Source organism: Ixodes scapularis, unplaced genomic scaffold (genome assembly GCF_016920785.2).
Source record: "Ixodes scapularis isolate PalLabHiFi unplaced genomic scaffold, ASM1692078v2 PGA_scaffold12__126_contigs__length_90152505, whole genome shotgun sequence".
Lineage (NCBI taxonomy): Eukaryota > Metazoa > Arthropoda > Arachnida > Ixodida > Ixodidae > Ixodes > Ixodes scapularis.
In genome coordinates, this window is record NW_024609838.1 from 34,102,061 (window position 1) to 34,174,149 (window position 72,089).

The following is a 72,089-nucleotide window of genomic DNA, read 5'->3' on the forward strand; positions in this document are numbered from 1 at the left end:
TTTTTCTTGCATTTATTGTGGGTTTTTTTTTTTCTGTTTTGTTTTGTCGTTGCTCGCTGAGGAGTCTAAAAACAAACAAATATAGCGTCGTCGCCATTGCGCATGCGCCGAGCCCGAACCGCGTTTTGGATTGGCGCATGGCGACGGCGGTATTTGTTTGTGTACGCAAAACATTTTGCGTACGCTATCCTAAAACTCAGGACGCAACCGTCGCCCCTCGGCGAAACGTCACCATCTAGGGAATCCAGGAAATCCCCAGATGGGGATCGACGCACCTCTGCCACGTCACGTCGTCGGGCACGTGCCGTCATGTCAATGCGCACAGGCAGTGTCAAGCCTGACGGGTGCCAACAGCTGTCGACACCGCCGTCGGTTCTCCACCAAAAGGGGACGAAAAATAATATTAATAAAATAAATACCGACCAGTCAAACAAATTTGACGCAATTCTTTTTTTTTTAAATTTTACTTTTAGTTCTTGAAAGAAAAACTGGCAGCTTGAGCGCATCGCGCTCGCCCTATTGGTCGTAATTTTCAATGCAGCCCAGCTTTTAAATTTATGTTTTTTTTTGTTTTTTTTTTTTTTTTTTTTTACTTTGAAACAAATTTTATATTTCCACCGGCTGTCGACGGCGCTATTTAAGGGGGAGCTTTAAAGCTCGGCCCGTGCCTGAGCAGGAAAGTACGCCTTGCTGTTTTTGAATGAACGAGAAAAAAAAATAATCCCGCACTTTTCCCGTTTAATTGTAGATCTTTTTTCTTTTTTCTACTTGATTTTAGATATAAAGAAATATAGGGGGCTTATTATATATCGCGGCCGTCACAAGTGCGGTTCGTTTGAAAGAATGTCGTTAGGCCTAGCGTAAGTTCAGCCTTTACGTAAAACGTTCGCTCGGTTTCTGCCCCCCCCCCCCCCCCCCCCTCCCCTGCCTGCTCGATGAGCCTAACCCACCTCGCACGTGACAGACGGCATCAAAAGGGGCCGTTTATTTCGTAAGGCACGACTTTTTTTTATCGAAATGTTTTTTTTAAATATTTGTTTGTTTCTGTGCGAGCACGTGCACGTGCGTGTGTGAAGTGGTTTGTATCTCAACAGCGTATGTGCGAACGTCAATGGCCGTATAATATGTCACGCCTTTTTTTTAAATATTTTTTTCCTTTTATTTGTTTACTTCTGAGTGAGCACGCTCGCGTGTGTGTGTGCAGAACGACTTCTGGGACTTTTTGAATATGGCATGTGCGGACGCAAGTGACTGTATGACGTCATGCTGACGTCATTTTGAGAAGTATCGGCGATGGTGAGTTAAGCTGTACGTTCACTCGTAGTTTTTATTTTTTTTTAATATAGTTTCAGCGGTTTTTTTTTTTCGGTATTTATAATTTTTTTAAACTTTTGCTTTCATCACATTTTCTCGCGCGTCATCTCGCTCGTTGAAACAGGAGTTCCTTTTGTGTGAGCCTTCATTTCGACGAACAATAGAAGTTTAGGAACGCAATTTTTTTTATTCAGATAGTTTTTAATATCCCATTCACGGATGAAAGATGAATTAAACTTTTCTGCTCTGCACCGCGGATCTCATTCAGTCGCCTTTGACCGTACCGTCAATCCCGACTTTTGAAAACTTTTTTGTTGTTCTTCGACGCCTCTTCTCGCGGCACCGTCGCTTGGACGAAAGCCAAGTTTATTAATAAATTTCCCCAACACCTACAGCGAAACAATACAAAAACAAAACAAAAGTCGAATGACAGCTGAGCCGTCGGCGAGGACTTCTGAAGTTCCGATGAGTGCTCTGACTGTTTTTCTACTTTTCTTTTTTCTTCTTCTTTCCATCGTTTGCTCTTTAACCGTTTGAAATACGTTGAACAGAATGTACTGGGAGCTCAAGAAAAAACAGAACCGTGTTTTTCGGGCCGGGTAAATAATCTGTGCATCCTATAAATCTCAGACTCCCTGAGGACCATGTGGTACGAGAGATTGGGATAGAACGCGAAAGTTTGAGAGACTGACGTTACCTCGATCAAAAGATAATGGGGAAAAGAAAATTTCTCTACGAGCCGACGTCCACCTGAGCCTTATAATGTAAAAGCAAGAAATGTCATTCTGGGCGCCCATAACATCTGTTTCAATGAGGAAAGAAAAAAAAACTTGTCAGTAAGAAAGAAAACAATATTATATTTCTTCAGCAAGGTGTAAAGTTGGGTGAGTTGCTTGATGGTCATATTGAATGGGTTAAAACAGCGCAAAAAGACGAAGGACCAGTAAAAGGAAACACACACACAGACACAGCGCTGACTTACAACTGAATTTTTACTTTCTGCGCCATTCCGCAAGTAAACTTAAAACGATATAGACATACAAACAAACATACATTTCTTTCCTGACAGGTGTTATTTTTTCACTAAAACAGATCCCTCAAGCGTCTAAAGCGAGTCAGCTCTTTTTTTGACGATACTGTCCTTACGTAGACGTCTGCTCACAAAGAAATTTCATATCTCTCAATTATCCTTTGATCCAGATAGCGTCAATGTTCTCAAACCTCCGCGTTCTAGCTATCCCAACCGTTAGCGTCACATTCTCACGAAGGTAGAGCTTGCTGACACGCATAGATTATTTATCCAGGCCGCAAAAACACTGTTCTCATTTTCTCGGGAACTCCCTGTATATTCCTGCCTGTGCGGAGCACAATTTCGTCTGCTCTTCGTGCAGGGGTTGCAGTGACGTCAGAACGCCGTGCTCTGATTGGTTCAGATCGGAAGGATGACGTCAGAACGCCGAGCCAATCAGAGCTCGGCGTTCTGACGTCACCGCAACCCCTGCGCGAAAAGCAGACGAAACCTGCGCTCCGCATATACGGAAAGAAACTGAGGGAAAGGGGGAGAACTTTTTTTGTCTCTTATACTCACTGCTGAAACGGGTTCGAACGCGAACGCCGGCGTTCGAAAGCGTTCGAAGAGTGAGTATAGAGACAAAGGCAGCTGGCTCTGCGTCTATATACCCACCGATCATTCCAACCGGAGCTCAGCGCCCTCGCCTCCTCCTCTCCTTGCAGTTTCTATACCCGTAGGTGGGGCGGCTCCACCGGAAACGCTTTTATACACTTCCGGTAAGCCGCGTTAAGCCTCGCTTGATGAACTACGTCCTGCCCTTTTTTTCCAGTGGTTTGCACGCAGACGCTTAATTATCGGCGTCGTTTTTTTGTTTTTGTTTTTGTGTGTGAGTAAAACGCACAAGCATAGTGAAAACTTCCGTTGACGACAGAACGCAGTAACTATATACTACTGGGGCCGTATTTAGGCTGTCTTACCCGATGCCTACTCTGCTGTTTTATTGTGTTTTGTTTTCGCTTTTGAGTCGTTTCGACGGCATCTAGAGCCGCAGGCACTCTGCTCGTACATTAGTTTTTAAAAAAAAAGTAAAACTAAAGGACAGGGTGTTCGCAACAGACATGATGAAATATAAAGTTATCTGCGGCTACACGCCTCAAGGAAGCTCGAAGCAGGTTTACTTGGTATGCGTATGTATGCTTCCAAGATGTTTGCAGACGCGTTTTGTGTTGCCAACGTGACAGGGGCGCCATACGAGGAGGGAACATCACGCCTCAGACAATAGGGAGTTTTAGGGAACCGAGAAACAAACACGCCTCCGACAATATTGAGTTTTAGGAAACCGTTTTTGCACGTCCCATATGATACGATGGACCCTCCGGTACGAACTGCGCATGCGCTAACATAGAAGACTCGCATTGGCGCAGTTCGTACAGGAAGGGCCCATTGTGCCGTATAGGACGTGCAAAAACGGTTCCCTAACACTCCCTATATTGTCTGCTGTCTTTTTGTGCAATGTGGTCGCAGGGAGACCACGGCTAAACGGGGAGCGTTTCTGGCACTGAAGAAACACCGGTGTAAAAGCGCACAGGTGGTGGAGCTCCTCTTCGCCTACCCCTCTGGTAACATGACCTCTTCGTTAACCAATCAGCACCGAGCACACCTCAGCGAAAGAAAGACTATATTTCAAACATATTTAATTGCATTAAATACGCATGATGGAGAAAACAGATCAGAAAACGCGGACGACGAAGAAGGACAAACATGACAGGACAATGCTGTATCGCAACTGAAAAATGTTAATGAAGCAAAAAAGACAGAAAAATACATACAGAGTATCTTAAATGATTGCACACAAACAAATAGCCACACCCGCGAACCGTGAAGCGTGTCAGGAATCTACATTTCTACATTTGGCTCGAACTTGACTCGGAGCCGAGCACTGACGCAGCACTCGTTTCTCATTTCCAACCTGTGTCCAGCGTTGGCCTTCTCTGATTATGCCATCTTATTCAGCACTACGGCTTCTTTTATCTAGGAGGTGTTGCGGGGTGCCTCCTCCACTCTGGGTCCGCGCTGGCTGTGTGCGTGACTTTGCCGAAAACGAAAGGGCTCGTTTTCACGAAAACCTGGCGGTGTCTGTCAGTTTGTCAGAGTTGGAGAGAGAGGGAGAGGGTGACTCATGCTCACGTCAGCGCTTCGGACCAATGAGAGCGTCGCACGCGACAACCTATAAACGAAAGACACCGCCGGATTTTCGTCAAAACAAGCGTTCGAACGCTAACGCATTAAAAAAATATATATATACTCAGGAGCCGACACACATGCAAGATACAAGACGCTATATAGCAACCCTGCAAGCATCGAACGGCTGCCTATCGGTCGGCAAACATACGCCCAGAAATAGAAACCACGAAAAGCCTGACCGAACTGGAGCGTCAAATCAAAGAACGCAGTTTATGCGTGAGTGTAAAATCCTCCTCTTCACGGAATTGATGAATCGAGCGAAGCCTTTGCATCTTTAATGAGAAAGGAGACTCGAGCAAAACGCGATCGAAAAGGTACACCTTTTGGAATAGAAAAAAATATATATCAGACAAGGACACATATATGAGTACGAATTCCTCCGTAATATTCAGACCGGAAATGTAGTTTACACCGGTGTTGATCGACCGAAGGAGGGGAAAAGGGGGGGTTTCAAAACGTCTACGATACAAATAGAGTTTGTGTACATTCAAAAAATGAGATTATTCGTCTGGCTTTCTTTTCTCGTTTTATTTTTTTTTTTTTTCATTGCGCGTTAAAACATTTTGTAAAATACCCTGCAACTGACAGGCAGGCCGGTGTGTGCATAAACATCCGCATCCTTTTTTTTTTTCCCCTTTCATTCTCGTTTTTTGTTTATCTCTGGTTTTCCTTTCTTCACTTCCGGTTTGAGGATGAAAGGCAAGAAGACTAAGAAAGAAAGAAAATGAATATTATTCAGGCCGAGCGAGCTGAAAGCGTTGCACAACTGTCGTGTAAGCTATATTTACGAAACCGAAAAATAAAATGTTCACTAAAAACTTTACACTTTCATCTCGCACTTTCCTTTCTTTTTCTTTCTTTTCATTCTCATATCTCATGTCTCGTTTTTGTTTTTTCCCGCCTTTTTTCCCCACTATTTTTGCGGGATTTGGCGCGTGGCCCGCAGCCGAGATGGCTAGGTGTTATCCAGGTGGAAGAGGTTTATTTACATCCTATTTATTTTCCTTCCTTTTTTTTTGGGGGGGGGGGGGGGGGGGGGGGTAGGCGGGTGGTTGCTGGGCGTGATTGTGTAGGCGTAAAATCAAGGCGAACTTGTACCTGGATGAGAGAAAGAATGGAGTACGCATTTGCATAGAGTGCGTAGCGCACCGCTTCAATTTTTCTGCGCGTTGAATCGTAGAAGGAGTTTGTCTTCGTCGCTCTTGTTTCTTTATTGTTCTAGAGTGAGGTGTGTTCTTTTGTTGTTTTTTTAAAGAAGAGGGGGGGGGGGGAGAAAAAGAGGGGAAGAGAGAGAGTGAAAGGTATTTTGTTTTTGGTTTCAACGTTTTATTATTATTATTATTGTTTTCTTGTCCAAACTGCGTCATGAACAGGTTTCGCGATAAACATAGTAAAATGTCGCGTTTTTGGAAGATTATCAAATTATGTCATCTAGCCTTTGAAATTGCCGCGAAATACACGTTTCGGGCTGGGATAAATGAGTTCGTTTTCCTTGTATATCGTTCAGTGGGCCAAAGAAAAGAGGGATGGAAAGTCAAAAGCCTGTTTTTTTTTTTAATGCAAAAATTAAACGAGCAAACAAAAAAAAAATATAGCGGACTATTTCGTACCTCCTTTCCTTCGAAAGCTCTCCCTCCGCCGCTTTACTGGTATACACTCACGGTACCCAAAAGCACGTCGGCCGACCCCAGCGCACGCATTGGACGCGAGCACTGGATCACTCGGACGTGTGCGCGCTCTGATCAATGATCAATTCGTCGACGAAGATTTTGAATGCGCGTTCGTGGCCAAAGAGTGCCGAGGCGGCACTCGTTCCGAATGACAAGTTTCGTGGCTCGCTCAAAGAGACATGGTAGAAGCTTGTAGTCATCTAATTTGGTGAAACACTACGTAAGAAACACGTGATTTCTCATTTGTCTTTTGAGTTGAGTAGAAAAGCCAAGGATGGAGTATTCGGGAAAATCATTTTATGGTCCCTTTAAATGTTTCCCCCGCTTAATCAGGCGAGGGCGCCAGAGATTGGGATATAGGAACAAATACATGTTCGCTGCTAGTATTGTGGGACGCTGTATTTCCATATAAAGCAACACTCTTAATACTGAAACGAATACTTCGAGTTATGATGTCTGTATTGCGCGCATGCTCAGAAAACCATGCTTGTAGTCTTCTCAACTTTTTTTAGAGGAGTATCTTTTTCTTTTATTTAAAAAGGATGACATTCAAAAGATTTAAAACGGTTCCTTCGAACACTAGTCTACGAGCAATACTACATGTATAGCTTATTAAAACTCGAGACCTTTTTGGGAGAATCTCTGCCCACAAAACGTAACGCTCCGTCCAGCGTGCACTGCGCATGCTCATCCCCTTTCAATGACGTCTGAAAAACGGTGCGTTCGTACTGAGGGGCGTAGTGACGTCACTCGTTTCCGAGAAGTTTGGGGGAAGAGAGGCGGGGGTAGAGATTCTCCCCATTTGTTTATGATACTACATTTCTTCGCGATCCCATTAAACAAAAAAAAAATGATGTTGTGGCTGACTGCGGCATTTATTTCAGAAAAAACAACTTGTCAGTGAGAAAGACGATCTTGTTTTTCTTTCTTGCTGATATGTTGTGCCCACTGAAAGAAATGCCAAAGACGCACAGAACGTAATTTCTAAGCTCGACGAATATTTATAGGCCTAAGTGGACGTTGGGATATAGTCTTATAGGGCTCCGTGTTTTCGGATAAATCCGAAAAAATTCGACAAACACTCGCCGGTAAAATTTTTGACAATTCGGATTTATCCGATAAGCTCTGATTTTAAAGGTCACGGTGGCAAAAAGTGATGGTCGAAGTCCGGGCTATAAAATGTCCGATAGATAGGTGCGAACGGCCAGCGGCCCCGAGGAGGGGCTATTTCGCCCTCTTTCAAGACGAACACAGCTGACAAAAAAAAGAATTATCTCTTCTGTTTTTGCTGAGGACAAAAGGCCAATGTAGTTTCTGGTTAAAGCTAGTCATTGTTACGGTTTCTGTTTTAGACTAGAGCCACTAAATTAGCTAGGCGTAGAGTATCGGCACTCTGATCCCGACACTGTGGTGGGCGCCGCCATTCTGGTTCGTATGCATAGCAGACGCAACTGCCGATCGTCATGATTCAAAAGTGCGACTTGCTCAGCTTTAGATTCAGTGTTACGAAGCTCTTGTAATATTGATTATCTCAGTAGCGAACTGTTTAATCGTTTGTTGAGGGCGGAAAAACGTTCCCTGTAATTTCAAATAAAGCTTCAGATAACTGGCATTCCTGATTTCAAGACTCAATATGGCCAAGTGTCGTTACTGTGAAGCGTAGCTTGTTTAGTGGCACTAGTTTAGACCGTGCCGTTTTTCTTTTTTGAAGGGAGAAGGAATGGTGTAGTAAGAGTGTATGCTATGACTGCCTAGATTTAACGGTGGGTGAGGGGGTGTGAGGCTGAAGCTACTATATTACCTACATCAACTTGCGCGGTTGCCCTATATTTCTGTAGCGCGTGGAGCAGAAATTTTAAGCAAGAAAAATGGGAAGGAAACGCAAGCTTTCCAGAGACTATGTAAAGGAGTTTAGTGATTTCGAACCATCAGCGTCAACTGAATCAGCCGTTGTTTACAAGTATTGTCGTGGGACAGCGTTAACAACGGCAAGGGCACTTTGAGAATCGCGGAGCATCTGCAATCATAACGCCACGTCCAGCTGAAGAAGCCCCGTCTAGACACAGGTGAGTCCTTTCTTAACTGTGGGTGCTCTGAATTTACGGCTTTGTGAAACTGAAAAAGTCTTCTAAGGCACTCTGGTACCTTAGAAGGAACATAGCTAGCGCCACACCAGAAATAAAAAATATATTGTATAAAACATTGGTGAGACCAGTTCTTGAATATGCGAAACGTTTTGGGAGCCATATACAAAAACCAATACTACTACACTCGAAAGGCTTCAGCGGCTTGCAGCTAGATTCATCTTTAGTAAATATAATCGCACAGATTCTCCCACTGATCTATGCTGTTGTGCCGAGCTCCCAGCTCTAGAATTAAGAATAAAGTGTAAATGTATAAAGTTTTTGTTCTTAATTTTTCATGATTTAATTTGCATAAAAAAATCTAATTACATGTACATACGCATTGGTGAATCCACAAGGCACCGTCATTCTATGTACATGGAGAGCCGTCTGTTAGAAACTATTCCTTGAAGTGTAGTTTCTTTCCTGGAGTGATTACGGAGTGGAATTCTCTGCCAAGTGTCACTGTCACCCTAACCTCAGTTAATGAGTTTGTTAAAAACGTCAAGAACTTAGTACTTTCTTACATGTCGTAAGTGTTGATTAATCACGATGCTTATCTAGTGTGCTACTCTCACCCTCCTAGTCCATACACATCATTTTTTTACTTGTTGTTTTGGTGTTAATCTGTGTAAGTACTTGAGCACTTCAAATGCTGTGTCATTGCCTGTCGAGTCAGCGAGTCATATAATAGCAGCATCTTTTTTTCCTCGTGCTTTTTGTCGCAGCATGTATCAGTATTCTCTGCCACCGTTCTTATTTTTCTTTTCTTTTTCTTCATTGTGTATTGTTTTGTACATGTATGTGATTTACTGCATTGTATTACCCACTCCTGTAAAAGCCCTGTCTAGGGCTGACAGTATCAATAAATAGAAAAAAGTGCTTCGTACAGTCTGACACGGTTTCTCCGTTTATTGTGTATGCTTCCTTCTGTGCCAAGTGTCTTAACAGACTTTACACGGTCGGAATCACACATATCGAGGATCTTTGTTCACTTCGGCATGTTATTCCTATTCCTTAGGCAACTCGTCACAGCAAAGCTCGCTGGAAGAATGCATCACTCGAGCCCGATCCTGCAGACAAGAGGCTGATGACATCCCGCACCAGTTTTGCCGTGCACTCTGTCCTTCTGGGATTCCACTGCACCAGGCTGACAGACCTCTTGGAAGCCTCTTTAGAAGCAAGTGTACGGCGGCGCGCACAATGCCGGGTAGTGACCAACTATATCGGAAATACCTGCATGAGGTCAGTGAGAAAGGCATTGCGACGATAAGCTCTTCGATGAAAGACCACTCCATCTCCATCCCCGTCGACGAGTCGCCGGAACTCCGCGGTCGTCCGGCAGTGGCGGTACTTGCAACCTTCAACGACGACGACCTTCCTGGACTTAGGACCCTCATGATAGGCTTGCAAGTACTTCAGCAGCGCAACGCAGTATTGATTGGCATGTTGATACAAACCGCTCTTCAGAAGGTTGGAAAGGCCTTAGCCGGCGTAGCTGTGTTGTGCTCCGATCCAGCCTCCTACATGCAGAAGCTTCACAAGGACTTGCAACTCTCCAGCCCCGAATTCAAGGTCCTTCATTTTAAGGATCCGTGCCACCTCCTTAACAACGCTCTAGAGGATGGAATTAAGACGAGCTCATTTAAGGTAGTCCAAGATTTTGTTATGCACTTTCCTGCCCTGTTGAAGTCGTCGTGGCAGCTGCGCCGTAAGTTTGGTCTCCTGTGCGTGGTCATGGGCATCAAATCGCTGAAGACTGTATGTCCTTCTAGCTGGCTCTCTTTTTATGAAGCCATATAAAACGTTCTGGACTATTGGCGTGCCATTTTTTCTTTCTTGAGAAGCGACGATGCCAAGGGAAAGAAGTGCGAAAAGCTCAAAACTCTTGTTTCATCGCGTAAAGGTGTGCACGACTTGCTGATTAAGCTGAGGTTTCTTAAGTCGAATTCGTGTGCTGTGCTCTCAATCATGAAGGAACTTAAGGCAGAGAGTACCCTGGTACCCCGGGTTTAGCCCATATTAAGGTTCGTTTGCGCGCGCTTCTCAGTCAATGGCGTAACCCATCTGAAATGTTGACATCGGATGTCGAAACTTTGTTAGATTCACTTGACGGGAATGACCGCTCAACAGCTATTGCAGACCTTCATGGATACTACGCTGCTGTCACTGAAAAGCGGAGTCAGGCAGTTGAGAGGAACCTTTGTGATGCACTCCAGTACACGAGCGAATCGTTCTGGTACAGTGTTCAAATTGTGAGTCCAAATGTGAAGCTTGAGCTGCCCCGCGCGTTCGAAACCTATGCGCCCATTTTTAAAGGGTAACTGCAAAGAATAAAAAGTTTTTTTTTTTAAATAGCCTAATTGGGACAAGCATGTCAAAAAACAATTTTTCCGCGAGAAAAAACATTTTTTACAGCAATATTTATTGCGTGAGACTCATTTTAGTTTGCGGCTATTTCGTCCGTTTTAAATCGCGCGCCACGAAGTTGTGATTATGTGACGTCAATCCCAAAAGGTTCTCATTGGCTAAGAGTTTGATTGACAGCTTAGATCTTGGTTGTTAAACCTTTGTTATATGTTGCAATTTCCTTTGAGCGGCATATTTTTACGTTTAAAGAATAACCCATGTGATGAGAGTGATTATTCTTTACAAAAGGTTTACAAGACGGGCACTTCCGTTTGGATTCGTACAAACAAAAGCTTCGCCATTCTTTCATGGCCGCTGAAGTCTCTGCTCCCGCCTGTCTCGCCTACCTCAACTAATCGTTTCGCCGAAGTGATCAGTGTTTCGTCGTTTCGTGCTGACCCAGGTGCTTGAGTGAGACTTCTTGAAGTGAAGTAGTGTGTGTTTAGCAGCTGTCGCAGGTGTTAGTGATAGGAAGCGACGCGGGGTTTTGGCTTTCATAGCGCGGTTCTTTCGTTTTCCTCTTTGCTTGCTTAGCGTGCTTTTTTTTTTTTCTTTTTTTTTTTGCTTGTTTGCGCGTGCAAATGCTGACTTTTCGGAGATGTCAGATGTGTGATCCCGACAGTGAGCCTTCCAGCAGCCATGTCGCCCCGTAAGGTATGCTATTTGGCTGGAGGCAATCGGGCGTTCGCCTAGCGACCAACGTCTCTAGTTACGTTCTCGTCATATCGCTCTGGAGGCCGTCGAGATTCGCCCCGTGTGCACCTAACGTCCGCGACTAGACACAAAATAAAAAAGCACTATGTCCACTACGTAAAAATGGTCTCAGTTCATGCATCTGTAGGCAGGTACGAAATCGCCCAAATTTATTCACACCGCACGATGCAACACGTCGCTGTGCAAACGCAGTCCAACACGAAGCATAAAAACGGCAGATTTAGGACAACAATTCGGAGTCCATTGTTCAATTAAAACGACGTAATTTTGTTGAAAACGCCCGCAGCTTTTTACTCACGGTATGCGTCGGGAAACTTCCACATTTTGAAACAGAAGGGGGCAGATTTACTTTTAAAAACGCTCCCAGCGTCCTCCCGGACCAGTTTGACTGGATCAGCTGACGACGACGCGACTTAACTGGTTGAACGTCAACCCCACAACAACCAATTGGCGCTCCGTGTTAGCACCGCATTACACACACCACGAACGTTTCAGCTCTGTCGCATCGCCGTGTTGCACCAAACAGAACGAGATCGCCGAAACCAACGCAGCGCTGTCGTGAACCTTGGCTTGTGATTGCGCACTCGTGGATTCTGTGACTCCCTTCGCTTTCAAAGCGCGCACGACGATTATGAACGATACTTTCCGTCTTCCGGGAACAAAAAAAGGGGCACTTCTCCGATCACGTCTTTGCTACATGTGCTCGCAAACCGCGTCAAACCAAAACAATACCGACAATACCGCGGCCTGGCGTAGTTGCCAGATCTTGCCGGAAGTCGAGACGTGAGGGGCGGGGCGTACTCCTCTTCCGCGGGGGTCGAAAGAGCGGGAGTTTCAAATGGGGAGAGGTTCTCACTCTACTAAATTACGTCCTGTGGCGTAAATATTGATAAAAAAAATAATTTTTTTCGCGGAACATTTGTTTTGTGACATGCTTGTCCCAATTAGGCTGTTTAAAAAAAAACTTTTTTTCTTTGCAGTTACCCTTTAAAGGGCCCATGAAACGATTTTTGGGTTGGGATAAATCATTTTAGATTGGGATTTTAATAATAGCACATCGTTCAGTGGACCTAAAGAAAAAAGGTAGAAAGTCAAAAGCCTGACTTTCAGTGCGAAAATTTGAAAACAGAGCGGACTATTTCGTACCTCCTCCCCTTCGCAACCTCTCTGCCTTTTCACTGTGATACATCCGCGGTCCCAAAAGCGCGTTATCGGGTCCAAACTGACGTCACACGCAACCGGACCTCACTTATTCCCTTCACCCCTAAGCTGACATTGTGGTGGAAGCTACGCGCTTGCCGGACCAATCAGCCGCCTCTATTTCATCACCTGACTTCATTCTCTGCAGCCACATTTGCCACGCTCACGTGGCAAGTGTGGCTGGCCCAACGAGCACGTAGCTTCAACAGCACTGTCAGCTTCGGAATGAACGGGGTGGGGAAAGCAACTTTTGTCTGAATTTTGAGCGACGGGCTAATCTTCTAGGGGGAGAATGGATGTGTCCGGGATTACACAAACGAGAGTGCAAGCAAGAGGGGACTCCCCCTTTTCGTCTTCTTTAACTGTTTGGTTGAATGCGCGATTTATGAGTTGAGGAGGAAAGCGAAACAGGAAAAAGTTGGAAAAGCGTTTCATGACCCCTTTAAGTCAGTGTTTCTTGAGACGGACGACATGAGCCAGCTCATGGGTGATTTTGCGGACTATCAGAGCTATGAAATCACCAACGTTGTTGAACCCCCGTCGTTTTGGAGACTTCACACGGTCCAGTGGCCAGCGCTTTCTCGCTGAGGCTTCTAGCTCTCCCTGTTTCTAGCGGAAACGTTGAAAGGGAATTTTCAATGCAGAGAGTTATCAACCGAAAAGAGCGCGCTTACATCAGCGACAGAAACCTCCTAAAGTATGTTTGCGTCTATTATAACAAGCTCTAAAGTTGTAACACGCGCAAACATACATGTTTTGTATACAAGTATTTTGTGCCTGTGTGTATATGTTTTTGTACATTCAAACCTTTCAGACAAATAAAATGTGTTTCATGCGTTCTGATGTGTTCGTGTTCAGATATCATTTCATCTAAGATTTTGGAGTATTAAGAATACAGCAAAATTAACCTCCGAATTTGGGAGAATCGGGGATTTACAAAAAATAAACTCCGATAAACACCGAATTTTCGCTGAAAAAGTAAACTCCGAATTTCACGGAAAATAAACTCCGAAAACACAAAGCCCTACATATAAAGAATTCTATACTGTATTTTTTTTTTTTTTTTTCATCTCCTGATTTGGGTAACGTTTAGTTCTCAAAACTTACGCATTTTATATCAGCATCGCTAACGTCACATTCCCCCCGAGTAGCAGGTGTCTGCGATGCGTAGTTTGTTTACGCGCGCCTAAAAAAAACGGGTTTCGTTCTCTCTTTCTTTCTCTCTCTGGAGCCCCGTAGAACAAATCAGTAAGTACAGCTCAAGGCCAGCGAATAAAGGCGCGTTAGCGACAAGTAAACAAGGATCAAGAGCAGACGCCCGAAGGGTTTCTAATGCTTTGCATTCGTACGCGGCGGCTCCTTGTCGAATCGAATCGGACGTTTTCTGAGCGGGAAATGGCGTTTCTGAATGTGGCACAAATCTTATGGGTCTCTTTCCTTCTTTTTCACTTAATGCATTCAGTTGCTAGTAGTCTTTTTTTTTTCTGTCTCTCTCTTTTTTTTATGGCTTCAGTACACGGTCATGAAATATTCATTTAACGCCGGAAGAGTTCTTTCTGTTTTGCCTCTTTCTTTTTTAGAATTTATTGTACGCCGGTTCCTATCAGTGTTGCATCCGTGTGTTTGAGTTAGAAACTTTGTGTTTTTGTTGAACGCGTCTGTGTTTAGGAACTTGCATGTTCGCAAGTCATATGTGCGTGGGCGTTTTGTCTGTTGCTACGTTTGTTTCTATCGATTATCCGAGTATTCATAGATTCTCGAAGCATGATTTTATCGAAGCACTATCAATAGAGTCGATTGCTGGGCTAGTTGGTTTTGGAATTTGGAATACATTTTAGCGCTCAAAAAACAGGGACAAAGAGGCGAGAAACAGACAGCACAGTGCGCTACTAACAACTGATTTTATTACGTGAAACGACACTTTTATACCATCCGAGTTTCTGATTTTGCTCCGTCACTAGCCAACCCGGTGCGGCCTGGCACCGGGTTGGCTAGTGACGGAGTAAAATCAGAAACTCGGATGGTATAAAAGTGTCGTTTCACGTAATAAAATCAGTTGTTAGTAGCGCACTGTGCTGTCTGTTTCTCGCCTCTTTGTCCCTGTTTTTTGAGCGCTAAAATGTATTCCAAACACTATCAATAAATTTAAAAACTGATATATATATATATATATATATATATATATATATATATATATATATAATATATATATATATACAGTTTTGGCGGCTCACGGACAAACCTAAGGTCGGGTAAATTCATTTTTCGTGATTGTATTTTTTTTTTTTTTTGCGGTCACACTTTTTTTTTGTTTTGTGATTAGGTTTTTGGCATTCTTATCGACTGCCGCAATGTTGTTGGCTGCGGTGCTACAGAAAGATGATCGGTTTCCTGACAGTTTAAGAACCTGAGTTTCTTGAACTGCCAGTAACCTTAAACTTTGACAACGGCGTCTGTACCAGGCTTTTGCTACCTCAAACACCTGGCGAGAGCGCATCAGCTAGCATAAACTGTAATTACGAAAAAAGTTATAATTTCATTCAGCATTCCTTTCAATATATTCAGGTCCATACAAACGTCATTGTCACACAGACATAAAATCCTGAATGATTTTCATTACAAATTAATTTGCTTTCATTTCTTTTTTACGTATTAATATATCTGCCAAAACAAAACTGCTGCCGAAAATAGCACTAATAACTGTCCAAATATGTAAACGCGCCGTCGTGACGCACGACGCTACGAAATAAATAGCGAAACTACATTGCGACCAAACCATCCTCACTGAATCTGAAAAACAAACGCGCGCACAAACACACGAGAAGAGTATAACGCTATGTCAAACAGCCGCCAACTTAAAGGTAATGTTTGCGTAAGACGTGAATTTATGTTCCTTTAACGCAACTACGTCTTACAGTCGAAGTCGAAGCAACTGGGCGTAAAACGGATTGTTTCTCGGAAGTTCCATCTCCGCCGAGCGCACGAAAGATGGATCTCAAAAGTCCCACGTGTTTTAAAAACGCACCTTCTACACAATCGTTCGAGGAATTAAGTTTCTTGCCTTTCCAATTTCCAAGGGAGTTCTGGAGAAAAATCTAGCAGTAACGGATCACCCGTAAATCAGTCTAAGATTAAGTTTTCTTTCTGTATGTGTGTAATTCCTGTTGTATTTTGTTTTTCACATACATTTATGTATTTTGTTTGCAGATTTATGGTATCCCCCTTGAGCTGTACGTCCGAAATTTGCGCAAAGATATTTTCCGCTCTACACATAAGTTTTTCTTTTTGCCACCGTTTTGCTTCTTTTTTGTTTTTTTCTCTCTCTTTTTTCTCATTTCTACTTTTGTTTTTAATGCAGCAGTCCTCAAAATGCGAGGGATTTAGAATGGGAAAAAGGGGACGCATTTGAAAAGCGAGAGCTCGCAATAAACCTTAAAGGGTACTCCACCTTTCACTCCGGAGCATTGCGGCAAAGTCCAACGCCGCTTTTTTGGAAAGTCGTTAGAATGCTGTCGCGATTCCATCTCTCTCTCTCTCTCTCTCTATCTCACTATTCGCTATTCTTTTTCTCCAGCTTACCGTTTCTTATACACAATAGCCTACTCTACCCCCTCCCCCCCCCCCCCCCCCCACACACACGCATGTACACGCACAACACACGCACACGCACACAAACAACTCTCGCGGCTGTTTATTTCAGCGAGACTGAGAGAAGCCATCTATGCATTTTATGCCATCATTTCAATGTCCGGGGATATTTCGTAAGGTCGGCACGCTGACGTTTTTATGCGTCGTAATTCCTACACGTCGTGTTGCGCGCGATGTTCTCCTTTTTTATTCTTTATTTTTTTTGTTCTCGCGGCATACTTTTTGGTTGGTTATCTATTACTTTTTTTTTTTTTATACTTGATTACCAAGTTTGACGTTTTGAAGGGTCTGAGGAAGCAGTAATACTGCACCGTCTGCGTGACCGTCCTAAGCCGTTTGTAAGTGAGTGTGTGTGTGTCTTCTTTTTGCCTAATTTTTTTTTTAAATGTCGACATCAACTCTAAGAACCTCTACTTTGCGCTGATCCTGTCGTTGCGTTGACATTTGGTTGCGAAAATGACTCTGAGACGGAACTAAGATTGCTTCGGTTATACCTAACTTTAACTGTAGACGTTGAAAACGTGGAGTATAAAAAATTACAGGAAAGAAAAAAACGTGTTTGTTAACGTCTATATCCATTTTGTTGTCCAGTAAGCGTTTCGAAAGATTTATTTAAAAAAAAAACCTCTGTCGCAGAAAACAAACACACAAAAAACACATGTGTAGAGCCGTCAAATAAAAACTGTACGCCAGTTCGAAAGTTTCATTAGTGCTTAGATAACCGGGACCGCGGCGCAGGATGCCGTTTTGTCAGCAATCATGCCGCGCGAGTGTCTTCCTCAGCCACCGTGACGGGGGTGACAACGGAGCTCGCGTACTATACAGATAACATTTCGTGGCACCCTGCGCGCCCCCGTTCCTGTTACTTCATGTGCGTCAAATAAAAGCAAGCGGGGAAAAAGAAATAACGACTGCGAACACGAAAGGAAGCGCAGGAGCAAAGCTTGAGTCTGGAGAGCGCTTTGTCAACTTCGTCGACACCTCGTCTTCAGTCAGCTTCTTCCTCTTGCGTGGCATTGCGAAGAAGACAGTGCCACGTAGAGATGAGAGCTTTGTCCCGTTTCAAGCGCATGAGCACGATGAAAAAAGGAGAACTGCATGTGTACCTCACTGTCCCGCTCATGGTGCTTCATTTCGATGTGACGACGAGAATATATTAAAAAGGGGGGGGGGGGGGGGGAGGGTAAGTTAAAAAATGCTACCGCATTTTAATAAAGGCCCAGTGACGAAGTCGCCGAAGGTCTTCTCCGTAATTGGAACGTGGATCACGAGCGTGAAGCAATTTTAAGATAGGTGCGTGACCGATAGATAGCGCACGTACGAAATGTAGAGATCGAAAACCTACACAGTATACACACACACAGCCATGGACAAACAAGTTGTTGGCGCTCCCCGCGATAAAAGCCATCGCTTGGGGACAAAAAAAAAGTGTTTGGCTGACATTTTGAGAAGCGTCAACAGACGTCCCAGTTCCAGATAACCAACCGTACCCGTAACAAAAAAAAGAAAACACTTCGCGCCACGACGAGGTGGTCTTGCGTATCTCCGAAAAGGTTCGAACACGCACGAATAACCTCGAACTTTTTTCGTCTTCTTTTTTCTTTAGCCCGGAGCAAAATGTAGTGAAGTGTCGAAAGTCGAACGCAGTTGGGCTCTCCCACGAGACTCCTCGCTGATTGGACGAGCGAGTCCGGTGTGACGTACGCGTCAGTGGAGCGCGTGATTGGAGGAGGGGGGGGGGGGGGGGGGGGGGGGGGCAAGAAGATCTGCTACTGACACCCCACACGCCTGGACAACGCGAAAGCGGGTTTTCAGAGAGTGAACTATCCCGGCGGTATGAGCTTTTGCTTCTCTTCAAAGTTTCATGAAGTTTTATGTATGTATATACCCTAAAATTTCTTTACTTCTTTTTTTCGTCCGGTTATTGTTAATAGAGATACAAATTCCGACGGTTTATTGCTACGTCGTGCGAGATGTCAGAGTGCCCAACCTAGCAAAGAGCAAAAAGAGTGAGTCTATAGACCCCAATGCTATATAGCTAGCTGGCTCGAGGCGGTCTATAGCTACTATTCTTCCAATCCGAGCCAATCGGAGCTCGGCGTTCTGACGTCACCGTAACCCCTGCGCACGAGGTCTGCGCACACGAGGTCTGCGCACGACGTCATCGCTAATGAATCCTTCGACCCGTCCCATGCGGCAAACACGGTCGGGCTCGACGAGAGTGGCCGCGAAGCCACAAACCCGACCGTCTTCAGGACGCCGCGTTCTAGCGTCGCGGCGCTGCATGAGGCGACCGCAGCTAGGTGGCGTAAGCCGCCGCCCGATTCAAATGCTTCAGCCTCCTCCTCCGTCCATCCATCCATTCATCCAGGGAGGACGTTTTTTCGGGGAAAGGTGTATCAAGCCTTTCTTCTAGCTGGTATGGACTAACGTTTTTTTATAGATAACGCTATGCGAGGTAGCGGCAAGTCCTTGTTCCTCGCTCCTGTCGTCTGCAACGAGCGCGCGGTCCGCCATGTTCGTCCTAACTCGCCCCCCCATGGCCGTGTTCGAAATATTCTGTGTTAATCCGGCGCGTCGTGTTACGGGACGATTCAGGTAGAACAACGCCGGACGCGGGTAGGTTTTTGAACGCCACAAGGTACCAAACCGTTACTTGAGAGTGAGATCGAAAAAAATCCCGGCCACGCTCTTCCTAACCGGAAATGGAACGCTGGCACCGACCAATGGGAGAGCGCGTTGTCACATCAATCGCTGTCGCTTTATAGCAAAGCGTTTATCGAGGGACTTTAAGTATTGACTATACTCCTTCTCTCTAGAGGTGTCGCGAACTTGCTGAGGTCTTGGTTGGAGCAGGCTCGAAGTTTCGGTCAAAATTCTAGCGCGAATTTCGACAAAAGTTCGACTATTTGAAAACATTGATAACGAGCTGGCACCACCTGGCGGAAGAGTGGTGCAATAGTTACTGGGTACGTTAGTGCGTTGATTAATTAACTAAATAATGGTTTAATAAAATTCACACTTCGCTTTTGTACGTATATCTTGCGTAAACGTGGTAATACTTTTCTAACATTTAAAACAAACTTCCGCGTAAATATTTTTCCTCAAATATCTGAAAAGGTTTGTGTAGAAATTGGGCAACACTGTTCAAAAGTCGACCTTGGTGAAATTTAGCCAAAAGTTCGAAGACTCACCGAACCATTGGAGCTCGGGGGTCGGACAAAAATTAACGTCAACCCTAAATGCAATATTAAAAAAAAAAAGTACGCGCATTGCTTATAAGCTACGCGAAATAGTACATAAAAAATCTAATATTTACTTTTTCTTAACGTTCCAAACGCATACTTTTCGATCAAAGAAAAAACGGACGTGATCTCGAATGAACACACGAAGACAACGTGACTATGCCGGCGAGCTGGTTATTATAAGACATTTTACAACCCGAGACGGAGGTTTACAAGGAGGGACAAACACAAACACCTCAAGCCTTGAGACGTCTGTGTCTGTGCCTCTTTGTACACCTCCGTCTCGGGTTGTAGAATGTCGAGCACACGAGTTTCGTAATTTAAAACGAATAGGGAGAAATGAATAATACTTCCAAGAGAAGCTGAACCTTCCTCACTAAGTACTTGCGGTACACAAAACGAGTCTAGGAACGAGTGTTTCAAGAGCTTGTGGGAAGAACTAGAAGAAAAAATTGAATAAGAGACGCCTCAAATTGGATAAACTGTATTTCGACCCTTCAGCAAACAGACACTTTCCGTTTCATCGCGTGCACGGTCGCGTCGAAGTGAAGGTCAAAGAGTCACAAACACAATTTATCCGCGTAAAACACACACACACCCACACGCACGCACACACACGCACGCACAGACGCACGCACGCGCGAACACACACACACGCACACACACACCTGACCTTGTTCCTCGCAAAAGTCGACTGCCGCCGCGAGAATTAACGAACCTCCCAGACGCCGCGTGCAGCCACCGGAAAAGCGAGGTGCCCCTATCTAGAGTTACACAAACAGAGCTCTTGGGTTACTCGCGCAAATTGCTTTGATTATCATAAAGCACGTGCATCCATCCAAGCCACCGTCGAGGTCGAAAGGCAGGTGTGTTCCCACCGGAGAGGCTCTCGAGCAGGAGAGCCCAGATCGTAGAGACGGAGCAAAGCCGAACCGCGACGAACGTACACACCGCAATTTAATGGTGGACGCCATGCTGCTGCACAGATTGGTCGCAAGGGCGCGTGCAACGCGCCGTCGCGAGACGAGGAGGAAAGGCTCGCGGACGGTAGCTACTATCACGGCCACTCGATCCCCCCAACGAGCTTGAGTAAACTTAGAGCGGTAAACCAGCGGTCAAAAATGGCACCCCCCCGGTTGCCGCCATCTTGCCTGTTTGCCACATTAGTGATCACGTGACGTTAAGATGGCTGCGCCCAAAGGTGGGGCAGATCAGATTTCGCCAGATCGCGGTCAGCAGATGGGCACTCTGGGGCTGCGTTCGAATCTTACTCGAATGGCGCCGAGTTAATCCGGCGGATCAAGTCACGTGACGAGACAGATGCAGCAACGCTGGACGCGGTTAGGTTTTCGAATGCAACGGGTACAAGAACTTCACCCAAGAGTGAGATAAAAGCTGCGTTCGATTTACTTGCACCTCCTGCGCCGGTGCAGAAAAGTGTAGGGCAGTCTATTTCCGGTATATGTATTCAGATACGACCGGAAGTACACCGCCCCACACTTTTCTGCACCGGTACAGGAGCTGCAAGTAAATCGAACGCAGCTTCTATCTCACTCCTGGATGAAGTTCTCGCACCCGTTGCGTTCGAAAACCTCCCGCGTCCAGCGTTGCTGCATCTGTCTCGTCACGTGACTTGATCCGCCGGAATAACTCGGCGCCATTCGAGTAAGATTCGAACGCAGCCCCAGAGTGCCCATCTGCTGACCGCGATCTGGCCAATCTGATCTGCCCCACCTTTGGGCGCAGCCATCTTAACGTCACGTGATCACTAATGTGGCAAACAGGCAAGATGGCGGCAACCGGGGGGGGTGCCATTTCCGCTGCAGGCAGTGGGTTCCGGTTTACCGCTCTAAGGTAAGACTCAAGCTCGTTGGATCCCCCGCGCAAGCGCGAGCGGCTGGCTTCGACTGCCTTGACTAAAGCACTCGCTGCACGAGCGCTTGTGCAGCTACCGTGGGTGAGACGAAGTATAAATCGTTTTACTCCCTTAGGGCTGCTCGCCGGTTTCATTTTCAGTGTTCGTGCGTACCGCGCGTGATTTGCTCGCTTTCCGAAGCGACGCACACGCGCGTGCTGAGCTGTGGAGATCGCGCGCTGAGCTGTGGATTTGTAAACATTGGAAAGGTCTATACATCATCTCATCCCGGGGATAACGCCCTAAAAACCGTACAAGAGACGCGGTGTTCGCGGCGGACATGATAAGAGAATCATCTTCGGGTACGCGCCTGGAGTGTGTTCGAAGCACGGGTTGTGTTGCAAACATGGCCGCAGTCGGAAAGATTCTGTAAAATGGGCACACATAGAGTGTCTCGCGAGGCAGGCCGAACAAATGAAGCGCACGTAAAGGGGAGGAGAGCCCCGAAGAGATGGAACCGCCAGAGAACCGGCGTTTTCGCAAGCCTCTCTAGGTCGCGAACTTTGACCTTTTCACGACGAAAAAAAGGAGGAGCCCTTCTCTGCCGCCCTCCGCCGCCGTCTGGAATTCCCGAGCGGGTTTTCTCCAACAATGAGAATAGCCGGAGGATGTCCCCCGGATCTGGCTTTGGATTCTTCTTTATATTTTCTTTTTCTTCGCTTCGTTGGATCGAAGCTCGGCTCGTCTCGACCAGACATTTTCCAGGTGGGAAGGCTCGTGTCGGGGCTTAGCTTATAAGACTTCGCAGTTGACTCGAATACGCGATATGTACGTCTGTCTGTACACGTGCGTGTGTGTGTGTGCTAGCGTGTGCTTGTGTGTGTGTGTGTGTGTGTGCGCGCGTGTGTGTGTGTGTATGTGTGAAATTTTAAGGGTGTCTACTTATTTCTGTTGAGCGGGCAGGCGACAAGCAGGTGTTTCGGGAGCAGGTTTTCTAAAGCTTCGGATTCGACTCTATGTGACTTGGGCTTTCTGGCTGGATTCATGGATTTGAGCCGCGCGTTGGCTAAAGCCCTTCAATACGATGTCTTTTTGCTTCCCCCTTTTTTCCGAGATGATAGCAACAACCTCATCGGGACAAGAGAAGCGCTCAACTTATGGACTTACAAGACGCCATTTTGCCACACTTCGTGTCACTAGTTGTGTTCAGTGCAGGCGAGGGCAACGCCAGGCGAAGAGAGAAAGGGTGAGCACTAGGAACGTTGGAGAGGAGGTGTTTCTCCTGCTTCCTAGCCTTCCTACACTCTAAAAAAAAGGGGGGTAGTGGGTATACCCACAGGGGGTGTAAGTGCTGCCACATATACTACACCCAAAAATGTGTACAAGTACACCTCAAAACGAGGTGCATATATACACCCTCCCCAGGGGTGCATATCTGCACCCTTTATACACCTTCAGCATTCGGGGGTGCACAGATACACCCCATACTGGGGTGTGTCACTACTCCTTTCTTACACCCTCACTGTCGTTTCGGTGTGCAGGTAAAACCCAATTTAAGGTGTACAAGTATTCTCTTCTCTACACCCACCAACAGGGTCTGCTATTACACCGTTGTTTACACCCACGCCGCTCATAGGGAACAGAGATACACCCGCCAACAGGGTTTACTATTACACCGTTTTTTACACTCACCCACTCATATGCCCTTTCTCCCATCGCCTGGAGTTGCCCTCGCCTCTTGTCAGTGACCGCGGTGGCTAGCGCGTTTCTGGCTACAGTGGTCGTCGGTACTTGTGATACACGTAAAATATGCTGGGAATTGTTTAAAGCACTCGCTTCGTGGCGGCCCAACCAACTAACAGGGAGCGTCAGTCGCTTGTCTCACTAATTTACTCCCTCGACAAATAATGAAGTCAAGAAGCCTATTTTGAGTATGCCTAATGATATAATTTCCATCTCTGAAGAATTATTTTTTTTAAATATTAATATACTGTTTTTTTCTTCTAGTGCGTTAAACTCCAGTTGGTGCCGTCGTTCAATGCATTTTATGATTAACGCTACTACTAATAGTAATAATGAACTATAAATGGTACTCTTAGTACACTTCTAAAAGTATACATAGTTCTGTTAGTTTAAAAAAAAATAATATAACTTTTTTTTTATGTTGACCGGATTGGTTAAGCGCAATTCTAGTTGTCACACTACCGTCGGTGAAAGATTAGGTATTCAGTACCGCTTCTAGCGCGAGCTTTTTTTGCCTTTGATAACACTTGAGCGCGTGTTTAGCCAAAGCGCTACATAAGGCAACGAGCGTCAGAGATTCTACTAGATTCTTAACCCGTCGCCGACGAAGGCTTAATTTTTTCTTCCGATATCTTTAACGGTTTCTGGCTCTACGGCTTCGATAAGGTATATTTAGTCAAACCGGAACGCTTTACGACAGTCCCGTGGTGTATATATACATATATATATATATATATATATATATATATATATATATATATATATATATATATATATATATATATATATATATATATATATATATATATATATATATATATATGTTCACGATTTCGTAGTAAACTAAACTCCTCACGTCCCGTCGCAACAAAAAACGTCTACGGTCGCTATGTGTATCCACGTTGATATATATGATAAAAGCACCGTATACCATGGATTCCGATACTTTAAATGAGGAAACGGGTCTACGCCGCAGTTCCGAAAACAAAAGGTCAGTTATTGCGCGGGACGTATATACCAACACAATATAAAACAAGTCGGAAATCAAATACATACAAAAAAAAAAACGAAGCGCCCTTTTTTTGATTAAATTGTAAGCTACAAGAGAAACCAGAGAAGATGATAAAATAATAGTATCAATAGTAAAAGAAAGAGAGAAAAACCAAAACTTCTTTATCGCCGGAGGTGTGTTTGTTTTGTATGGGCTCACCGCAGCCTTTGGCCTGCGTGCCCAACTGCTTTCAGTGTGGGCAGCGAAGAAAAGCAAAGGAAAACGAGAACTAAAACGGGAACCCATCTCAGAGAGTCGGTCGAACCCACAGTTTCTCGCAGCACTTCAACCTTCTCCTGAGAAAGAAGAAGCCCAATTCCAGATCGCTCTTCCATTCACCAAGCCTCCGGGGAGGGGGAAGGGGAGGGAGCCACCAGTTTCGTCCTCAAACCCATTGCCATTCGGTTAGCCGGAAGATCCAGCCGCTCTAACTGAGCGAAAGAATCGTACGAACACGGGCACGCACGCACACAGACGCACACACGCTCGCTTATACACTCAAACACAGGCACATACATACGAGCACACATACAAACACACGGACACAGGCACATACGCAAACACAAGCACGCACACAAACACACACATACATACACGCACTCGCACGTACAGGCACGAACGCGTTCGCGTACAAACGCAAGCACACACAGACGACCAGTCTCCCCTTTTTCTTCGGCACACCCGCAAAGCCGTGAAAGACGCACGAACACGCACAATCGCACAAAGGGGCGTACAGCTATGGTCGCTCTTGGCGAAACGACGCCAGACCGGTGAAAAGACACGAACAATCATCTACAGTGCGAATGCGTGGAACTATTCTCCGTTCCACCTTCTACGATGGAACGCAAGCGGGCGGACGCCATCGAGCCATTCCAAGCTGATCCAATGGCGTGTCCCTCTGGGAGCTGAACACCTTTGCCATGCTGGATTGGCTGGGAGGTTTCGTGGCGTTCTCTTTGTTTCATCGCAAAGTGAATGAAAGTCATGATTAAAAAGCAAAATCGAAATAAATGAAATTTGTTTTATTTATCTTCAAAAATTTTATGATTTTTATCATCCCAAGAAAGAGTATTTTTCTTTCCCCATTCTTTTAGACATGGCCGTCCGGTTCATTCCTTAGTCCACCTATGGACTGGGAGCAGTGTGGAAGAGAAAGTGAATGTCTGAAATGGACTACAATTTCTTCAAAAAAAATTCTGTTCCTAATTTAAAACAAGTCGTGCTACAAAAAAAAAATCCGCTTGATTTCTTAGTTAATGAAAACGCTCTATTGCTGTATAATATACTTCAGCAAATCGAAATTGTGTGGAAACAGCTTGCACTTACTTTTTTTTAAGAGACAAATAGTAAAATAGGTTAAAAAAAAATATATATATATATTTCATCTCAACTGAGGCACGGATTTAGGGTCGAATTTTTAATTTTGACGAAAAAAATATATGTTTTGGGGCAATTCCTATAATAAAAGAAGACGCAAACGGTTATTCCGTCAGATTTTTTGTTCTCAAGTTATGGACCGTTGAAGCGGTCAAGGTGGAAATTGATGTTTTTCCAGCCTATCGGAGGTGCCATATTTCACTCCATCCCTTTTCCCTACTTTTTACGCTACATCAATATAACTTTTTGGAACACTCTAGACATAGGCTTTTTCATGCTAATTAAGCGTCTAGGTCATAACATTCTTAATGATGTTTTTGTTATTTGTCAAACCGCCTCTCTGTGACGATATTTGACGAAGTTCAGCAAGCTGTGCTGTGTGACCTAATCAACATATTTTTATGATCTTTATATCACCGTAAAGCACCAATTATGCCCTTTCTTTTGAGTATAATTTCAATATTTTGCCACAAGTATATAATGCGCTACATGTGCCTGAAAAACAAATATTTCGAAAAACTAGCAAGTTTGGAGTCGATTTTCTAAAAAACCCCACTTTTTATTTTTTTCATTTTTTATTCACAGTTAGTTAATATAGTAGTCTATCAGGAACTACCAACATAAATTGTAATATATTGTTTGTATGGCCGCTATTAAGACTCGAATCTCGTGCTATGAGCGTTTTGAACGGGACTTCGCACAGGCGCTTTGCTGAGCAGAATTTTGGCCAATGTAATGTTTTCTATTTAATGTTAGTACTTACCACAATATCTGAGCGTAAAAGCAAGTGAAGTAACCATATTTATCCTTACAATATTTATTTACTTGGCACTGGGGTGATTTGAAAAATGTGTGAGCTTCGCCTTATGTATTGACGGAGAAGTACGTAACATCTAAACTCACGGACAAACTTAAGTCACGAGGGAAAAGTCTAAGTAACCTGGCATGAATCACTGCATATAGAAATGAAACCTAAACGCATGACTAACGCATTTGAAGCGTTACACGCCAAGAAATGCTCGTCCTTACACGCCACGAAATGCTCGTTATTTTACGAAAGAGCCCGTATGTGCACAAAATAGACCGTACTTCCTCAGCGTCAGATACTAAATCGCACATATGTATATGCACTGCATATCTGTTTGACATAAGAAAATATGACAATTACATATAAAGTTCGGAATTTTAAACTCAAGATGCGACACGTAACCAGAGAAGGGAAGTAATTTTTCATGTTGTAGCCTAAACATATAGATTTCATAATATATATCAAAATGTGTTGACCAAATGTCTTATATACTCCTAATTAACATAAAATACACTCAAAGTGAATACAAATATAAACTTTAAAACGAATTGAACACCGCCAAATTCCGTCTGGTTTATGGATAGATGACGCAGTACCTTTTCAATACTACACGGTGCTGCTCACACAAAAACAGTAATAAACACCTGGGATAGGGATAGTCATCTTTCGACGTAGCACATTTCGAGACAAGAGGTTGATGCGATTCTGAGCCAGTTTTCGCTTTGTCCAAATTGCAGTCAGTTCAGTGTCAACGTCTATGGCGCGTCGTCTGATCACACAGCGCGCACTCACAGGGGGACAAGGATGAACGTACTGTTCAAACGGTCCGGCCTTTTTACGGTCCCACCATTTAGCTCTGTCTATTCTGGGGTTTGGTAAACTCTTTCTAAGACCACATCACCTCCCCCCTCCCCCATTGATTTGCTCCACACATGAGAAGATTGGATGCCTTTCGATGGGGTTACCTTCTCCCACCCCTTCCTTTTAAGCTCCCGATAACGGGACAGCTCCTCTTGGTCGACGAAGAGAAGGGTTATCCCCTTGATTTTCTGGCCGAGAGCTTCAACGAACGTACGCGCGTTAGTTATGGAGCTCAGCTCAGTTGTTTTCAAGTTATGCAGGGACGCATGATGCTTCAGCACACCACCCACTCCATCGCTTTTGCCGTGCCCTGACGCCGAGTAGATCCACCTGCTGACAACAAACTTCTTCTGAAATTCGTGTAATTGGTGCAGATTTTTGAAATGGCTTGGAGCGCCGTCCGAAACATAGATTAGCTCCAAAAAACGGGCAGGAGTTCCTCGAGCCTGTCTTCAATCATTGTGAGCGCAAAGAGCGCGTGTGCAGAATCATGACAGGTATCGTCACTCACGACGCCGAAACTTAGTGTTCCCTTCGTGGTCGTCGCAACGCAGGTGAAGATTGTCACCATCTTGGTTTTCCAGTGGTATCCCTGCACTGCACGTTGGAGCAAAATACTCCAGTTTTCGGCGAACTCAAAGTGGAGGACTACGACACGTGGCTTCACATTTGCTTTTTCAAGCCATATTGCTCTCTGTTGTGCGCGCCGAATATAATAGTGGGGTATGTATTTCTTCGTCCACTTGTTGAGTCCGTTAAGAAAAGCAGTGGCCTCCAAATGTTTTTTCACCTACTCGCCACCAGATTCCCACAGTGCCAACTCCAGTTCATCTTCAGCGCTCATCCCTAGCATCTCGAGGGATATGTCCTTCCGGTTCGAACAGGCTTCACACCTCAGCAAGAAGCAGTTTTGGGAAGGATTTTCACGAAGAAAAATTTTCTGGACACGTCTTCAAAGGTCATGGTCTTCCCCGCCGCACTTGACAGAGATATCAGGCAGAGTATGAAGTTGGCGCAGCATACACACACACACTCTTCATGTACAGGGTGTTTCTTAACCCACTTGGGCCGAAGAGAATAAAATATTGTTAGGCCCATTTTTGACTCGGGATTGGCCGCCTTGAATTCTTTGTAGGTTTCCCTAATAGATCTCGTCATAAATCGGTTCGGGACGAAGACTTCCTGACCATCAATAAAGAGCCTTACGACATCCTTCTTGTTCGGGCTTTGTCTTGAGCAGTCTTTCGCATCTGATGTGTAGTAAGTCAACGCAAGAGCGACATCGTTTTCGTTGAGAGCATGTCCTTGGTATGGGTCAGGTGACGCCCAGACCCCCATTTTTTTTCAGCTTTCTTGATTGGTCCAAAGCATGCTTCGTCACTTCAGGAATTGCTTTCAGGATATCTTTCTTTTTGAGGTTAGATGGAAAGAGAGTTAAGAGGCGGTAGCGTTCTACCTGCGACGCGCTCTTGACGTAGGCTGCTCGTAAATTGCTGACCCAGTCGGAGCACGAAAAGCATGGATCTTCTTTGTCTGTGCCCGTAGGTTCTCCGTACACGTCACTTAGTTTACGACCAATTTTCTTTTTTTGAAGTCCGCGGTTATCTCGGATTTTTTTCGCTTAACATAGCCGGTACGACTTCGTGGGGTCACGCTAGAAGGGAGTTTAAGTGGTGTCACACTTACTTCGGCAGCATCAATTGCTTCAGACACTCCTTGGACCAGAGCTTCCTCGTCAACGAATGATCTGTCCGCTGGTTTCAGGGAGGATGACGATGAGCTTGATGACAACATTTTCTGTCCTGGCTTATGTTCTTCAATCTGACCCTAGAACATTGTGTAGCAGTTATTGCACAGAAAATCTCCAGGGGCTTACGCGCTGGGCGTCCTCAGCCGGTAGAACTTGCTTAAGAAAAGTTAGGTTTATCTCCGAGACTTGACGAAAATGGCGTCCGTAAAACACTATTCTCTTGTGTCTCCTTGAATAGTCGGCGCACACTTTCCGGTCTGAACTGAATAATGTATTAGCCATGGCAGTAACGAACACTTCTGGCTTTCTGAAACCAGGAGCAGTTTTAAGTTCATCCAGCTCAGACAGCAAAGAGGTAGAATGAGTACCAGCTTTCCGCCGTGGCTTAGGAATTCAAGTAAAGAGCCAGAAAGGGACTGAGAAGGCTATTATCAGTTAGAAGACGTGCGAAGATTCGGCTTCCTTTGGGTCCCCAATCTTCGCGTCAATCCATACTTAAACATTCCCTCTCCGCCTCGCGCGTAATCTGAGTGCCACGCAGCAGCGGCGCCTCTTTTAGTGCCCGCGGATTAGTGGCACGGTTGTATTAAGGGGTGTCCAAACAGGACACTACAAAACAAATGACTCCGACAAATCGTGAAAATTGAAGCGGGCGCGAAGCGGGCGCGTCCGCTTAAACTTTCACGATTTGTCGGAGTCGTGCGTTTTGTAGTGTCCTGTTTGGACACCCCTTTAGAAGGACGAGGAGGGGAGCTTGGAGAGACAGAGGGGGGCTTGCGACTTAAACTCTAACCTCGAAACGCCTGTTCTCCCGACAATCAGGGTTTCCGTGTCGGTCGCATCCAAAGGCATAATCCTGAGAGGCTCCAGGACCCCGACGAAGATAGAGGCGGTAGCCCCGTGATGTTCAAGATAAAGTATTCTATACACGCCGCCTGAAGGGGTGGCATCTGTAAAATTTCGGAGCCGAAAGCAAAGGGCCTCAGAGGACTTCTCTAACGATCTGCATTCCCCCGTATTGGGGGAAAAAGATGCGCTCGCACTTGTGAATACGGACTTCTAAGTAACTTTCTTTTAAGAGCACTACTCAAAATTTTTTTTAATGTTTATGGTTGGATATTAGGTAACTGCTAGCGATAAATAGAAAACCTTATATAGGCCAAAATTCTGCTCAGCAGAGCGCCTGTGCGAGTCCCGTTCAAAACGCTGATAGCACGAGATTCGAGTCTTAATAGCGGCCATACAAACAATATATTACAATTTCTGTTGGTAGTTCCTGATAGACTACTATATTAACTAACTGTGAATAAAAAATGAAAAAAAATAAAAAGTGGGGTTTTTTAGAAAATCGACTCCAAACTTGCTAGTTTTTCGAAATATTCGTTTTTCAGGCACATGTAGCGCATCATATACTTGTGGAAAAATATTGAAAGTATATTCAAAAGAAAGACCATAATTGGTGCTTTACGTTGATATAAAGATCATAAAAATATGTTGATTAGGTCACACAGCACAGCTTGCTGAACTTCGTCAAATATCGTCACAGAGAGGAAGTTTGACAAATAAAAAAAAAATCATTAAAAATGTTATGACCTAGACGCTTAATTAGCATGAAAAAGCCTATGTCTAGAGTGTTCCCAAAAAGTTATATTGATGTAGCGTAAAAAGTAGGGAAAAGGGATGGAGTGAAATATGGCACCTCCGATAGGCTGGAAAAACATCAATTTCCACCTTGACCGCTTCAACGGTCCATAACTTTAGAACAAAAAAATCCGACGAAATAACCGTTTGCGTCTTCTTTTATTATAGGAATTGCCCCAAAACATATATTTTTTTCGTCAAAATTAAAAATTCGACCCTAAATCCGTGCCTGAGTTGAGATGAAATCACCCATATATATATATATATGCACGCATGCATGCATGCTTGGCAGAAGAGCGTGTTGGTTTAAGTGATGGATGAACAAAGAATAAAACAATTAAAACTTGGACAACACAACCACATCTTTCAACTAGCAACAGACGAGTAAAATATTCACAGCCAGCAGCCGACTTTATCCAGGAGGGAAAGGGGGGAGAAGGAGGAGAGAAGATATATATAGATATATTGAACTATTTATGCGAAATAAGGTTCGATTAAAGTCATCATAGTAAAACCGGTGAGATTTTACATCATCTTGATTATGATTATCCCCACTTGTTCATTGTAAGGTGAAACGGAGTATACCCGTTTTTGTTTACGATGAACCAGAGAGGGCGCTGTAATAAAACGTATCGCGTGAGGTCACGTGACACATGCACTTCATTCGATTGGCTGCGACGGCTCGTGGCGTTCGTTTCGGTCCATCGTGAGGTTGAAACGTATTCTAGATCCGTAAAAAAAAGCAAACACAAATACAATGCGTTTCCTCTTCTATTCTTTTTTTTCGTATTTTGCCTTTCTTGAAGCACATTGTGTCACGTGGGAAGGGAAAATAGAGAAAACAAAGACGACGTTTCTTGTCCGGAATCGTCGTTAGAAGGAACGTGCTGGGTGCACACTTAGCGCGCGGGTTCGGTCGGGACGTGTCAACGAAGTAAACGGGCTCGGTGGACGCGGGCTCGCGAATGGTCCACGGTTTGACTGTGCGCTCGGGGAAATACGAAGTTATCGCGGTTGCTAGGCAAAAGGAAACTACAACAAAAAAGTTAACTTTGGTTGCTTTTGTTTTACTCGCGGAGTTTGTGCGTCAAAAGTTCGCGTTTGTTCGATTCGAAAAAAACAACATAAATCGGTATGTATTGGCATCTATAGTATACGTGTTGGGGTACACAAATATCGGGTGAAAGAAATTACACGCAAACTTAAAAACGCAAAAAAAAAGGTGGTGGTGGTGGAAAACCTCTTTATTGGTCCTGCGAAAACCCCTACCTCTCCGTCACCCCTTCACCAACACACCTACGCACAGTCTGCCGGTGAAGCAAGCGCCGGGTTCGCTGGACGAAACCCCTTTGTCCCTCCAAGTCCACACACATCACACCATCCTTGAAGTCCTCCGGCCAGTCCTGGGTCCCCGATGCCTCATGCCCAGATAGAAACAAAAAGAAACATAGTTTCGAAAGTCAGAAGAGTGAAACAACGCCGGAAAAGACTTGCTAGCCCTCCCCGCGGACAATATGAGGCAAAAAGACCGGACCCGGTATTTTTCCGCGTATGCGATCCCCACAAGGTCTATTATTTCTCAGCCGATCAAAATGTTCAAAAAGACAAATGATCAACTTCGGATTCCATTCCTAGCTCAGACCACGGCGCTCCCAAGAACTGGCCAAGAAACACGGACTGTCGCAGCTCATAATATCCAAAATAGTACTCAGTATTTAATAAAAAAAAAGTACCGTTATTCATCCCCCATTATCGAAAGGAACGCGTTACTGTACCCTACTGCACCCTAAACTTAACAACCTGTTATTTTTCTCTTCACTTTCAATTCTGCGTGACCATAGTGGCTGACACGAACGTAGGAAGTATACAGGTGTAGTAGAAGATACGGGACGTTCTGCCCGAAGGTCAATCAAACAAGCCTCGATTATTTTATTCTTTTATTTTTCTGCGCTCAAGTTTGTGAGTGCCATATACATTAGGAAATGTTGTTGTTATAAACTCTAACCTGATACAAAACAATACCCTTGACTAGATCGCCTGTATACTTCCTTCTTTTTGGAGGTATTATGTTCACCAGCACGACCATATATGCAACTGGGTAAGCTCGTCCCCGTTCGCGCCAACCAACAAAGTTATTATACTTGACGAGGAGAGAAAATATATGCATATATATTACAAGCAACGCGTTACGTAGGAGTCTGTATACAACTCTGACATCAACCTTTCAGCCACACGAGGGTGCTGCGGGGGAAACCAACCATCGAGCATTTGGACAGAAAAGTCTTGACGATCGATTCGCACGTGGTCGGGAATGTCCTGCGGCTTATGCAAAGGAAATCAGAAACGCGCGCACATGATACATAGCGTGACAGCGCGCACGTTGCTTGAGGGCTTTTTTTTTTTTCTTGATACGTACGCTGAACTTGGCAACGCGCGCAACCAAAAGTATCACTGTAATCGAATTTCCGACAATGGAAAAAAAAAAAACATGTAAAGACACTGACGCTTTTCTCTAATCCGAAACAAGAGCGCTACTCTTGGGGTATTTTGATTTTGCGATAGGCCGTGGTAAAGATGTTGACAGAGAAATATATACTGTATATAGAGATTTGTTTTGTTTTGTTTTCGTTTGAGGGTAGGCGAGAGAGAGGGAGGGGGTATCGGGGGGGGGGGGGGGGGGGGACCTGTTTGGGGGTGGCGAGAGGCGTGAAGCCGCGGCTTCTGACATCCCATAATTCGCGCGCAGTGTTGCATTATGGGACATCACAGACCTACACCCCGGTTCAGTTTGCCTGCTAAATTTCGCGGGAAATTGAAATGGTCTATATTTAGAGGGGATTGGTGTATAGGTCTGTGGCGTCCCATGATGCAACGCGCGCAGTGTTGCATCATGGGACTCATAGGCGCCCGTTCCCGTATATAGCGGTTACGTCGACGGCGACGCCGACGCTCTAAAACACCAGCGTTACTAAATTAAGCTCAGTTATACAACCGCGGAGAGGGTACCCTTTCCAGTCCGCCTCCCGTCGTCGTTTGAAGCGCCATCTAATCTCGTTTCAAAACTGTATTCCATAGAGTACGGAGAAGCGTTATCTATGTAGACAGTGTACTTCAGAACATACGTATTCCATAAAACACATTGTAGTTATTATAGCAGCCGTCCTCAGAACGGTGGCGCATCGAACGATGGAAGGCGGACCGGGGGAGTGTTCGTGGAAGCAGCATCTATGGGCACGTCCGGCTAATAGTGTTGCAAACCACCCTTAAAAAAAAAGATTAATTCTGCCGTCATCGACGGAAATTAGACTAATGCCAGACCGTCAACTTTAACGGTGTAGGCTTAAAGGGGTACTGTCACGCCAAAATCTTTTTTTATTGTTTTTATTATCCGAAACGATTGAAAACGACGCCTGGACATTACCCTCCAGATTTGAAGCTTGGCAATTCAGTATTTGTAAAGTAAAAAAAAAAAAAAAATCCAAATTTCGAATTTGAAGTTCCCGCGCGATCCGCACAAGTGTAGTGACGTCAAATATTGAGACGTCCTGCGCGTTGAGTTTCTCTGACGCCTTCAAAGCGTCGTGGTCGCCGGCATCCCGCGAACAACCGGTTTCTTCCGTGCGTCCCGCCTATCGCTGAGAGCACACGACGCTTGACTTTCCAGTTTGAAGTTCTTTTAGGGCCGATTCAGAGATCTTAGATTCTTCGAAACGATGCGAAGTCGAAAAGAACGAAGAGGGGACTTTTGTGAGCGACCGGAGGGGCCACGTCGCCCCGGTTCTGCGTGAATGGCTGCCCCGGCGGAGTCACAACCGAAACTACGACACACAGACAACAAACCCCGTTGTTTTGACCGTTTGACGCTTTCCTTTGCGAAGTCCGAGAGATCGTCGGGCACCCAAAATGACCCACATGGTCCGACCTCCCCGACTCCCCGATCATGCTCTGCGACACGCGTCGAGCGCCCGCCATGTTTTCCGAGGAAGGATAAAAAAGCCAGGAGGCGACATCCCACCGGACTCCGGTTTTCGGTATTTCGAAAAGAAGGGTCGTCGTGCATGCGTTCGCAATTGCGTTAAAAAAAATCATGTTTTACGAATGTCGTTATTAAATGTTATAGAAATGTCGCTTACAAAGCTCCTAAACTTCAGAATATATGACGTCACAAATCAAAAGAAGAGAGGAGGTAAAAAGCGGAAAAGAAGGACGGCAAAAAAAAAAAAAAAAAGCGCGCGTGGAAACAAAAAAAAATATATATTTTTTTTTTCGGGACGTTATGGCGAGACAAATTCTGGTAGCGACGTCTTTGATTGCGAGAACGAGAGGATACCTAGGCGCTCGTAGACGTCAGTGACGCACTAATAATGCTGTAGAAGCTCAATTCATCACACGAGCGTAAAAGCGCTCCCTTCAAGTCTCTCCGCTCTCGAGAAAACAGCACGTCTATATACTGCTCCGCGCCATCGGCTTCGTGCGGGAACGGAGCGAGCGAAGCTTGCTGCTCATCGAGCGGGACGATAACGTCGCCCCGCTCGATTTTCTTCCGCAGCGAAAGACGCTTGACGGCAGGACGCGACGCTGACTTTATCCCATGACCCCTTCGCGCGGAAGACAACGGGGCTACATCGTTGCTTACCATGGCTTACAATTCTTTTCTCGAGTCGCGACGACGAGACTTGGCTGTAAACACCATGTTTCGCAGGAGAACAAAAATCTATACTCTGTTCTTATGTAGGAGAGCTTCCGACGCTTTCCTTCAGCCCAAGCCTCGACGAACACTGATTTTTTGTTAGACCGATAATTTACACCAGAAAACAAGGAATCTGCGAAAGGGGGGGGGGGGGGGGGGGGGGGTCAAAACGCGAAAAACATCACCAAAATCGATGAAAAAACAACCGCCTAAAACACAGAACCCTATATAAACCAACTCAAACCTCTGACGTCACGGCACTATGGTGGCACTGCTGGCAACACTGCACACTCGCGTTCGCTTCACTTCTCCTGGATCTGGTTTGTGCGCACGCGCAGTGCACCCACGCCCGAAGCAGGCAAACGAGGGCTTGTTCGTTGCTTGTTCGGCGAACAAGTGTTCGAAAACGCGTCTCTGGCGCTCGCAAGGGCGGGTGCGCCAACAAAAAAGTAACATAGAGAACGCCCAGGGAACTGGCGATGACGAGGCAGTCAAGCGTGCCCCGTCATTGGTCGAGGACGGAGGTGGGTGAGGGGGGGGGGGGGTAAACAAATGCACGAGGTGTGCAAAGGGTATGACGAACTTGCATGACGTATAAGTCATAAGTGAGCGGGAAATGAAGCGGACAGCGTCGAGCGAAGCGCTCCGACGCGGGCTCGAGCTCTCACGTTGAAACGCATCGTCAGCATACCATCGTATGGATTTTCACATCGTCGTGCACAAACTACGGAGAAGAAACGCAGATAACCCGTCACGACTTTGCGAAGCAAGCCCGGGTAGATAGAGACGACGATATCAAAAAGAAAGCTAGCGGCGAAAATTCGTCACTGCGAGCATTGTTGTTGCTACGCAGAAAGAACCGGCCCTGCTTAAAGAAGTTTGTTGTTAAAACAACTAGAAGTGATTGGCTGGCTAAGCTATGTCAAACACCTTTGAGGGCCATACGTCACTTCATTCTTAATACCTTCCAGACTGTTGAGTCACTATGTACGCGCGCGCACACAATTTAGTTGTACTATGGACTGTAGTGTTATGTAACCGTAGATTCCATCAAGACTCCAAAAATGCAGGCAAACAGATGGGATGCTCGTGCACGCGAGTACAAGCTTCCTTACACGCAGTACCAAGTCACCAAATCTGCAACAACAAAAAAAAAATAATAACTGAACACTGTGCATTGTTATCCGAGTCTCCGTATACCCGGAGCTACACAAAGCCAAAGATGGTGTGAGCTGCGTATTTAGCGCGGCAACAATGGAAGAGCAAGATGGCGTATATCACTATATACTATATACCCATGGCAGGATGACCCTCGAGAGCTGTCGCTTCTTTGGCTATCGTTCTTTCGTGTACTGAAAAAAGGCCGCTCCCTCTTTCTTCGAGATTATATGCCGGTCAGCAGACAAAAAGGAAAGGCTAAAGAAAAGAAGTCATAGCCGAAGCTGTCAAGTGGGCAGTGCTTGGGACGCGCTGGCCACTCTGCGTTCCTTCTTCCCATATTGGTTTCCTGGGTGCGAGGTTAGGCGGCCCACCTTCTTCCGCGGGGACGAGAAATGGGGAAGGAACAGGAAGGAACGACGGGAATGGGGAAGGACTGAGTGAAGTAGTTACCTATAAGAGGGGGGAATGTAGGGAAAGCCTAGGGAAGGAGTAGAAAATAATGAAGTCTAGATGAAAAAAAATAGGGACCGTGTGTTGTCGAGGCGGTGTGAGCGAGAGGGGGCAACATAAAAAAGAAAATTAGTTGTGTTGTTGTTTTTTTTGGAAAGGGAAGGGATGGAAGGGGAAGGGGAAGAAGAGCGGTCGGTGCTCCTGCGAACGAGGGAATATGCGGACGGAAGCGTTAGGTAGAGGGGTGATAGGGAAAAGCGGGAATAATAAGAAAAACAAAATACGGAAGAGCAGAAGCGGGTAAAAAGAACGAGATATGTCAGGGATCCGGGATGGGTGCAAAAAGGGGAAGTAGGGAATCGGGAATGGAGGCGCTGGTACCGCGCCGAGATTCCGGCTGTGGGGAGGGGGCAACAGAGGGAGATTGAACGGTATGTGATGAGTTCTCTGGGGATAGACGAATCGGGAAAGGGGGTGGGGGATTAGAGGAAAAAATGTGCAGAAATAGGGATGCCAAATGAACGATCGTGTATGGTGTTTGATAAAGGATGCGTGTGGAAGTCTGAAATTGCGAAAAGAGTTTGGAGAAAAAATTTTTCCAATGGATGGGAGCTCGAAGATATAGACGGGGACTCAAGCAAAAATAAACACACTTCAAGATTAAAAAAAAAAAAAAAACTTCCGGAAGGTCTGAAAAAAGAAAAGTTGTTATTGATGCCATATTGCTGGAGTTGGGCGGTCGTATTCGAAGTTTTATGTTTCTTCCTTTCGCTTGTAACAAACGGCGCTCTCAAGTTTTGAAGCTTTACGAAGGCGTTCTGGTCTTCTCTGTTTGGTATTTTTGCAGACAAAAATAATGGTGTGTCTATGTAGTGACAGTCAGGGCGAGAGCTGCACGGCGCCTCTTTCGAACGTCCCGGCCTCCAGCAGGGGCTGGTTGCCTTCCGTCGTGCAATTTGGACGCGTCATCGAAGACGGGAAAGTTCGCACTGAAGTCGGCGGGACAACTGAATGACCTCCCTGCCGTTTCATACTGTCAGCAACTAAATAAGAGATAATTCAATTGTTCTTTTTTTGCTCGTTACTTGACACCTGATATATCGTCATGTGCTGAGTGACAATATGTCACGCGGTCGATCTCCGATATCGACAGTGTCGACTGGATGTTTACACTTCGCACCGAGAGATTCAAAGACGCCCAGACTAAACGGACGATATATACTTTTATCGTATGTGGATTATGTTGGTTTTACGTCTACACTTTTTAGAAGAAAAAGAAAAAGAGATGGGGATCAATCGAGGAAGGACAGCGGTCGCAAAATCTCGAGACGCAGACAGAAAGAGAGAAAACAGAGGGTGAGCAAACAGGAGTCGAGAGTCTCTCCTTTAATCAAGATAACGACTTCTGTGCGGCTGGCACACTTCGATCGGCAAACAGTGTGTCCTGTGCTCTCGCACGTCCACGGTCCAGTACGCTCTGTTCTTCCTCACGTCGAAGAGGGATCCTAAATGTTTACGCTACCTTTACGTAAACATCTCCACCCATTTGGTGGAGAAAAAAAAAGACACAGCAACCTTTTACTGTCTCTTACTCTTTCCGTCGTCAAGGATCGAAGAAGACCAGCCGGCCTACCAGTGTATTGCGAGGCGAGACACTGTGAAATAATAAAAGGGGGATACCGAAACAGAAACTAGCTGGGGCACAGAAACAAAAAAGGAGAGAGCGAGATGCTACAGATAAATTATGGTGGACACTTCCGGCGAATAGGGCGTCGGTTTGACTGTTCCTGGCCTTGCTGGTTGATGAACTGTCTGATGTCGAGTTTCTCTGTTGTTGCTGCTTTTTTTTTTTTTTTTTTGCTAGGCCTAATGGCGGACGCTGGGTCGGGTCGTTACGACGACGACGACGTAGGGGAGAAGTGTGCGTGGGAGTGAGACAACGAGTGAAAGATTCAGTTGCGTGTCGGCTTTTTTCATGCCTCGCAGGGAGCGGAGGTTGTGCGACCTTTGTGCAGATTGGTGGAGAAAGAAACAGTTAGGGGTCCCGCAAATCGACGTGGCTTTGCGCTTCTGCTGCAGCACTATGCTTTTGGCTGGAGCGGACGCCGTCTCCTGTTGTTGGCGGTGCTGAGGGGGCGCTCGCGCGCCCGCCAATCTGCCGTGGTAAATGGGGGTCGGTGTTTGCCTCTCCTTGAGTTTGTGCCTTCTGTCTCTTCGGATGTGTCTGTTGGGGGCTCGTGTCCCTCTCTGTGCCCTTTTAGCCTTCTATCTTCTTTGAGTCTGCTGATGGGGGTATGTTTACCTACGCTGACGGAAGCTCCCGGACTGCCTAGACAGAGTTCGCTGTAATTTGCTGCTGCTACAGCAGTTTTTTTTTTTTTTTTTGTTTTGTTTTGTTTTTTTACGCGTTTTTTTTAAGTTGTTTCAAAGTGTTGTTTGTTTACTTTCTTGGGAAGTGATGTCTAATTTGTGTGTTTATTATTATTTTTTTACAGATATTTTGTTTTCTGTAAGGCACATGCCTTATACCTTTCGACGGGCTTAGTTGTTATCTGCCTTTCATGTTGTGTAGCAGATGTCACCGACGGAGTGTGTTTGATGGGCTCTTTTTTCTGTTACGTGCGACGGTCCACAAGTGTTTGTTTTTGCCCTCCACACATACACGCACACGACACACACATCAAAGTCATTCCTTTTCTTCCTTCTGGCGCTTGTTTTTCTATCTCGGACATCTATTTGCCCCGAGGGTAACGTGTTTCTGACAGGACAAGAGCCTCGTTCGACAACAGACTGTAGTAATAAACATCGCGAGTAGCCAGGACACAACGAAACAACGATCAAAGCAAGTTGCTTGTCCCAAGCTTCGCGCCGTCGGTCATATGACAGCCAGCTTTATTGGGAAAAGGACGCTAAGTGGAAAGTGACGCAAAGGGACTTTGGATTTGTCCATTGGCTCGTATCTTTCCGGCTCTCGAGTTGGCTTTGGCCCCATTTGTGGGTTTTGTTCTCTTCCTACCTTTCTTTTTTAAACACATAATGCGTTTTGTGAGTCGTTTTTTACCAGAAATTTGTCGTGAACGAGGGTCACGAAGGAGCGTTACACGTGATGACACGAGACCATGCACCTGTTTAATTTTTCCCGCTAAATTTGGCGAAAACAAATTATGTCACGTGACCTATATACTGCCAGTTTCCCGCGAAACTTAGCAGGAAATATTTGCGTCACGTGAGCTCCAGTCTGCTGGTTGAATTTGGCGCGGAAATTGACATGACCTGTAGGCCAATACAATTTGCCCGACAAATTTAGCGGAAAAATTGACGTCACGTGACGTATATACCAACCCAGTTTCCCCGCTAAATTTAGCGGAAAAATTGACATCACGCCAGCTAAATGGAACCGGTAAAAAATCACAGGAGTACACTTAAGACTGCTTACGTATAGGAATTCGAACGACACCTGAAAGACGACGTCTGGAACGACCTTTAGGACGACGTCTAGAGGACGACTTCTAGCACGAACTCAAGGACGGCGTCCCTTGAGCATATGATTGTGCGGCGCGTGTCTGATGTATTTTTATGGCCATCTTTCGGGCACAACAACGCCGTTTTTTTTTTTTTTTTTTTTTTTTTTTTTTGCGGGATGGGACAAGAGCTTTGTGTATCGCTGTAAGTCGGCGAAGGTGACCGACGAAGCCCGCTAGGACACTGAGGCGGATGGCGTCGGCTACCGAAAGTGGGACACCTTTTTCTCATTAAAAATATAGGAAAACCACATATGACCTTTGAGACAGGCAACAAGCTCTCAAACTCTGCCGTCCGGTCCGAATCGCTAGCGCTACATTTGGAAGGACACTATGCGCTCGGCGATGCGCGGTTAACTTTTGCGATGAAAAAATACCTAATTGTTATCAGGGACACCGCGTATATTTTAGTGCGGATAGCGAGTTAATGTGTAAAGAAAATGTGTCGCGAGCTGTCGCCCCACCGACGTCACGTCTGACATCACGTGACCTCATAAACATATCGTCGCGACGTCCCGACGTGTGCTTAGGAACGTGTCGCCCATGAAACGGAGCAGCGCCTCGCCTCGTTGAATTTATCGCCAAGTAACCCGATACACCGAAAGCAGACGACCACTCCAGTTAGAACGAATTCCTTCGCTTAGAGCGAACATTTCGCTTTGAGCGAATTCTTCGTCGCCTCGCCGCGCTGTCGCTCTTTGCGCGCTCGCCCGCGGGAATGTGCATCGTTTGTCGGGTCATTGCTGAGATCGGTAGGTTTTACGTACGCATACATTTGTCTTCCTTTGTGTGCGCGTTCCTGAATCCGTATTATACTCCCTTTCACCGTGTACAACGGACCGCTGCGATCGGTATCCGAGCCGTCCCAGCCAATCCAATCCAGTGTGGGTGTCATCTGATTTCCGGAAGGCGCGTAGTGAGCGATGTGCGGGGCCCGTAGTCACGTGACAAGTTCACAACGTTGGATTGGCTTGGATTGGCTCGTACAGCATCCGCTGCAAACGCGATCGTACGGAGGAAAGAAGGAAAGCTCCGGATATCCGATCGGACAGCTTGTAAAACAATAAAATAGTGTCGTTTTTTTCGTGCTAATGTATTTTCTTTTGTACATATATACATCTATTTGGCCTCTATACAACGAGATAGGATGAGGAAAGTTACGATATCGTTTGTTTTACGAGCAGATTTCACTGCGCGGAAAAAAAAAAGAAACAGAACAAATATATTGTTCGGGTTGTAGGAACTGTACATTGATTCTTTAATGTTTTTTTTTTCTTCCGCTACTTTTATTATTTTATTTTATTTTTGTTATTTCTGTTCCGTAGAAAGAGAAGCTTCCCGTGTTTCTACCCTGTCCGTGGGTTTGAGTTTTATTGGTCATTATTTACCTATCTTTGCACCGACAGCCTTTCTTTTTTGTTGTTGTTGCTGACTTTGTATAAGAGCATGCTCGTCGTAGTTTGATCGCCTGGAAATCGCTATATGGTTTGTAGGTTTTCTTTTCTTTCTTTTTTTTGCGTGATTTTCTTTTATTTGTATCCCGAGTTGGTCGTATTCAAATGACGTACAGTCTTAATACTTCATACTTTTAAAGTCGTAAATAAGAAGAGAAAAAACATATAAAACACGTTGAATAAACAGTCGACGTTTAAGACGGACACAGCGCGCGCCTCGTTTCAAATGACTAGTCCCAGCAAATATGATATCAGTGTAAGCAGCTCGTAAAGTTCGGCTTGTTTTATTACCTGATGGTCGCTGTACAAAACTGTCGCTCAGTTCACTTTCCCGCAGAACACGGAGAGAGCCGATCGCGGCGAACAATAGAAGGATCCCAGCAAATGACGAACCTCGGAATACCATTAGATCTGAACCACCTCCTTTACCCCCCCCCCCCCCCCCCCCCCAATAGAAATAAATCCGAGACTGGGCACAAATACAAACCAAACAAAAAATCATCCATTACGTATTCAATTATCATTATGGAGTTCATTCACCGACTAACCTGCTTTTTTTTTTAGATTTGTAAATTATGTTGTGCGCAGGGTTCAGGTGGCGCAAGCTCTCACCCGTTATAAAGGTACAGTCACTAACGTCATTCCATCCGTCCATGAGCGAATAAAACGCCCTGCGCATTATCCCTCCACGCGTCGCATTATTTTTTGGCTAATCGTATTCTGAGCTTCGTAATTCCCTGGGATCCTTTCTAGTGGTGTCACGAACTTTTGTCGAACCAGATTTTTAGGTCGAACTTTCGGGGTTCAACTGGGTCGAAACGGTCGACGAACCTTCGAAATTTTAACCAGATTCGACTGGTTCGACTTTGTAGACAGTGTGGCCAGACCAGGATATAAGCATGTGTAGGTTTGGAGAATTAGTTTTTATGCAAAGGGTTATTTTACTTTTATAAACAGTTGCAATTAATATAAACTAATTATAATCACTGAAGAAGTTAATCGCTTAATTTTTTGTGCTATAGTAACTGAAATAAACAATCAGTGCAGTCCTTAATTCATCACTTAGCCATCACCATCCAGTCCAAAGCCAACTGGCCAGCCTTTCCCACATGCGCATACCAGTCGAACCTGAGTCGAACCTTTGTCGAACTTTTCACAAGAAGGTCGAAATATTTGAACCCGGTCAAACTCGAAACTCGGCCGGTTCGCGACACCCCTAATCTTTTCATTGTTTGCCGTGATTGGAGTGACTATGGCCCATTTTCATCGCCGCCACGCAATGCTGACAAAGACGAACGTGAAGGTAGAAAATTGAGGCGGACCTGAAACGAGACACCACACTCTAAGAAATGCCTGCGCGTTTGCTTACCCACAAAACACTCGAAGAGCCGATCTTTGCGATCTACGAAATCAGCTCAGCGAATAATGAGGCGGAACATCCGTTTCGACTTATCAATGGAGTCTGCGCTGGGGCATTACGCAATAAGGAGTCTTCACTGGGCGCCATATTTGTGGGTGATGCCTAGAGCGCATGCTCTGAACGATCCCACAAGAATAGGTTGCTAAGACCGGCAATCTTGAGGGTGTGGAATGCACGTTACAAAAGAACTGTGGAAGCTCGCCATCAGCACGCGCTCAGCAGTCGTGCACACAGCTATGGCGGCCAGTGAATACTTCCTATACGAAGCGTCATGCTTGCATTGCGTAATACCACAGCGCAGACTTAATTTTGAGGTCTAAACAGATGTTCCGCCTCATCATTCGCAGAACTGATCTCGTAAGTCGCAGAGATGGGCCCTTCGAGTGTTTTAGGGTTAAGTAGACTCGCAGGCATTTCTAAAGGTGCAAGGTTCAGACAGAAATCTTAGTAGGAGTTTGAAAAAAGACAATGAAACCCAGTGTAACGAACAACACCAACAGCAGCAAAAACGAAGCCGGAGACAAAAGCACAAGCTAAACGATGGCGAAGCTTTTAAAAACTAAAGTGGAAGCCACAAAGGGTCCAAGGTGAAACGGAAGATCAATATATCGTAAACGGAGAAGAATCGAAGAACTGATTGAAGAAGCGGTACAGTTGCAAAGACGAAAACCGTCGGTGAACTGAAATAGGATTCACCAGTAAACGATGAGCTGCAAAAAAAAAAAAAAAAATCGTCAAGTCTGCTGACCGAATGGCTTCAACGGATTGAACGTTGACCAAGGAGTTGGGAAGGAACCCCTTTAGTAACCGACAGTCTAAGAAACTCTGAACATGGGTTATTATATTTATGATTCTTGCCGTCGTGATTCATATTTTTGTTTCGGCGTTCTTATTGGCTAATGCTCAGTGGCGTACCGACTTGTTTCTGAGTGTGTGTGTGTGTGTGGGGGGGGGGGGGGGAAACCAGACCCCCCCCCCCCCCCCCCCCCCTGGGGACTAGGGAGCGGTAACCATGGTATCCCTTGGGCGCCGTAGCGGCCAGTGTTTGCCCTGCCCAGTGGCGGCTGTTTCGGGGGAGGGGGCGGGCGGGGTGCAAGCGCCCCCCTTGCCCCCCCCCCCCCCCCCCCCCTCAGTTGGTACGCCCATGCCAATGCTGCAGTCTCACTGGCCGTGAAGTGAAGGTAAGATAATCGAGACCAGACTTGCGCAGTACTCATTACGAGTATCTGATCACTCCTAATTATTGAAAATTGGTTACCTCTTGACGTAACTTTGTTTAATAATCATAATACGTTCATTACGAGGGTAATAGGATTGCGCTTGAAAGTATCGATATTACTCCTAACCGTCACTATTTTCCCACCCCCTTCAATAATGACACTCTTTGTTTGTACCAGTCTTTTACCGAGGAATCCTCGAACCGATTGTCTCCCACGGGAAAATTGCTTCCCAAAATCGGTAGACTAAAAATATGAGTAGTTTGTAGTTTATAATTCTGATTAAACCGACAGAAAAAAAAAATGTAGTTTCAAAAATTCAACGTAATCGGAAAAGTAACGTTTACTGTTTCAGTTAACAACCAATTACTTTTGATCTCGGGTAATCGAGTAATCTAATTGAATACCTTTTAACCAAGCATAATTGTAATTGTGATCGATTACTTTTCTTCTTTTAGTAACATGTACAAAACTGACTGAGAACTACTCTAGCCCGAGCGGAAGCAACTGAACAACGGCGTCAAAGTCGCCCACGACAGGCGGTTTCATTGCGGCATAACGCGGCATGAACTTTCTAGTCAATGGTAACCCAAAAAGCGCGAGGCACGGCAAATCCCTAGCATTTTATTTATTTTATCTTACCCTCGATGCCAGAGGCATTATACAGACGTGAGTGATGAGAGAACAAACAAAATAACGGTGGAAAATACAAAATAGTTACAAAACGGGGAATACCTGCTTAAAAACATCTGAAAAAAAAAAACGCAATTAACAATCGATGTAAGTGATGCAAGTAATTCCATTCATTCGAAACACTAGGGGTTAAACGATGCAATATATTTCTTATAATGGCAAAATGGAACGCCTCCTTTGTGACGGTGACTCCAGGCGTGAGCTGAGGCGTCTGCGCATGCGCAGTACGGACAGCAGCGTTAACGCACTGTCGTGACGTCCGAGAGTTAAGTCGGAGCCCCAAACTCGTCAAACACAAAGTTGGGGCCGAAGTTGACAGAGCGCACCAATCATGACGATGACTTCGCTCTTTTTTCGCCGACGTTCAATAAGCGCACTCCGCGAAGCTTTCGGCTCCAACATTGTGTTTGACGAATTTAGGGCTTTTGGTGTAGACTCGGAGCGGTAGCCGCTGCACGTCATACTTAACGTCAAAGCCGCCAAAAATGGACGGCTTTGACGTTGAGTAAGACGGTAAGTTTGACAGCACTCCGCGTCCTTTTTTTTTTTTTTTTTTTTTTTTGCGTGGACGGCTTTTGAAAAGTCGCGAGGTTCACGTGCGCCGCGAAGGAAACAGACACGCAGAATAAAACCCAATTGTGTTATGTATATATATATATATAAGCCTCGCGAGGGAAGAGTGCGAATAAAACTTTCAGAGGGCTGTCCCGTATCCCCTCGACGCCGGCGCTGCTAGTGAGATGGCCGCTGGCAGACAGCGCACAGTGCGCAGAGAGAACTGTGCCACGCGCGCGGGGCTCCCAAGTCAGGTTTGAAATTCCTCGTTGAATATTTACTCCATCCAGTCGCCAGGGAGAACCGGGCCCACACCTCTCCACAGTGCGGCAGAAGCTACGTGCTTGTTGGAACCGTTATATATCCCTCTTTAATAATCACATGATCGCGCCCCCTTCAACGTATTAAAAAAAAAACTGTTGTAATTGGGTATAACGTGCCGATTTTGGCGCTTTAATCGGCGCGTTTTCGTGCACGTCTCATCGCCTGGTTTACGGGGGGAGGGGCCGAGGCTTAGGCAAATAGTGATTCACGCATTATAGCTTTGAGCCGGCTACTATGGTTTGCTTACGCTCATCGGGTAAGCAAGTCTGGGAGCCGGGAAAAAAAGGGGGCTATCGTGTGAATCACTGAGGCGAATTTAGCCTTCAGCCGGCTATCAGGTTGAACTCATCCACAAGCTTTTCTGAAAGTTCGCGATCACGGGATGAAATGGAGGCTGCTGATTGGTCCGGCGAGAGCGAAGCTCCCACCGCACTGTCAGCTTTGGGGTAAACGGAGCTGGTCGTTCTTTTTCTTCCACTCCCCGAAACCATCCGAAACCCGACGCCCGTGGGGACGGGGATTCTCGCATGAATAATAAAGGACCGACTTTTATTCGAGGCCGAATCGAAGGTCCGCCGGTCCCCCTCTCTCTCTACCTCTCTCTCTCTCTCTGGTCCCCTGGGAGCTGCCGTCTTAGTTCTGCTGGTATCTGTAGAATTATGGATGTGGCGAACATTCGTCGAATCTATCGAACTTCTCGAAATTCTATCTCCCACGTACTCGTGCGCTCATTCTCGCGGTTCACGGTAACCAAAGACCCGCAGGTTAGCATCGATTGATTGATCGATAAAATAATTGTGTCGCATGTATGGTGAGACGGCCGGAAGTTGTCTATCAGCCTCAATAGACGTCTGGTGTCTCAGCTCTTCAGATGAAAAATTAAGGCAGCGCGCGCGCAGGCACACGCCCGCAAGCCGGTGTACGGTGGTCATCCGGGGACTGTAATCTCGGCGAAGAATCCGGCCGCAGAGATCGGCAGGCGCCGCGCTTCGATCTTCCCGAAACTGGCCAAGTGTCCGGATTGCCAAATCGCAAACGGGACGGGGTTTGGGGATTAACCCAGGATCTTGGCCTGGTTCTGCATTGCGAGCTCTCGCTGGGTGCGCTCACCGATCCCCCCCCCCCCCCCCCTCCGCACACACACACACACAATGTATTTTACGTGAGGATGAGGATCCTCGTCTATGTGTGTGGTGTGCTCCTCGATACGGGTTGTGTGGCGTTATAATAACTCAGGAGGTGTGACTTCACGGCGCTGAGGTGGCGCTGCGGTCGTCACGGCGCATGCGCAAAAGCTTCATCTCGATTGATTGATTGATTGATTGATTGAGTTTTATTGGCGCAAAAGCGTTTAAGGCTATAGAGCGCGAAAATTTGTGACTATTTCATGAAATGGTTTCTAGAGAGGAAAGAGGGCTCTAGTGGCCAGTGATAGAATAAAGGGATGGACATGAATCTGTGTAAAAGTAATGTGGATAAAAAATTTAAATTGCAAAGCAAGTTTACAGTCGACGTAAAAGTCCAGTGCTCTCTGGAAATTTAAAAACATTTGTATGATTTATAAAAGGTTCATCTCCAAGCAGAAGAGCAAGGTGTAAAGGTATCTGTGCTGAATAAAACTGGGCGAAGTAGAATTGGCAGAATCTGTGATATGCGGGGCACTCAAGAAGGATATGCACTACAGTTAATGGTTCTGAGCAGTGTTCGCACGCAGGTGGATCCTCTCGGCGAAACAGATACCCATGTGTTAGATGTGCGTGGCCAATTCTTAACCGACAAAGGACTACCTCGAAAAAACGGTCCCTATGACGGGCACTCGCCCACTCCTGTAGCATCGGCTTCACAACATGAAGTTTGTTGTTGGTTTCGCGGGACGATTCCTCTTGCTATTTACACCTGATACTTTTCTTTATGGTCGCTTTATAGTCTTGGTAGGGTATGTCGTGAATATCTACCTTCCTTGTACCACATGTGGAAGCGGCACGATCAGCAGCTTCATGCCGGGAATTCCCATGTGACTAGGCACCAAGCGAAAGACTATCTGCAATTTATTGTCCCTAGCTGCAGCAATCACTTTATGTTGTAGCTGAGTTATTAAAGGGTTTTTTGCTATCTCAAGGGATCTGAGTGCTCTCAGAGCACTTAGTGAATCAGTGCAGACTACAGAGTATAAATGCCTATATTTGATAATATTGTCTGTGGCCAATAGTAAACCATATAACTCGGCAGTCAGAATAGTTGCACTGGAATTAATCCTTCATCTCGAGCCAGTCCGGTTTGTGCGCACGCGCAGTGGCCATACAGCCTATATATACGGCGAGCGAGTGTTCCAAAAATGCGGCAGAGACAACTTCAGAAACGTCAGAGACGTCAGAAATAGTCAAAGACAACTTAAGAATCCAAAGGGCGTGGCGTCGACCCCGAGCATCTCATTATCACTCCGCAGCCAATGAGACTGCGGCATTTGTCGATAAAAACGCCCAAGAACCAACCACGAAGCTAGACGCGTGAATTAACATAATAGGCCACGCAACGCGTTTCTCTGCTTCTTGCGCAGGAGTTGTGTGACGTCAGAATGACGTCCAGCTCTTATTGGCCGACTGAAAAAAAAAATGGTAGGTACATCTGAATGCTAGATGCTTGGAGGTCTACTCACTATTTTTTTTTTCTATCAGCCAATAAGAGCTCGGCATTAATTTGACGTCGCCGCAACTTCTGCGCAAGAAGCAGGCGACTTGCTCTCCGTATAGGTATGCGGCACTGCAACGGCCGGTACGTCCCTCTGTATACAAAGCCGCAGGGTCACACTGCTTATACGTACACCCACCGGCATTATGAAGGTGAACACCTTACCTGGTTTCTTGCCTGTTTTACGGCTCCCTAAAGCAATATTAACCCTCAACGTCTCAAATGGTACGTGGCTTGGGGGTCTAAACTTTGCGTTTTAGCCGTCTTCTGGAACAGAGCTTATTCCAAAACTTCCAGGAGTGTCAAAAACAAGAGGGCTGTTCACCTTCATATCGCTCACGGGTGTACATCCTACAAAAAGACAGTCTGCGTACAGATTCGAACGCGCGTCACCACGAGATTTTCGTGCTTCGAATGCCACGTGGCAATGAGTTCCAGGAGAAAACCTGGCACGCGGCATTCGAACCACGGATATTGCGGTAACTCGTGTTTGCAGATTGTCTTTAGTATCACATATATATATGAGCAGTGGGACCCCGGCTTAGGCTGCTTCTTCGCTGAACTGTATTCCTTGTCGGAGCACCGCATTCCCGTTTGCAACTTACCTTGTGCACAATGTTTTCTATCGTGCCCCTCTCATATTCCTAGTATCCGCAATGACAGCATCTATAAATAAATAAATAAGGATCCGTGTTTCGTTTTATTGCAGGCAAGGTTCCCGCGTGTCCCTTATTTTGGTGATAACATTAGAATGAGACTGGTTTTCAGCTAAGGAGTCGCTTCTAAGAAAAAAAAAAGTTTAGGATCCTAGCGAGGGATTACCAATGCCCCCCGGTAATGTGGTGAATTATGGTAATTGTCTGTTCGCAAGATGAGTTATTCGTTATTTTATTAGACAAATATTTCAATAAAAAGCAAGTTTTTTTTTTCTTTACGGACACGTCTTGTAAAAACATGTTTCTTTTTCTTATTCTTTTTTTTTAGGGTTCGGGGGGGCGGATTGGTTTGAGGGGGGGAGGGGGGGGAACTGACTGAAGCGGGGCCAGATGCGTGCTTTTTAAATCGCGTCATCCGTTATGCGCTAAAGTCTGAACACAAGTTCGCGAAATGCCATGGGAGTACACGTATACTTCGTAATCCATGGCCTCCTGGCATCATCGCTCGTTAATATTTAAGCAGCCTCGAATAAATAAATTTAAAAAAAAAAAACGAAACCTGCGCTTATTAAGTTGCAATTAATACGAACACGTCGCTCTCCACTATAGGTCGCCAGTAAAGAAGGTGATTGGGGAAGGATGCTATAAGGATACCTATAGTCGTTGACAATTTAAGAAACACAATTCGTACTATGTCCTAAACCTCCGCGGGAAAAATAGCACATATTAACGTCTCGCTAAAATGAACACCTTAATTCAGTACCCCAAAATTGTTCGTAATGTAAGCCGTCTAAACGAGACAGAAATCAACGAGATTTCCACAGATCGTCACTGAAACTTTGTATACCCACCGGGAAATGGAGTTTAATTCGATACGTAGGTGGCATTTACGTACTGTGGGCGACGACTACAAAAACAAATATAAATAATATTCCTATTTTTCAAAAAAAAAATGTAGCATTTTATTTTTCAAACCCGTATGATTATCGTACAGAACCTTTATTTTCTAAATACAAAGTAGTTCCCATGGCAAAACTTTTTTTTTTAATATTGTCTATTTCATTTTATTTTTAATGCATTACTACGTTCTTTTGTATTCGACTTCCGAAATAACTAAGTGCGAGAGTATCATCAATACTGGTCGCCAGAAAAAATGATCTCTTGACACCTCACGATTTTTTTTTTTTTTACAATCCCTTTATTACAGTATTTCAACAGTGGTAAATAAATTTGTTTTATGTTTTCTTTGTTTTTATGAGAGCTTTGTATTAGCGATTGTAAGAGTCGATTTACGCTCACATTTCATCTAGGCTCTTGAGTGTTTATGACGTACTTTCTTTGTAATGACTATATATATATATATATATATATATATATACGTGTGTGTGTGTGTGTGTGTGTGTATGCGTGTATCTGTGTGTGTATTTTAAATGTTGTGTCTGTATTAATGTATAATGCGTGACAATATGTTTCTTGTCGTTTCTACTTCTTTTTTCGGAGGTGTTTCCCATGTAACTGGCGCCCAGACCCGTTCTTGTTGCTTTTAAATGCATTTTATCTGGGAGACCTTTTCAGTGTACGTCTGGAAAAGATAAGATTTGAACTTGAATCCTATTTGACGGCTAGAACCACGCTCGGGGGCGCCACTGAGCAGCACGTGACTGTCACATGACATCCATAATCTGAGGGTGACGAGTTTATAACAAAGTACCAATCTGGGCCAGTTAGTCAGAATCAAACATGGTTAACAAAAATCAGCTTAAAAAAACGGGGACGATGGAAGCAACAAACACGACATTTCAGTTCCGTCCTGTCGTGTTTGTTTCTTCGTTCGTCTCCATTTTCCGAAGCGGATTTCCATCAACTATCTTTAATTATGTCGGCTTTGTTTACGTCGCGCGTGTCATAGCGGTACGGCGTGATCACTCGCTTTCGGACGCGACGTGGTGGATAGATAGTTACTGTTTTGTTGCCGCAGGCACAACATACACGACTGAAATAACGTTCACGTTTCCATCTACATCCAGGGGAACAAGAACTTGGGAAGTAGAGACGAGATCGAAACAGCCCAAACTGCTGTGGATGAGAGCGATGGTGTGCTCGAACCATGTACTTAGCCGATGCTTTCACAACGAATCGTGCGGTATTTCGTATTGTGTGTTTCTCTACTGCGCCGCGGGTGTCTTTATTTCGTCCTCCGTACGAATTCGACTGGCGGGAGTCGGTGCCAACGATAATCTGATAATCCGCCTTTCCGTTCACCCAACACTTGTCACCTGTCGTGCTGCAAAATTGAGCAGTATTTTTTTTTTTTGTCGTTGTCGTTGTTGTTGTTGTTGTTGTTGTTGTTGTTGTTGCTGTTGTTGTTGTTGTTGTTGTTGTTGTTGTTGTTGTTGTTGTTTTCCAACACGAAAGGATGTTCCTGTGTCAGTTCAACAAATCGGTTCCCATGGAGGGATCCCACTTTCGAGCAATTCCTGTCTCTTTTTATGGTGCAGTAGCAGAGGCTGTTGTGATCGAGAGAAAAAAATATATATAATTTGTGCAGGACGTATCATCTTACGCCTACATGTACACGCCATTTGGGATCTTTTTTTTTGCACTAAAACGTGCGCCGTTAAACGTTTATGCTCAATACTACGAGTGTTGATTATGTATTCTGGACGGCTTGTGGTTATCAGAGCAAAATGTCATGTAACGACCCAAAATCCTGGCTGTGATCCTACGGTTTGTTGTGTTTTACTGACAGCAATTATAGCTGAACAGAGAAGGGCTCTTTCACTCGATGATCAAATATGAAAAAATCCCGCATCTTCTCTCTTTTGAATTATATTGTCATTAAGGCCATCATATCACATCTGCATCAGTACAGTGTCTCATATGGGTGTCATTATTTGACAAATCGATTTTCACTAGAAGTTTGCCTATGTTTCTTTTTAATATACCTTTAATTTTGTGTATTTTTTTGCATTAACCCTTTAAACATTTCTAGTCATCCACACTTTGTACGCTGGAGCATTCACTTCTTCACTGTAATTACTAAAATGACAAACGTGGTGCTGCGGATGATTTTATTAATCTTCGTAAATTTCAGGATATGTTTAAAAGGAAATGTGTGCAAGACAGCCGTTGATTTCGTAAGGATGTAACAACTGATATAGAGAACTAGTAAGTTTATCTCAAGGGAGGAAACCAGGACAACAATCGTACTACTAATTGTTCTCTAACAAAATAAGACGAGGCTTTTTCTTTAATTTTCAAGGGAAGTTTGAAAAATATGCGTACACTTGAAACATTAGTGAGCTAAAAATTAACATCTTCACCGCGCTTTGTCCCCCCCCCCCCCCCCCACACACATACACACACACAAAAAAAAAGAAAAAAAAAGAGAACATTTTAGCTAGCACCAATGAAGCCTGAAATCAAAACCTGTCAGACGCAGAATTTGTAATCGTCCGTTACGAATGCAAAAAGAAAAAAATAAAAAAATAAATAAATAATAATAATAATAATAAAAGTGTTATGGATACAATATACAAAAAAAATAAGTTAATAGCGAGTCAGCGAGGTTGAATGAAGACTCATTCAACTATGAGAAGTGGCGCCTTCTTCGGGGGAGTCCTCTCTTTGGGTTGTGCCGGGCTTCCGCTAGATGGTGACACCGAAACTTCTCGCCGCGGATACGGAATTTTTTTCGCAAATCTGAGATGGCTTGCGGCAGCAATCATTGGACCCGATCTCAAGCCTGAACCTCCCAGTGCCGTGCCGAACTCTGACGCAGCGCTCGTGACCAATCCGCAGGACAGTTCAGCATTTCCAAAGTTGTCCATTTTGAACACCAGCCGCGCTGACAAGCAGCCGACCGAGGCGCCTCCTGTTCACCGCCCTGGGGCTATAGCTGGGTATCCATATTACTAAAATAATTAATGCTATTAAAAAGACGTCGCCATACCAAAGTATTTCTTGATACACTTTGGCGGTCGTTAAGCGCATTCCTTAGCGAGTTTTACAACTTATTTTCTAGTGGGGGCAGATGTTCAATCATCGTTACGAAACACTCTTTTTTCGGGCTTCCATGGATCGTTATATGTTTGCATTTCTAGATCGTTCTCCTCGCGCTTATTTAACCACTTAAGCTTGCAGTAACTGAAAATGACCTCTCAGCGATGAGAACGGACCAGCTGTTCCCACTGAAACGCCAGACTGAGTAAAAATTGATGTCTTCCGAGGGCTGTTTCCGCGCTCATTACTGAATATAAGTGCCTTTTTTCCTTTCTTCTCCCGCTGTCTGCTTGGTTCCCCAAAACCTTAAAGCATTTATCTTCTTTCTTTATTCTTTTTTATCTTCCTCTCTCCCTCCCGATCTCTCTTTCTTTCTCTCTCTCTCTCTCTCCCTCCCTCTCTCTCGTTTTTTACAACCTTCAGGGTGTAAAGCAGTTTATCCCAGGGCTGGTGAACACCCTAACCGCTCATTCACACTGGAAGCGGATCCGCGTTCGCAAAGCGGTTGCGAACGCGGTTGTATGAAGATCCAGTACAATTGCTCGCGCACTCGATGACATCAAGTGCGCGTGCAATTGTACTGGATCTTTATGCAACTGCGTTCGCAACCGCTTTGCGAACGCGAATCCGCTTCCAGTGTGAATGAGCGGTAAGGATGTTCACCAACCCTGGTAAATTAAAGTGAGGCGAACACCCTTTACAAAAAAATAAAGGGTGTTCATGTTCTCCTTACTTTATCCGTATCACTCTCTTTCACAACCCTGTCTACGCCTCCTTCCAAATCGAAGGGTACGCAACCGCATCATAAAGGGCTGAAAGGCTGTAGATGCGTGAGTTCAAGTTGCTGGAGCAGCATTTTTAAACCCCTAGGATTGTACATTTTGTTAGTGTGCAGCCTCGATTTTGAGCAACCGAGCGAGGCAACTGAACACGATTCGTCGAAGCATTTACCGAAACCAGGAACAAATTTGAGGAAGCTCACGCTGGAACCGGAACAGCTGAAGAGCCGCCCTGAAGTTCTATACTTCCGTTTCGCTAATTTGACCAGTCAAGCAACGTTAAAAGCGCAAGTCACTGGGCCTTTTTTTTTTTTTATTTTCTTACGATTGGTTCAGCGATGCTATAGAATACAGTGAACTAGAATACGAGTTGTAACGGAAAAATTGGCGGCCTCCGGGTGTGGCGCTCCTGCCAGTCAGCGCTGGGGCTCGATTCCGGAGCACTTGCTGCCAGCGAAGTTCGCGCCAAGCGTGGATCCTAATCGATCTTAGCGGTTCATTAATGTGGTCTATATGTATGCTGTATGGGTGTTGCAACGTTAACGAAATAGTTATGTAGTGAAAACGATGTAGTGAAAACCGGGGTGCCTGCAAGACTGCAGGTACCCCAGTTTTCACTACATCGCCCAATTGAAAACCGAGGTACCTGCAGTACGCGACGCAATGTGGCATGTTACATCTGTGTCAAAGTATGTTTTGAGAACATGATAGCGCTTCAAGACAGGGACAAGAGTAGGAACGAGACGACACAATGTGCTAACTTCAACTGTTTAATTATCAGAAAATCTAGGGTATATATACTCTGCATCATCGCGCCGTTCAACCAATCCCATGCCACGCCAATGCTCGCAAGAACTGTGTCTCTCTGTCGCCCAAGTCGATCGACGCCACGCTGACACATCGATCCCCGTCGTCTTTTTTTGTATCAGGTCTGCTGCATTGTGTTGTCTCGTTCCTACTGTCGTCCCTGTCTTGAAGCGCTATTATGTTCCCAAAGTTTCAGTGCCAACTCGCCCAAGAATCCGCATTACAGTGTTAATAAAGTAGCGGTGTACTCCGGAATTTAACAACAGCGCCACTTGGGATGGGTAGTCATGTTTAGACTTTGAATAAGACAGACCGCGCTGTGAGCATAGCGTTGCTTGTGCTTACGTCGTCCGCATCTGTCACATGAGAAAGATTTGTTCCTTTTTTTAATTATAAACATATTTTTAGATTTTTTGTTTTTTACTTGCCGAGGACCTTCTTCCAAGAGCTTCGCAACAATGTAAGCGCTCTGGGTTTTTTTTATTTTTTTAGAGAGCGTACGAATATAAAATTAAGGAGAGCAGAAGATGAGAGTGGAGGGGTGTCGCCAGAGCGCCGCGAGCTCCAATTGGGAGAGTTAGTGGCTAGACGTAAAGGCTATCCGCCTTATGTCTCTATACACCCCGTCTCCCTCCACTCAGAACGATCAATTAAGGGCGTCGTCTGCTCTCCGCGCAGTGTCTCGCGTTCGAACAGTGAGTATAGAGGCAGAGACAGCCGTGGCTTTTACGTCTATATATCCACTAATCATTCCAATCGGAGCTCGCGGCGTCCTGACGTCACCGCCCGCTCTCATCTCCAAATAAAACTTTGGTAAGGGCTGGTCGGTACACTCCGATTAAAAGGCCTTCATCGTGTTGCTTGGGGGTGTCTATCGGTGATGGTGATCGACAGTTTCACGATGTTTGGTGTTACATGAAATCAGGTGGAAGGTGGCGCTTGTCCGTGTCGTACGTGGGTCTTTCTTCGTTTCAGTTTGCGCCTTTTTACCTTTTAATCTCCTCTCCTCCTCTCCTTCGGTGACCCTCCGCATAGTTTATAAAGTGGCTCTCCTCAAACGAAATGTGGCAACTCTGACTACAGCGGCAACAAAACTGTCCTATGTTACGCGAAAAAAAAACATAGAAAAAAAACTAGGTCACGGGCTTCTTTATCACGCGAGTCAGGTGACCCTCATTCCGCTCGGACGCAAGGGACAGACAACGCAGACGAAAACAAAACATACCAGGTCCAATCCGGGACGCCGCCGTCATATAAATGTAGATGAATACGTCCCAAGGAAAACAAACTGCGCACGCGTCAAAAGCCCACTACAACACACAGTGGCAAATACGAGAGCGCAATGAATGCGGCCAAAAGAATCCCATGCATGTATTATTGCGACGACGACGGCTTTTCCGCTCTATTTTTTACACATTTGTCTCTTTTCTTCCCCATTTCCCCAGATCACGTTCCTTTTTTTTTTCCCCGACCCCGTCGGGAGGAGTAATTTCCATTCTTCCGAGGGGAAAAGCACGTAGCATTACCGCGACATAGCGTGGACATTCCACCGACCCGACAAAAGCCTTCGTATCCCGCGCTGACACAGTTGTCTCTCGCCGCGTATCACCCTTAGCTTCCCTTAGTCAAGTAGAAAACGGGTAGAAAAGCGTAAACGTGGCGAAATTGGGGAATGGAGGGAGGGGGAAATGGAGAACGTGGGGTAAAATGGGGACGTTGCGCCAAACGCACGATAGGGAAGCTCTTCCTCGCGTCCGTTCGCGCTTGAATAATGCAACGATCCCTGGTGTGGTTCCGGATCCCGTCCCCTTCGTGTCAGCTTCGTTGACAGCTTCTCCGTGATGACACCTTTAAAAACGCAACAAATCTTTTTTTTGGGGGGGGTTTGTTTTAGTACGATGTGTGTGTTGTTATGTGTGAGCGCGAGTGTGCATAATTCGTGTATTATAAAGGCGATATTCCGCTTTCTTCTCGAGTGACCTATATAACGAAGCGCGCCGAACCTCTATAACGAAACTTGGCGCCCAGCGAATTTCGCGTTTCAGGTGACGGGTTTTCTAATCAGCGGCCTCCAAGATCTCGTCGCATATATTCGCGGATTTTACTTCGCGGCCCGAGCGTTTCTGGTGTGTGGAAAACCGACAGCCCAAGTTGATGAACATCACCTAATTAACCAGAAAACAACCTCAAAAATGGCATTTTAATTACGCGTTCAGAGTCCCGCAGCCGCGACGGGGAAATTACCTCTCAACGGAACACGTCGATCGCCCACGACATCATTTTTCTTCCTTTGATGTCCTGAGTCCATATGACCTCGGACATTCTCGGTGTTGAGACACTCGCTAATCAATTACGGGCCTAGATTTTTTTTCCGAAATTCAGTGCCATCTAGTGGCCAAAACATTAGCTCAGCATCTGTTATGCTAATGGTAATAAAAAATGTAAAAAAAAAAATGCAATGCCTTATAACGCATGAAATGCGTTATAGGGAATTGGTGAGGAAATTGGTGTCACGTGACGTACATTTCCCCCCTAAATTTAGCGAGGAAACTGAATGGTTGTATAGGTCAGGTGACGTAAGGTCACGTAACATCGATTTCCCCCGCTAAATTTAGCGAAGAAACTGGATTGGTGTCTATAGTCTGTAACAGGTCAAGAACAAAGTGGAAGCTCCTCCCACCTCTTTCCACTTTAGCAGAGCGAACGCTGGAGAGGAGGCGACCTTCTCTCCATCGTTCTCTCCGCTGAAGTGGAAAGGGGTGGGAGGAGCTTACACTTCGTTCTTGACCTGTCACCGGCTATACGTCACATGACGTGAGTTTTTTTCCGCTAAATATAGCGGGTAATTTAATCGGTGTATATAGGTCACGTGACGTCGATTTCTTGCTAAATTTGGCGTATAGAAACTGAACTGATGTACAATACGGGAATTTTCCCGCTACATTTAGCGGCGAAACTGAATTGGTCTGCGCGTCCCGCGACGTCAGGTCACGTGACATAGATTTTCCCGCCAAAATTTAGCCGAGAAACTAGATTCCCGTATAGACCTTTTCCACAAGGGCGCCGCCATCTTGAAGTGTCGTCACTTCCAGTATGGGCGAAAACATACTTTGGCGTCACGACGCCAATAGAAGACATTTAGGATATAAGCCTAACCGTCACACATTCTCGTTTTGGCTCCCCTCTATTTTTTTACTAGTTACAGGTTGAAACGTTTTGTTATTTTGTCGTCGCCCATACTGGAAGTGACGACATTCCAAGATGGCGGCGCTCCTGTGGAAAATGTCTATGGGTTTCGGGACATCAAATTTCCTCGCTAAATTTAGCGAGAAATCCACGGACGGACGGAGAGACGGACGGAGAAAATCTTGGGATTGGAGATAAAAAAAACATTTCGTGCCTTAAATATAAAAAAATAAAAAAACTTTCAGCCTGTTCACTCTGGTGAAGAAGGAAGACCAGCGAAGCTATGCTATGGTGGGAATGATGTAATGGCCGGCCGGAAGTCGGCAAGCCAGAGTGGAAAGGCTCGAAAGATTGCCGCCGTCGCTCATAGATGGCGGTAGCTGTCCAGAGTTTTGTGTCATCATTTGTTTGCTGGCGGACACAATCCTGACGAAACTAGCCCTTAACATCTCCGCTGTAAAAGGGTAGTATTTCATAAGACACTGTCGCGGTAGTGGGCCAACAACGGCTGTCAGGAGTGTGTTCTTGGGCTCTTTGTACGTTTGTCATCACCGGCTGTGCGTGATCAGTTTAAGCCGATGCCAGCAAAAGTACAAGGACTACGATCGCCGCGACGGTGCACTTTTTGGCGCTCCTTGAGTGGATAGATGTTAATGGCTACACCCTTTGTAACAGGCGGTAGCTTGCGCCACCTACAGCCCTAAGTATAAAAAAAAAAAACATACGATATCTCCGCGCCCCTCCCTCGGATTGCAGCGTTGGAGCGCGATCGAACTATAATGTGAAAAAAGAGTATAAATTTCATTTCACTTGTGTCACTGACAAGGAAACTATATGGCAATCCGTATACGAAGCGCTGATTTAACTTTTTTTTTTTTTTAATGAAGTTCTTGATGTAATTCCCTATATCGAGGGAGCCACATTAAAGTTCCTAGACAAGAGGTTTCTACAAGTACAGCGACATTCTTTGAAGCGCCGACAGCATGTGACGGTGGAGATTTCAGGAAGCGAATGGACGGCGCAAAGCAGACGAGTGAACCGAATGACGTCCATTTTGTTCCTATGGAACGTGCTTTGTCGTTCATGTTAGTTGTCGTTGCTCGTAAAAAGATGCATCGGGGAACTTTGTAGGCCACGCGTGTGCGCGGAGTGCGTCCCAGCTGTTTGGTGGCCCCCGCGCGAGTCCCGAAGTGATCGCTCACGCAGTACGGGTATCAAATTCGTGCGCCGCACTGCGCTATGGCGTCTGTGCACTGTGTCCTTGAACGCTATTCGCGAGCACAAAAAAAAAATCGTATAAATAAGCCAATAAACGGAGCGCATTCAAACTTTTCACGGGGGTGTCTTTAGGGAATGCATTTTTCATCCTCAAATTTTATGAGCGTGGGTTTCACGAAAAAAACAATATAAACCTGCACAAAAAAACAACAAAAAAACACTCAAAAAACAGCCTTTTCTTGACGCCACTAATCACAGATGCTACCACGCACTCTCGCAACTGTTTAATCCGCTTTTGAGTGACCACATGAAAAAAAAAAAAAAAAAGTTTTTACGGTGTTGGTGGTTTTTCTCTTTTCTTTTTTTTTTTCTTCTTTATGTTGTGACATTTGTGAACAGCCGCGTCAACGAGGCCGTTTTTGCCGTTTTCCATCCTGCGCACAGAAGAAAAGACAGTTTTATTTTGTTTTTAGGCCTAATGTTTTTCTTCGGATCCTATACACTCGTGAACTGTGAATACACGATAAAGCATACCCTCCTTTATACTAGAAAGCCTGTCAGAACCCAAAGAAAAACGGTCACGGAAAACGGAAGAGGAGAGGCGGAGAAAAAGGGGATGCCCAAAGCATCCTGGGAAGGGATCTCTTCGTGGCGCCACTGCAGCGCGAGCGCGGTCATATCCAAAAACACTCCTGTTTTTTTGTTTTGTTTTTTTTGTTTTTTTTTCTGCTTTTTTTTCGTTTTTTTCTGGCGACAGGGCGTTCTAGGTGTTGGCTCTATTGTTCCGGCGTCAGTTTGACGGGCTTTTTAGTATATAGAAGGCTATGGATAAACGCACCACCTAAAGACACCTTTGGGAAAAATTTAATTGTACTCAGTGCATCGGTTAATCTATGCTAATTTATTATACACCCCCATAGCGCTCGAAACACATGTATAAAATGTGCAGGTATCGTGTTATCCGCTTCGGTGCACGTCTTAAACTTGTCGTTGATCAGTCACCAGGAGGCCGCCATTAGCAGCAGTAGCAAAGACTTTTGAGTCTTCACTAAGTACCGAAATGGCGGCGCCTACAAGAAAATCCGTGAAACGTGACGCGTCGCCATCTTGTGCTTTCTCTTCTCCTTGCAGTGGCCGACTTCACGCAGCAGTTGTCCAACCTCCACGCGCGGCACGCCGAGGAGCTACAACTGCTGGTCGAAGCCTTCCGGAAGCGAAACTCGGAGCTCAGGAAAGAGAGGTAAACCTTCCTCTCTCTTTTATACGTACACCCGTGAGCGATATGAAGGTGAACAGCCCTCTTCTTGTTTTTGGCGCTCCTGCAAGTTTTGGAACAAGCTCTGTTCCAGAAGAGGGCTAGAACGCAAAGTTTAGACCCCCAAGCCACGTACCATTTGAGAGGCTGAGAGTTAATATAGCTTTAGGGAGTTGTAAAACAGGCAAGACACCAGGTAAGGTGTTCACGTTCATATTGCCGGCGGGTGTACCTCGTGTCGTTTCAACCACGGTGAGAGAAGAAGGAGGTGAATGAACAAGGTCGGCGCCAAAAGTTCCCTCGGGCTTCGCGCATGCGCACAATAGTCGAACCTTCGGTGAATTTTGACTTGAAAGTTGAAAAAAGAAAGTCAAACCTGGTCGAACGCAAAGACCAACTCAACTCCCTGACGTCACCCCACTGCGGTGGCGCTGCCGTCGGCCCTACGCATAGGCGGACGCGATACGCGTGCGCCGCACTTTCGAATCAATCTGCTTGTAATCAGGCACTTTATCTATAGTTAGTTTCGTAGTCACCCGACTTCTAGTTATTTTTGCGTGATGCATTATAATTTAAAAAGAGACCAAACCACTCTCGCAAGTAAAAAAAAATGAATTTGTGCGTTTTACATGCCAAACCAATGAGAGGAACCTGGCACGCCCCCCGTGCACGACTTAGGATTCATTTCGACCACATGGAAATCTTTTGACGTGGCACCGAAACCTTGGTTAGGGGGTCTTTAAACCAAGAACGGAAATCGGAAAGCTTGCACTTTTGCAGCCGAAGAACGGGAAGCGGGAACGCTTTGTTCCGTTTTTCGGTTTTGGACATGATTTTTGTTGGCGCAAGGCGGAAACATGGGGGAGAGAGGGTGCGCGTAACGTCGAGTCGGTCGTTAGAAAGGTGCCACTCTTGACCGGCCCATGGTAACGTCTCTGTCCACCTGCTCCCTCGCGTTCGTCACCTCTCGTGGCCTCTTTTTTCCTTGAACCTCTTCACTTCCCTTGTCCCTGTGAATGGTTGCGCCCAATGGTTTCGTCACAAAGGCATTCGACGTCCCCACAAAGGCACCATGTAAAGGGGTCTCCAAACCAATAACGGAAAGCGGGCAGCGGGTGACCTCCGTCAAAAAAACGGGACGATGCGGAACGCGTCGGGAAAACTCTCCTCTAAAAGTGCCCGCTGCCCGCTTTCCGTTATTGGTTTGGAGACCCCTTTACATGGTGCCTTTTCCGCAATAAGCGTCCGTCAAATTGCGGGCACCTCGGCCGGCCGCTTACGGGTGTCATCAATTCAAATTGTTAGTTTATTTATCAACCGATAGCACCGGACTTAACGAAGACGTGTGTGTATTCCCGGGAGCTTTTCTGTAGTTGTTCTTAATGTTACCTTCTCGCTCTGGACACTTGCCTATTATTGAATAAAGTTAATTCCCAGCCGGACTATCTTGATAAAAAAAATAGCGTAATTGGATTTCTTTATTCAGGCTCCGAATCAAAGCTCATTGAGATATACGCCGAACGAATGTCGTTTTTACTTTTAACAGACCACCAGTCCCCTGTGACAACCTTTGGCACGCATAAATTGAAGCACTAGAAGAAGAAAAACAAAAGCAGCAGCTACTATCACTGTATGAAAGTTTTAGCACCCGAAAACCTCGGCGTTGCATGCGAATCCGGTCTTTTTTTTTTTTTTTTTTTTTTTTTTTTTTTCCAGTTTTTTGTGACCTGAACCGTACATTATGCATGCAGTGACTCAAGCCGCGAAGATGGGGAATAGAAGGCCAATGAATGCACGTAGATGAAAAAAGTACATAAAATACTACCGTATAGATACTGCTAGGAATCCCCAGCGCCATACGTGAGTCAACAACGAAAATCATGGTTGCGGGCCGCTGCTTCGAGAGCTCAAAAGGCTATTTTGGTGTGCACGCAGGCGCGTATCTAAAACACCTTTACGGCGCATGCGCGCGAGCATGGACCTGAAGCAACACACTACAAGAAGCCCTAAAAACAAATCAAAAATGTCGAAAGCAAGCAAGCCGTGAAGATAGCTATATCGTTCCTAACAAGGCCCAGGAAAGCTTTTGGACGGGCTGGCTCTGGCGAACTCCGTGGCGTCGATATGGCACACGACTAAACCAAATAGGGTTCGAGAAAAAATTACCGTAAAAATGAAGAGATATTCAGATGGAAACCTTATCTGAAAAGCATGTACATATAAAAAAAATAAACACGGAGATTAATGGATGAACTAAACAGAAAGTAGTATTCTAAAAATTTAAAATGCGAATATTGCAGCACAAATTATGATACAAAAGTGTCAAAAATGAAAGATTAGCTATGGCGGAACCAACCCGTTTTTTGAAGTGTCACTCACATTTTCCATTTTCTAGATATCGAGGCGAAACCGAGCGCGCTCACTTTATTAATGCGCGTTTGACTGTACGTTTCTGGAAGGACAACGAAAAAGTCGTTCTTTTTTCCTGCAATGGAATTCTTGTGTGTTTGCTGTTATCCATTTTGTTTCTCCATATTTTGTTGGTAGTCGTCCAGGCTGCAATCCCTCGTTAACGCGACTCTAATTATTACGGACGCATCAGTTTTCCCGTGCAAGAACATCATACAAGGCGGCAGCTTATTATTTGACGCACGTTCTGCTTGTTTTCTTTTTCTTCTTTTTTCACTCGTGTTACTAGAAAAAGTATTTTCTGCCCTGAGGAAGTAATCGCGTCGTTCTTTCTAAGTAAAGAGACGACGAACTTTTTTTTTTTTCAAATTCTTTAATTTTAGTTTTTCTTTTGACGCAAAAGCGAAGTGAGAAAATCACATGGTCTTGACGTAGAGTGCTTCACCGGATGGGATGACACCAAGCTTCCACCTTGTTTTTTCAGCACCATATGAAACTTGTCACTCGCAAGTGATAACAAGTGCCATCACGGCACTCATAGGCCAGGAACGCGCGAACCGAAATATCCATTGACGGATTGATTGTGGACGAGCGGATACGTCCGAGTGACACAATCACGTGCCCAATGCGTAGGCCATGGGTTCGGCTGACGTGCTTGAATACCCCGGATGTACAACAGTGAAAGGGCGGAGACCGATCCGGTCATAGCTGTGTGCGCGACTGCTGAGCGCGTGTTGATGGCGAGCTTCCACAGTTCTTTTGTAACGTGCATTCCGCACCCTCAAGATTGCCGGTATTAGCAGCCTATTAATGTGGGCTCGTTCTGAGCATGCGCACTAGACAGCACCCACAAATATGGCGCCCAGTGAATGCTCCTTATAGGGGGTATTCTCCAGACGCCCTATTTAAGGGCGATGTTTAGAGTGCATGCTCAGAACGAGCTCACATTAATAGGCTGCTAAGACTGGCAATTTTGATGATGCAAGCACACACTCGGGGCGGTTTGCTGATCATTGCGGCTATCTCTCCCGGTGGCAAGATGAGCTGTAGATGACAAGATCAGCTGTAGATGAGCAATTTAGCCAGTGCGGTACAACCACTAAGACCCCAGGCTAGCGGTTGTACCACACTGGCTAAATTGCTCATCTACAGCTAAGACACCAGACGCCCACTGAGGCAGACTCGGCTGTATAAAAATTTGCTTTTGCCGGCAGCAAGAGAGATTTTTGGTCACGTGACCGGCTCAGAGGGTAAGAAGTACTTATACTTCATTTCAGCTTAAAGGGGCCCTGCAAAGAGATTTTTTTGCTTGTTTTTCTTTTTTTTTTTTTTCTTATTTGCACCGAACCTGAGCGCACTGAACTTAGTAACTTAATGAAACTTTTCTTCTCTAGAATTTTACTTTATTTTAAAGTTATAGACGCTTTACACACGCGCAAGATTACAGACGCCATGGCCGACCTTCTATTTGTCTTACCGAGATATCAAACCACTGAAGCGGGCTTTGGCGAGCCTCCACAAAGGCAAATGCTGGGGAAAAAGACACCGTCGTATCTAAAATGCCAGTAACCTGTCCTCCTGTGGTAATGATGGAGCGAAGTGAAAAATATAAGAGGAAACAAAAACTGAAGGTCAGTTATGGCTCCGCCCATGCACAGCTGCTGTAAAGCGTCTATAAGCAAATGAAAATTACAAAAACAAGCAAAAAATAACCTCCTTCATGACGTCCTTGGTCGCTTGACTGGCCGTGAACTAGAAGAAGGGTAGTGAGCTCAGCGAGCGCTCACGACTGCCACACTCCGTGTCGACGGCTCGAGAGGGCGCCGCAAAAGCATGCGCTGGATAGGCTGGATGAAGCGGGCGGCCAGGGCGGCTCTCATTGCATTTTCTGCGCGATTAAACACTACTTCGGCATGGCACTTCATTGGCCACAAGCGAGAGCAAACACGGGATCAGTTCAGAACGGGAGCCGCTTGGCGCTGCCATACCGCAAAATGGCCAAACCACAAGCCAAACCTGCTCCGAAGGCCTTCGGAACGCTCGGAACCGGTCAGATCCTCGACCGCAGCGCCGCCGTGTACATCCAGGACCTTTCTACGCTCGCCGCTCGTGAGTGCCTGATCCCTCTACCCCTTTCTAGTATGCGCCGGTCTTTTCCACGGCTTGGCGGCGGGTATGTCGACGGGTCATTTCTTGTTACCGTACTTTATAAACTGCATTTGTTTCTTTTCTGATCTAAAATGCTGAACAAAAAGTACTTTCATAAATATTTGAAACGGTTTGCGCCACTTATATATGGTATTTCGACTAAAAAAAAGCTTTTAGCGGCTCTGATTAGTAGTAAGGATAGGAACAAAGACGTCACATATCCCGCGCTTTCGGCACCGCGGGTCGCCCCCCGTTAAGTGGACGAGGTTTCTGCGTCGTCTGGTTAAAAGTGGATGCACTTCTATTTAGTTATTCCCTCTGTGCCCACTGGCTTGCCTGAACCCCAAGAAATGTGGAAACCGCAAAAAAGGTTGACGCTTAAGTATGACTGCCACAAGCGCGAGCATGTGGCCCTGAACAGTGCTCGCACTGCATGAGCGCGCGTGCTTGGCAGGGGCACCGAAAGTTCACAGCTAGCGCGCTTGTAGTATCGACTGCCTGTCTGGACTTCAGTATAGCTTCAGTCAATTCCGCTCATCAGATTTAAAGCGATTCACCGGTGATATCCGGAAGTTACCAAGTTTTTGCGCTGGTCACGTAGATAGGGCCTAAATATAGTCAGATGTTATTTTTATTTCATTAAAAGATGCCTCAATATTCGTTAAACCAATAATGAACATCAATACGAAACTTCACGCGAAATTCGGTAAGTATGCATGCCGTGACGTCACATCAGGCATGGTGACGTCAGAGTCGCGGGCGTCGAGTTATTCCCGGTTTTGATCAACACGGTTGATGGTGCGTACGTACAAAGATCACCGTTAAAGAATTGAACTTCTCTCAGTACCCTCAATCTTGTCTTCCTTAGAACAAACTTATTTCAATGAGACAACAGTCAAAAGCTGAGGCGGCTCTCTTCGGTGATGTTAAGTCAGAGCTCCGTCTGTTGCCAACAAAAATGTTGTGTGTTTTGCAGGTGCAATCTGAGCAATAGACTGATCTCATCAGCCACTTTAACTACGCCACCACTGCCGCAATACACCGAGGGAACTTTAGCCTTTAAGCGGGTTTCACATGCAGCGATTTTGGCCCTAAAGCGGCGCGATTTCTGTCGTCGCGGCGCTCGTGCCGCAGAATTGCTGGTGCTGGCCAGAGCGCCGCGACGGCAGAAATCGCGCCGCTCTAGGGCCAAAACCGCTGCATGTGAACTAGGCTTTAGGAAGGTGCGGTAACTTCGCTGGAGCTCTGCGCGTGTAGAGCACGAGAAGGAACCAGCCCTCTCGTGAACTGCCGTCTGCCTCCTGTGAACTAAAGTTAGAGCGGCGTCACGCATGCGCCGAACGCTTAGTGAGATCGGTCTATTGTATCTCTGTTTAAAATTAAATTCGTTGTGTGGCGGAGGATTAAAATTGAAATGTCGTGCGGATGATATTCTTCAAAGTAATGACAATATAATTTATTTTCCGAAAGACAAAATTTTACCGGACAATCCCTTTAAGACCTGCCTGTTGTGCTCTTTAATTCTCGCTTAACACGATTGTTTCCAGAAATAACCTTACACGCTGCTCCTGAAGTGCACAAATGCGATTCTTTTCACGTATATCTCGAAACTGTTCACCCTATTCCTGCGCGCGAAAGCGGACTTGAATAATCGAAGCAAGGACGCAATTACAGCAGCCATTTGCCTTTCTCAGCGTCAACGATTTTGCGCTGCAGAGCGCGAAACTGCGCTATGCAGCGCAATTTTATTGCGATGCATATCGCAATAAAACAAACAAAACAGATGTCTGTTAGCGCTATGCAGCGCAAATGGACATCTGCTTTGTTCTGAACACTTCTGTTTTGTTTGATTCTGTTCCGAACGCTTTTGTTTCTTTTTCGTTCCGCAGCACGACATTAACAGTTCAGTTCGTAATGCGTTTATTGGCCATAATCTAGGGGGAAAGGAGAGGGAGGGCGTCGGTAACTACGCGGTCTCGACGCTGGCACGAATTAAAAGAGAAGGGATTCGATGAAGACGTCCAACTTGGCCTCATACATAAAATCTAGGAGGCCGTTCAGGATTCTCCTTTGGTTGTCCTGGGATCTAGGCGGGTAGGTCCACCCCTCCAAAGAGCTAAAGACTGGGGGGTCGGTGCTTTGTCCTGGCTTCCTTTGATTTGGGGCATTCCCATAGGATGTGGTGAGTGTCGGCCTTCTTGTCCATGGTGCACCTTGAACAGTTTCCAGACCTGGTTCCTTTGCTGCATGATGTGACGCGGGCGGGCGTGCAGGTGGTGTCCGTGCGTATTTTCGTGAGGAGAACGCTGACTCGTCTTCCGAAACCCTGGGGAAGGGGATCTGCAGTGTCCTGATCACAGGCGGGGGCATAGCCATGGTCGTGTATATGTGGAGGGACGTCAGCAGCTTCGCGGAGAAAGGAAAGGGACGCGCGAGCTAGCAGATGAGCCTCTTCATTGCCCTCGACATTAACAGTGTACCGACGGTATCTTGTTATAGGCTTTTTTTCTTTTTTCTTTTTTAAGAGCGCAGCTTTTAGGGCGCTTTCGCACTGGAAGAGAATCCGCGTTCGCAAAGCGGTTGCAAACGCGGTTGTATAGACCTTTTTCGCATAACCTCAAACCAGCCAGTAACTGACGTACCCTCGACCTGGTGCATTTTTAGATTGCCCGCTGACACAAGGTATGTAACCGCCAAGGATATGGACGAAAACGCTTAAAAACGGACGTCGTGCATGAGTTAGTTCCGAGTGCTCCTTTTTACCGTGCTGCAATTTTCGAAAATCTACGGTTGTCTGGCTACCACTGCTTGGTCGTCGGATGGATAAATAATTTGAAAAGGCATAAGAACAATAGCAGAAAGTGTGCCATGAGCACAAGAAGCTGCAGCGCGAGTGTGGCTGCAATGTTATCGAGCTTCGCATTTTCCCCAAGAATAATTATTTATAAAATCAGTCGATTGCGAGATTGAATCGCGAGAGATTCGTATCAGACTGAACGTCACGTTTAAGCTCACGACCACTTCGTCTACAACAAGAGGACAGATTTTAATTCCCGGTGCAGGTGGTCCAATTAGGTTATCACTGCAAGCCCCATGGTATGTGAAAGGTATGAAATAGTCTGCATGCCACCACTCAAGATGGAGCTATCAAATGTCGAGAACTTACCTGCATATATATAGACTACATTAAATTGCTCATATGTACTTCGCTGTGGAAGCTCAATCAAAACACCCCACCGTCTTCGTCCTCGTTCTCTCGAGGCGGCAAGGTGATGGCCTGTGAGTAGCCAGCTGCATTTAACCGGACAAGCTCCAACCAAGTTATTGCAGCCCACCTGCAGTTATTGCAGTTATTGCAACCAAGTCTAGCCAAGTTCCCCCCATACCATAGAGATCATACATACTAACTCTAGAGGAAAAGGTCCGCCATTTTCCCATACATTCTGGCTGCCGCAAGCGGCGGATCATGCAGGCAGACCTTCTGGGTCCCAAACACGGTTACATCATCAGAGCAGTTTCGTGAACTTCAACAATTCACGAACTTACCGGTGGAAAGATATTCACGTTCCTTTCGAAGCTTTCCTTTTGAAAAGCGCGCAGATGCATCTGCGCGAGGCCGTACATGTACGGCCTCGCGTTAACGCTAAACTAAACCATATACCCGGCTTCGCCAGTGGGGCGCGGCTGGGCGCGGTTGAGGAATACGAAACTGCGCAACCACCAGATTTCCGAGATTTCGACAGAAGGGAAGTTAATGCAGCGTAATGAGTTTATTGCTTTTTATAAGCGTTAGAATAGCTCATAATTTAGTTTACAACGTTAAATTATCACTGTTTATATTGCGAAGAGTTTTCACTCTTCGCGTTACCATGGCAACGTTGCTTTCTTTCTCTCGTGTTCTGTCGCTCTCTTTTGCGTTCGTTCACTCCGGACCCAGGATGTCGGCGCACGGGATTTGCCACTCCTCCTCACCCACCCTGCCCCATACCCACACCGTTGCCTACCCAGATAGCTATGCTGCCAGAACTAGCCGATATCTCTTTTTCTAAGCCGCTAGACGGCGTCGTCGGCGCCACAATTCTCAAGATGGTGGCGCCTTTAAAGACAAGGTCTAACGAGGCACGGGCCAGGGAGACGCTGATCTCCCTATGGGAGTTCGCGCGCTCGACAGGAGTGCACCGCCGAATGTAAAGTTTTCCTACCTATGTTCCCCTTCCCCCAATGAGGCCATGGCGCCACCCTTTTTGAAAATAAAGTTAATCATCATCATCATAGAACGGTTTCATAGTCTGGCGTAAATTATAAACTTTGTAGCGCTATCGTCTTTCTCGGAATGCGGTACTCTTAAAAAAATGTAAGTGATAGTACAGAAAACCACATACGCCGCAAAATGAATGCACAGCTTCTCCGTACAGGGTCTGTATTTTAACAAACGTAATAGAAAAAAAACAAAGAAAAAAAAACAACGAGTGGTTCATTCTTCGAGAAACGGAGAGGAAATCCTTCAGCGTGAGGTTGATAAAATACAAGAATATTGATATAATTATAATATGGGCAGGAAGCTCTTCATTTGTAGAAGCAGTCTTTTGGAAAACTGCGGAAAGTAGGTCAGCTAATTTATAATTTAGGTAGCCGACGGGCTCTTATCAGACCTCCTGGAATAGCTTCCTCAGTGTTGGGTACACAGGTAAACAGCTCGGCTTGTAAGTTTCGAAGTCAAGGTCGGCTACTAAGGCGCATTGAGTCAATCCTGGTGTGAATGTGGCCGTGTGCAGGAGATCGTTTAGCTTGGCGACATGCAAATACGCGTAGATTACAGAGGACGGAGAAGCCGCGCTCGAAAAATTGTAGTAACGACAACTGCCCGACTGAAGTTCTCGTGGTAGCTGTCCTGTGCATTCTGCAAACAACGGCGCCCTTCCCGGTATGTAAGGAAAGCGGGTCGATGTGGAGTAATGATAGTCTGTGCCACTAGGGGTACTTGTCTCCTCCAGGAGGAAGGCGGCCATTGAAATGCCGATGCAGTACTTTTTCCGATTAAGGAGAGGACGATTTCTGAGAGTATGGAGTGTGCTCTCTGCGATGACGTTGCAAAAGTCAGGAAGGTCGAGAATAGGGTCTGGCTGAAACTCGTGGGTCATGAGGAAGAAAAAGTCTACCATGTCCTTTGTCAACGAGTCCAAGGTTGTGTTGTCTCCGTAGGGAAGAAAGAGAGTCATCAGCGCTTGCCGATTGTTTAGCTTCAAAAGCTTCTTCACTCTACCGAAAAGAGCTGGCAATATTTGGCTAACCCCAGAAGGCTGGCAGGCGCCCGTGGGCATAACCCAGTGGATGGCGAACCCATCCAGGCGAAAGTCGGCCATCATCGTCAAAATGTCGGCGACTAGGGTGTCCATGGCTACGGAGTCTTCGCCCAGCCTCGAGAAGTGCGGACTGTCCTCGAGGTACCCGCCAAGGGCCATCAGGACTTTGGTCTTGTGTCGACTGAGGTGGTCGCTGGTGTTCTTCAGCTCCCGGATGCCGTACCGCAGGTCAAACGCTGGAACTCTACTCCGCACTCGGCCATCCTCGATGCTCATGGACCAATAAATGACATATGGACAGAGTGCGAAGGGTAGATGCTCTGGCAGGTAGTGGAAGTTGTCGTTTTTGCGGAATCTCGAGTTGTTAAACAGACAGAAAAACTCAAAGTCTTTCGTGGGCGGTGCCATCGAGAAATATGTGGTAGCACGGGACAGACTGTTGATGTCGTCTTTCAGACTCACCGCACCTGAACAGTTGTCGACGGCTGCCGATGTATTAATGGTCGTTCTTCGACTGGTGTAGGAACGCGTCAAGATCGCAATGGTGTCGCTGCTGTTCGGTGAAACGTTGCCTGAGTTTGAGAGGTATCGAAGGAGGATCAAAACGATGGGAATCAACATGGTTCCTACAAACGCGGTGCAGAGAAACCACATCTGAAAACACCTGGTGTCCCGGTCGACCTCTTCTCCGTTCAGCTCCTCACCGCTGGAGAAGACGTTTGGTCCGAAATCGGCCGGGCTTGGTGCTCGGCCGGGATCGGGACCAGCCCGACTGCTCCTTTCCGCTGGAACGCGCCTTGCCGAACTATGACGGTAAGTCTCCGTTTTCGCGGTGCTCCGCTTTCGGGATAGATCTCCGCCTTCCGGTGTCTCATGGCGGCTCGGCGAGGTGGGCACAGCTCCGGCTTCGACGGAATGGGTCCCGTCACTAGGTGAGGTCCCGAGGGTGGTACTCCCGGAGAACACTGGACTACGGCTGGAGGTACTCCCGGAGAATACTGGACTACCCTCGTACTTGTTGGCGTCCGCCGAAGGATTGCTGACGCTCTTCATGTTCGATTCTACCGGGCCGCTGCTGCGAGGGGTACACACGGATGTTCGCTGAGAGCAACGCGCGAGTTGGAACAGCCGGTGCGGCGCGTGCCGAAGCGCGAGCCTGACGCGAGACGTCTTCGTCTTTTACAGCAGCTGCAGTGGGCTCTTGCCACCACTGGAAACGATATACGTTGTAGTTGTAGTAGTTGATGTTGTAGTTGTATTGGTGGTTGTCGTTGTTGATGTAATGCGATGCAAGCCGTCCGTCGTCGACGCGGCCCGATTCCTAGAAAAAAGGTTTACCGGCGTTCGCAGGAATCGAACCTGAGTCCCATTCGTGCGAAGCGGACCCAGCTACGCCAAAGTTGATAACCCGCTCTAAACTTAGTAGTACCCAATGCCCACTGCACACGCTACTAAAATAAAAAAAATAAAGGTGTTTACAATTTCCCG